Source organism: Haliotis rufescens, unplaced genomic scaffold (genome assembly GCF_023055435.1).
Source record: "Haliotis rufescens isolate VD_foot unplaced genomic scaffold, xgHalRufe1.0.p SCAF_34, whole genome shotgun sequence".
Classification (NCBI taxonomy): Eukaryota; Metazoa; Mollusca; class Gastropoda; order Lepetellida; family Haliotidae; genus Haliotis; species Haliotis rufescens.
In genome coordinates, this window is record NW_025964046.1 from 1,562,578 (window position 1) to 1,628,098 (window position 65,521).

At 40.7% G+C, this 65,521-nt stretch overlaps 3 protein-coding genes across 3 annotated transcripts; 2 read left to right on the top strand and 1 right to left on the bottom strand.

Moving 5' to 3' along the window:
- Positions 1–4,880: 4,880 nt before the first annotated feature.
- Positions 4,881–6,200, top strand: LOC125372034. The gene has a single exon (XM_048380908.1). The coding sequence runs from the start codon at positions 4,881–4,883 to the stop codon at positions 6,198–6,200; it is 1,320 nt and encodes a 439-aa protein (XP_048236865.1).
- Positions 6,201–17,161: 10,961 nt separating this feature from the next.
- On the bottom strand, positions 17,162–52,245 carry LOC124119690 (ubiquitin carboxyl-terminal hydrolase 2-like). The gene is made up of 13 exons (XM_048380888.1): positions 52,169–52,245; positions 42,895–43,794; positions 41,357–41,416; positions 36,905–37,031; positions 34,500–34,611; positions 31,113–31,232; positions 30,487–30,551; positions 27,712–27,815; positions 26,795–26,866; positions 25,876–25,954; positions 25,402–25,503; positions 24,027–24,153; positions 17,162–19,043 (listed from the first exon to the last, which is right to left on the bottom strand). Exons 2-13 carry the CDS (start codon positions 43,699–43,701, stop codon positions 18,968–18,970), a joined length of 1,851 nt encoding a protein of 616 aa, XP_048236845.1. The 5' UTR covers positions 43,702–43,794; positions 52,169–52,245; the 3' UTR covers positions 17,162–18,967.
- A 2,294-nt stretch (positions 52,246–54,539) lies between these two features.
- LOC124129901 (CST complex subunit TEN1-like) lies at positions 54,540–60,219 on the top strand. The gene is made up of 2 exons (XM_046493256.2): positions 54,540–54,661; positions 59,163–60,219. Exons 1-2 carry the CDS (start codon positions 54,546–54,548, stop codon positions 59,437–59,439), a joined length of 393 nt encoding a protein of 130 aa, XP_046349212.2. The 5' UTR covers positions 54,540–54,545; the 3' UTR covers positions 59,440–60,219.
- The last annotated feature ends 5,302 nt before the right edge of the window (positions 60,220–65,521 follow it).

The window sequence follows — 65,521 nt, forward strand, 5'->3', positions numbered from 1 at the left end:
TATTTAGAGTGCTGCATGTGAAGGAATGGAGGGTAGAATACATCTGATGTCCTTGACGTTACTAGGTGGAGTCTCATTTGTGTATGGTAAGTAGGATTGGCATACTCTGCACCATCGGTATTTAATATGTCTGTAAACTATTTTCGAATCAAAGAGTGTTTCGTTTCATATATACATATACATATGCAGGTATCTGTTCCCCGTTTTGAAATGGCGTAATGCTACTGCAGTAAGTTGATATCTAAGCTATTGAAGATACTTTGTCAGTTATCATCGTTAAGGGGCGGTCGGGTAGCCTAGTGGTTAAAGCGTTCGCTCGTCACGTCGAAGACCCGGGTTCGATTCCCGACATGGGCACAATGTGTGAAGCCCATTTCTGATGTCCCCCGCTGTGATTTGCTGGAATATTTCTAAAAGCGGCGTAAAACCATACTCACTCACTCACTATCATCGTTAACTTCATAGGATATTACACAGTTGTTACACCCTGACAGAAGTGTATCCATTCATGTTGGAAACGTTAAGAAATGAACCATGGTAGTAGTGTATCTAGTAACCTCCATTGTTTCAACGTATGTAAAGGAAGCAATGGTTTTTCAGTATGCATTCCAGGTTCTCTGCCATGTTAGATTGATAACTTATTGGGTATTACACTGCTGTTATAGCCTGAAACATACTGTCACAGGCGTTCCTTGATTCGCACTCCATTGTGGCAACATGTAAGTAAGGGTATATCAAATGGTTGGTATTCCAGGTTCTCTGAATCTCACTACCTCCCCGCTGCCAGCAGTTGAAGGGAAGACGTTCAGCTTATTTTCAAGCAACAACATAAAGACGACTGTTGTGAGGTGGTATAGGAATGGTGTGTTAGTCGTGATAATGAACCACCCAAGTTGTTCAAAGACTTTTGGGCATCAATCTGGTCTGAATGGTACCATTGTTGGATACCAGTACATCTCAAGACGTGTAAATGCGAGCTGTGCCCACTATGTGTCCTCTGTGACCCTGTTGGTGGATTCCTCTCAGGTCGGCTCTGTGTGGTGGCTGAAGGACAACAACAACACAAGGAGCAACAATGTAACGATAGGTAGGTGAGAGGAATGTATTAACTTTAATTAATTCAAATTCAATCATTAGTGTGTATGTGAATGTGTCCTTTATCACCTTTCAATACATTTCGATCAAGTTTATCATTGCTCACTGTCTCATGTCTAAGTTTCAGAAATGTGAAAATACTTGAACCTAACATATTTAGTGCAGTCATTTCCTTTTCCTTTTCATTGTACTCGGGATATCCTTGCACATATTTCAATTTTATTATACTTTCGATAATGCCTCTGGTATTTACTGTTCTGTGTATGGATAACTTTCAGAGGTTGCACGAAACATGACATCCCCGACATCAATGACTTCAACAAAGGCTACTTCAACTCCAACACCAAAGACGGTATCAACAACATCAACAACTGCACGAGACACAGCACCCGATGAGACAGGAGCTACAGGTACCAAACAATATTATTCAGACCACAATATCTCTCGTTTATTCAGACATGTTTACTTTGTTTAATTTGTCTACATTATCACAGCTATATGTACAATACTTATTAATCGTAAATAGTGAACATGCTGCACGAATAAATAGATACACATACATACGAGTGTGCGTTCGTTCTTCCGGGTATTGAGTGTTCTGTGTATGAAAAATTTAGAGAACATGCACGAGATACGACATCGATGAATTTTAACAGAGACTACTTCAATAGCAACACCAAAGACTGTATCAACAACAACATTAACAACGGGACACGAGACAACAATCGGATCCACTGATCATACAGGATCTACAGGTATCAAACAATATTATTCAGACCACAATCTCTCTCGTTTACATTTTTACAGCTATAGGTACAATAAATATTAATTTTAAATTGTTGAAGTACTCCGAATATAAATAGTTCTTTAAATCATAGAGGCATGCATGTACTCAATACATATTATACATGTTCATAACTCAATACCTGCACCATCCTGAAGAACCATATAAAAAGCGTAGCATGGCTTAACAGTTCATTCATGTCGGGCATCCTGCATTATACTGAGAATACATGTGTATCATGTTGCTTTTGTTATAACGAGTAAATTCTTCACCAAAAGTCAATGCTGTGAAATATCTATTCGTGATTCGTATCCAGTTGGATGATATGAAGTAATGTCCAAGAGGGTGGACCAACACAAAATACATACGAACAATAATGTCCTTGAACTATTTAGCTTTCAAGTCATTCATTTCCAAAGTGTGCCGGGGATATGTAACTTAAATTGGCAGGCATATCGTTTCGCCTGCAGTTGTCTGTGCTCCCTGTACCTACAAGAGTAAAGTGGTATACATTCGTTCAGCTATATGGCTAATCCAAATATGCTAGAATTGGTGTTGGTTTAGTAAGATTTGTTATTAACTGAAATAATATAGTAATTTAAAGAGACTGTGCAAATTTAACATCCTCATCATCAAAGACGACATCCTCGCTCAAGATAAGATCCCAGATAAACACCATGGTAACAACATGATACAACTGAGTCCAAGAATGACAAAAACAAAACAGCTGCAGATAAATAAACTAGTTATTAAAAGTATATTAAATTCTGTATGGGTCATAAATATAGTCAAACCAGGACGTTTAGATGTAGCCATATCTATATGGACACAGAGGGCATGATGAATTACACGGGGATTCATGTGCAGCTGTCTGCACTGTGATGGCACACATACATAGGTTGCATGCCATTACGTATATGATAATAAATATGATAGTCCGTTAAAGCTTACTATAGGACTCCCAAGTGCTTGCCGAAAGGGGTTGCTCACGGAAATCCATTCCAGAATAGTTGTTTGCGATATCGTCATGAAGAGAAGGAGATGTCAGTAAATTGTGTGAACTGTGGAGAATTTGGTCTCAGCTTGTGGTTCATCGTAAAGGACTGACGTATACGTATATATGTTACAGGAAACAAGTATAATCAGTGATTAAGTCTAATGACTGAAAATTTCAGTGATTAAGTCTAATAACTGATTCACTCGGTGGTTATGTCTAATTACTGAAATCTTCAGTAATTAGACATAATCACTGAAATGAACCAAGGGATTTTATACTTGTTTACTGAAAGCATATTCCTGCCTTGTTTTTATAATGTGTGCTAGTTTTGAAATTAGATTAGCTATCAAAGTAAATACAACCTCCTGTAACCAGATACCTTACACAAAAATCACAGAAATAAGCTTAAACAGTTCAATCTTTTATTTCATAAAATGGTATGACGTGAATGGTATGACATGAATGGTATGACAAATAGCAGTCAGATGGACACTCAGGAATGTTTGTTTGCACATGAAAGACTTGAATGACATCTAGAATTACAATTGCATCTTGACACAGTTTAGTTCCAACACAATTACACCTATTTCATGAATCATCTTATGACTAGTTGCCAGGTGAGCGCGCTTGATAGTGTCGTACGCATCTTCGATGGTCACGAAATACAGTGGATCTTCCTCTGATGACTGGCGTCGTTTGATCAACTTGTCAACGTCACAACACTTCAGTACTTCATACTTCTTCGGGAGGTAGTAGTGGTGTGGTGTCTTCTTCGTGGTAATGGAGGCTTCTAGCAAGTTGTTAATAGATTCCAAGTAAATCTCCTTCGGGATAAGGACACGCCTGTTTTCCTCATACATGTTGTACAGTGCATCTCTGAAGGTATCGTGAGGCTCCATGAGTCAAAGTGTGAGGTATATGGTCAAGGTGAACCATTTATATGTGTTTGCCTGATTGGCTTAGGACAGGATTATGAAGCCTTCTCACAAGTTATTATAAAAAGGCAGGGATGTGCTTTCAGTAAACAAGTAGAAAATCCCTTGGTTCATTTCAGTGATTATGTCTAATTACTGAAGATTTCAGTAATTAGACATAACCGCCGAGTGAATCAGTCATTAGACATAATCACTGAAATTTCCAGTTATTAGACTTAATCACTGATGATACTTGTTTCCTGTAACATATACATTGGTTGCTACTCCATCACGAATTCTTTGAACGTACTGTAGAACTCCCAAGTATGTGCCAAAAGGCCATGCACACTGAAATTCATCCCAGAACCATTGTTTGTGATATGGCCATGGTGATGTCAGGGAATTTTCTTTAACCTGGTATGTTCCTGTGGAGTGTATGGTCTCAGCATGTGTAATGGAACAGAAAAATACATACCGACTGTCAACTGTAATTGAATACCCACATAATTCATTCTTAACATTCATCCTTTCTATCTGACTCTTTTCTCCTAATCTGTTCCAGGGAGTGCTGTAATTTATATCTCAGTTGCTCTCGTCGCTGTCGTCCTTGTTGTCATCGCCTGTTTATGTTACATACGGAGAAAGAGAAGTACTGACAGTTATAAAGGTGAGGTGTTGAGGCTAGTTCTAAATCACGTAATCATGTCTTCTATATATGTATTTTACTGTAATGGCTTCATAGTTATAGGAGTATAGTAACATCCATTTCCACACAATGTCACCTTCTCGCGAACACCTGGTATCATCACTATTTGATAGTGATTCATAAACACATGCTTATGATACAGTCGGAATAGTACAGTGGATTCTGCTTTTGGAGGAGATTTTGTATGAACATGGAAAGGATTTTGTCGCTTCTATTTGCTAAATAAATGTTTTTTTTGTGTTTCATCAGCAACAAACTTGTGTAATTCATGTAAATGTTATGGTCTTTTCCTCAATTGTAGTTGACACAGAACTGAATCGCTACTATTTTCATGTTAGTACGACAAAATAGGATTTTTCCTAGCCCTGTATGCCTGCTCTATATATGTCAGATGACAAGACTAAGGTGGAAAAGACATCTGCAAATAACCCAGGTCTGTACAATGAGCGTGATGTCCATTGTGTTGAGGAAATGTACGCTAAACCGGACAAGACAACCAGGGCACAAGCTGCTGTTGATGGTGGCGCCAGAGTTGAGGAAATATACGCTGAACCGGACAAGACAACCAGGGCACAAGCTGTTGTTGGCGGTGGCGCCAGAGTTGAGGAAATGTGCGCTAAACCAGACAAGACAACCAAGGCACCAGCTGCTGTTGATGGTGGCGCCAGAGTTGAGGAAATGTACGCTAAACCGAACAAGACAACCAAGGCAGAAGCTGCTGTTGATGGTGGCGCCAGAGTTGAGGAAATGTACGCTAAACCGGACAAGACAACCAAGGCACCAGCTGCTGTTGATGGTGGCGCCAGAGTTGAGGAAATGTACGCTAAACCAGACAAGACAACCAAGGCACCATCTGCTGTTGATGGTGACGCCAGAGTAGAGGAAATGTACGCTAAACCAGACAAGACAACCAAGGCACCAGCTGCTGTTGGCGGTGACGCCAGTGTTGAGGAAATGTACGCTAAACCGGGCAAGACAACCAAGGCAGAAGCTGCTGTTGATGGTGGCGCCAGAGTTGAGGAAATGTACGCTAAACCGGACAAGACAACCAAGGCACCAGCTGCTGTTGATGGTGGCGCCAGAGTTGAGGAAATGTACGCTAAACCAGACAAGACAACCAAGGCACCAGCTGCTGTTGATGGTGACGCCAGAGTAGAGGAAATGTACGCTAAACCAGACAAGACAACCAAGGCACCAGCTGCTGTTGGCGGTGACGCCAGTGTTGAGGAAATGTACGCTAAACCGGACAAGACAACCAAGGCACCAGCTGCTGTTGGCGGTGACGCCAGAGTTGAGGAAATGTACGCTAAACCGAACAAGACAACCAAGGCACAAGCTGCTGTTGATGGTGGCGCCAGAGTTGAGGAAATGTACGCTAAACCGGACAAGACAACCAAGGCAGAAGCTGCTGTTGATGGTGGCGCCAGAGTTGAGGAAATGTACGCTAAACCGGACAAGACAACCAAGGCACAAGCTGCTGTTGATGGTGGCGCCAGAGTTGAGGAAATGTACGCTAAACCGGACAAGACAACCAAGGCACCAGCTGCTGTTGGCGGTGACGCCAGAGTTGAGGAAATGTACGCTAAACCGGACAAGACAACCAAGTTTCAAACTGTTGTTGGCGGTAACGTTATTGCGGAAGTATATGCTGTACCTGACAAGTCAAAGAACAAAATGTGTAAGTATGTTTTTGTTCTGAATTAACTGCCCAGTTTGTTTTATAACTATGAAGACAGCGAAAAGTATATACATAACTTTTCTTTCAAAGAGTTATTATTCTATTAACACAAAGTGTGCAGAAGCATAAAAAATTAATTAGGTCACATAAAAATTATATTGTGTAATATTATATTGTATTGTATTGTATTGTATTGTTTTGTATTGTATTGTAATATATTATATTATATTATATTATATTATATTATATTATATTATATTATATTATATTATATTATATTATATTATATTATATTATATTATATTATATTATATATACGATATCAAGGTAACCATTAGATATTCAGATCACCAGACGTTTGTTTAGACAGATTCACAAAACAACCTTCAAGGTAACTGCATCCTTCCCATCAGTGAATACTGTCTTCTTGTTCCCAGTCACAGGCCCGTCCCATACTCCTTAAATGACATCGCTTATGTTGTGAATGGATATATAAGGATGATTGGTGTTTTCACACTATAAATTGAAAACGTTGAATAACGTCTGTTGCAGAGAAGGTTCAGAATACTGATGTTCTGTGACGTTCAGGAGAATCGCCCGAAGCCGAGACCAAACCAGAACAGTGCCAACTTTTTGTGCAACTCTTTTGAACTCTAAAGTATACTCATGCACTAACCTTATCACAAAGGGTTATTCATATTTTGTCTTTTCCCTCGAAGATGTATATTTTATCTGAAGTCAGTAGAATTCAAACTGAAGAAATACTGATGTTTGTACATATCTTGTGTAAGTGACAGGTGCCTGATGTTTGTTAATGTCCAAATGACAGATGTCCATTGCTTGTATACATCGAGATATATGTGTTGAGATAGCATATGTTCAATGTTTGTGTAAACAGGTGACCACTAATGTTACATATGAACAATGGAGAGGACCGTTGTTGGTACATGTCGATATAACAGAGATTCGATGATTGTGCAAGCTGTGTACAATCCCCTGGCGGATTAATGGTGGTGGTTTGGGGGTGCTGGGTATACGCACCCCTCCTTTTCTCAGACACCCGACGTGTTAACTTCGTGCTCAGCTAACTTGGGTATTATGTTCTCTTTCGAACTCCCGGATCCGCCGCTGATATCCAAGGCTTGAGTTATAATGAGAAAGAGAAGTAACCCATGTCAATATAACAGGTACTCTAGGCTGCCAGTGTATGTGTATGTCAAGGTGTATAGTGTTCCGGTGTACGTGTGTATTTGTAACAACAGGTGCCCGATACTTGTGTAGGGCACAATAACAGATGTCTGACATCCAACATTTACAGGTTATCTTGTTCTTGATACAGTGTTCATCATTCCACCATCAAATATTCATTGATACAATTCTTAGTTTGGGAAGTGAGTCCGTAAATCACAAGAAGAAGTATCAATAAGTATTTAACATGTTATAGTTTTTGCCATGTATATATATTTCATGTAGACTTGTGATGGATGGGGTTTCAATATGTGACAGTCAATACTGGTACATGTTGAAGGCACGTTGGTGAGGCCACGGACCGTTTGCAACCAATTTCTTAATGCCATCGTTCTGACACATCTGTCAGACATCTGCTGATGACAGATTTAGAAACGTGCAGTATTGTTCAGCAGGTTGCAAACGTCACATGATCAGTGTTGTTGGTTCCTTAATGAGTCAATGTTTTTAATAGTGTCTTGGAGCTTTTGGTTAAAAATAACAATATGTCTGCTCACAACCAAGTCTCGGTGACAAAGGTAAAGACCCCTTGCACGTGTTTAATGATTGTCACAGAGATGTGTTTGGGCGCTTGATTTCTTCAGAAACGGTCTTGCCACATAAACCGCATACATTTATTGCCTGAAATTGTTTCATTGACCTGTCGTTTCACCTCAAAACAAAATGTCCTCAACATGGGTTCCTGAAGACATTAGATTTCATTAGTAGCCCCTAGCGACAAACATGGCTTGCTGAAGACCACATGATCTCAATAGTCGACTCTTACGACAAACATGGCTTGCTGAATACCACATGATCTCTTTAGTCGACTCTTACGATAAACATGGCTTGCTGAAGACCACATGATCTCAATAGTCGACTCTTACGACAAACATGGCTTGCTGAATACCACATGATCTCATTAGTCGACTCTTACGACAAACATGGCTTGCTGAATACCACATGATCTCATTAGTCGACTCTAACGACAAACACAGGTTCCTGAAGACCACCTTATCTCATTAGTCGACTCTTACGACAAACATGGCTTCCTGAAGACCACCTTATCTCATTAGTCGACTCTTACGACAAACATGGCTTGTTGAAGACCACCTGATCTCATTAGTCGACTTTTACGACAAGCATAAGTTGTTGAAGACCACCTGATCTCATTAGTCTTACGATCAACATGGCTTGCTGAAGACCAAGTCTAGCCAGGAACAACAACAAAGAGTAACAAGCCAATGCTATTGATGGAAGATAAATATTTATTTTTTTTCTGCAGAAACTCTGATACAACTGTCCAGGACTTCAACATGGTGAAAGGGTTCAGACAGGAATGATTGAAAATAAACCTGACATATTTAGTAGGCAACTTTACTTCTGAGACCTATTTGGACTTAATTATGATCCAACCTCCAACATTATTTCTACCTGCGCACAAATTCACTCACTTGATATTAATGATCCTCATATTCTTATTTTAAATATTTTGTTGGTCCATACGCCAACAGGCAGAAGAGTAAAAGTAATATAATGTTAGGGTTGGTTGGTTGATCATGTGAATATCCCCCAACAAGATCTGAATATACTAAAATGGAAATACAACACGTACCTATTAAAAAAGACATGCCTGTCTATAAATTAATTAGTTTGGCCTCAGGAATTATCTTGAACATTGGGATTCGTAAGAAAAACTACTGAAAACTGTCTCAAAAGTAAAGTTGACAACCATATCTATATTATATGTATAATGTGTTGTGGGTGTCTAGTGACTTTAATACATCTGTTAAATTTAGACTATTATTAAAAAATAAATAAATGACAATAGAAAAACTTTAGCCCTCGGTTATCCAGGGTTACATCTCCATTCTATTCTGATAAATACCCTGAACACATTGCCTTCCACAGCTTTGGTTTGAGCCTAATTCCAACAGCACGACTCTAAAAACAACCATACAAACAAATTACTCTCAGGAGCGAGGGAAGCTGTGTGCTTAGTTCGAGATCCTAGGAGTCTATGGTGGCAAAATGGGTCCCGGGTATTTATCAAACTAAAAACATAATACACTGGTAATCGAGGATGGAGTGATGTCAGTTTCAAAACATTTCGCAAACCCATAAGAAGTGTATTAGCTCAACAACAAATTGACTATCTGTTCATCAGAAGCTAACAGGACATTTAGTTGGGTGGGGATGAAATCTTTTCAATTACGCAAAACAAATTATTGACATTTCTCATGTTTAATGCGTATTACGTGTGTCTCAAAACCATGGGGATTTCTCGTAAGATGATAGGTCCCTTGGAAGCTCAGGTATTTCATAAATCAAGCTGAATGACTTCATTGCTTGTTGTCAACTTTCCAGACACCATGGATGCTCATGCATCAATCACTGATATACAGTTGATATGTTGCAAGTGCAGCATTGAACAACAAACACACACGCACTTGTTGCTTGCCGTAGTTGCTGGGCATTATTGTCAATAGATAACAGGGTTCCCAGGCTTAGATTACAATTTCCTTTAGAAGCTGGATAGGAAGGTTATTCATGTTAGTCTTCGTATTAAATACACAGAAATGTCTGGCTCATCACACAATCAAGTAAAACATTGATCTTTCTATAAAGTCTGATGAACAAATAATCAATTTTCAATGTTTTAAGTTATTTCCTGTATATAAAGAAAAACGTACAACAAAAATATATCACTTGTATACTTTCATTAAGTTTAATATTTTTCTGGAACCAAAAACAACCTTTTCCTTTTCCAACTTAAGAGAGTTTAGTATGAGGTGAAAATGTTGCATAAAAATAAGATTTTGGAAACAGTGACTACACTTACAAATATTTTCAAATATGTATATAAAATGTGGTTACATAATTTATTTAAATAATTATATTCTAAAAAAACATCAGTGAAACCAACATGAGAATATACATACAGAACGATATAAGTTATAATTGCATGTCACATATTCATAAAATAGATATGGCAACAGTTCAGTTTTCTGCAGTGGCTAGGTACCCGTTGTTACAAGTGCATATTGGACAGCTAATTTTACGGTGTATTAACACACTTGAGCTGGCATATATCACGTATATCTACCAACTATACACCTTGAAAAGAATTAAGCACCACTAATATTTCCACATAAAAATAGCAAGTTGTTAACTTCAAAGTCTGTATTTATTGTACATCCTGACATACTCCTGTTGAGATACAGAAACTGAAATTGACCATGTAATCACATACTTAATGTCATCTCCATGGCAATACTTGTTGGACTTCCAGTTGCCTCCCCTGCTTCTTGCATCATAGTATGACCCAGTCCTTGTGAAACATACTGTGGCCATATACCAAGTTTCATCAGATCTTGATGGCATCCTAGATATACTGAACCAAAAAAGGTAAGGGATCATTAATATTACTGGGGATATTCTTTATGAAATTGTGTGCTGTCTTCACTACAAAAAACTATCCCAAAAATATTCATGATCCCAAACTTTTTTTGTTCAGTATATCTACCAACATAGGTATAACATACATGCAAATATCTCAAAAACATCTGTGGAAGTTGGGAATACAAGAAAATAAATGAATGGTGCCTAACTTTTTTGCAGGTCTCTCATAAGAGATATTTCATGTCAGAAATGAACTGAAGAAGCATTTCTTACAATGCCTTAGCATTACAATTTTTTTCTTTACTGTTGATGTAATGATGAAAATGAATCTTAGATGGTTTTAAATGTTGACACAAGAGTATATCACATGTATGACTTAACCCCTACAGTGTGTCATGTGAAAAGAAAACATCAAAAATAGTTTTTGACATTGCAGTGCACAGTGGCAATTTTCAGTGTAAACATCCAGGCTCTTCATGTGGCAGATCACTGTGAATGTTCGAACAAGTGATGTTAAAGACGACCAAAACATTTCACAGCAGGCTCATCTCCTGACTGTGGTGACTGTAACGTTGGTGTGTCAAGTGTGTGAATTGGGTTAAACACCACTTTGAACAGTGTCAGCTTGATGTGGGAATAAGCCTAAGTAATGCAGGTCTCAGATGATTACCACTTTGGTGAAACCCAAAGTCGAGTATGGTGCTGACAAACCTGGAAATATAATCAGGCCAAACCAGTTTTCGAACCAACAATCATAGGTTTCTGGCGTGCCCAAGGGACACAACTCTGCACAGCAAACTGATGAGGGAGACACGGCATGGACTATAAAAGGACATGCCAAATCTGACTGCATGAAAAATATTTGAACACATACACACAGAGTTTGATGTAACCCTGCTTTGACCAGAGTCTCGGTTATAAAACTGCATCCTGAACCAACATGTCTTGCTGTTCAAGCATTGACCTACCAAGCAGACAGGGGTTCTGTGGATCACGAGATGATATGCCAAACTGACGGAGTGAGTGAGTGAGTTGGACAGTAGTTCTGTTATATCACTGCATCCAAAACTGACAGATGTTTTGTGATCAAAGTTATAGAATGTCATGCTGCCAGATGTTTTGTACATCAAGCAATGACATGCCACCACTGACAGATGTTTTGTACATCAAGCAATGACATGCCACAACTGGCAAATGTTTTGTGATCAAAGTTATAGAATGTCATGCTGACAGATGTTTTGTACATCAAGCAATGACTTTCCACCACTGGCAGATGTTTTGTACATCAAGCAATGACATGCCACCACTTGCAGATGTTTTGTACATCAAGCAATGACGTGCCACCACTGACAGATGTTTTGTACATCAAGTAATGACATGTCACCACTGACATATGTTTTGTACATCAAGCAATGACATGCCACCACTGGTAGATGTTTTGTACATCAAGTAATGACATGTCACCACTGACAGATGTTTTGTACATCAAGCAATGACATGCCACAACTGACAAATGTCTTGTACATCAATCAATGACATGCCACCACTGACAGATGTTTTGTACATCAAGCAATGACATGCCACCACTGACAGATGTTTTGTACATCAATCAATGACATGCCACCACTGACAGATGTTTTGTACATCAAGCAATGACATGCCACCACTGACAGATGTTTTGTACATCAAGCAATGACACGCCACCACTGACAGATGTTTTGTACAACAAGCAATGACACGCCACCACTGACAGATGTTTTGTACATCAAGCAATGACATGCCACCACTGGCAGATGTTTTGTACATCAATCAATGACACGCCACCACTGACAGATGTTTTGTACAACAAGCAATGACACGCCACAACTGACAGATGTTTTGTACATCAAGCAATGACATGCCACCACTGGCAGATGTTTTGTACATCAATCAATGACATGCCACCACTGACAGATGTTTTGTACATCAAGCAATGACATGACACAACTGACAGATGTTTTGTACATCAAGCAATGACACGCCACCACTGGCAGATGTTTTGTACATCAAGCAATGACAGGCCACCACTGGCAGATGTTTTGTACATCAAGCAATGACATGCCACCACTGACAGATGTTTTGTACATCAAGCAATGACATGCCACCACTGACAGATGTTTTGTACATCAAGCAATGACAGGCCACCACTGGCAGATGTTTTGTACATCAAGCAATGACATGCCACCACTGACAGATGTTTTGTACATCAAGCAATGACATGATACAACTGACATGTTTTGTACATCAAGCAATGACACGCCACCACTGGCAGATGTTTTGTACATCAATCAATGACACGCCACAACTGACAGATGTTTTGTACATCAAGCAATGACAGGCCACCACTGGCAGATGTTTTGTACATCAAGAAATGACATGCCACCACTGACAGATGTTTTGTACATCAAGCAATGACATGCCACCACTGGCAGATTTTTTGTACATCAATCAATGACATGCCACCACTGGCAGATGTTTTGTACATCAAGCAATGACATGCCACCACTGACAGATGTTTTGTACATCAATCAATGACACGCCACAACTGACAGATGTTTTGTACATCAAGCAACGACATGACACAACTGAAAGATGTTTTGTACATCAAGCAATGACATGCCACCACTGACAGATGTTTTGTACATCAAGCAATGACATGCCACCACTGACAGATGTTTTGTACGTCAAGCAATGACATGCCACCACTGACAGATGTTTTGTACATCAAGCAATGACACGCTACCACTGACAAATGTTTTGTACGTCAAGCAATGACATGCCACCACTGACAGATGTTTTGTACATCAAGCAATGACATGCCACCACTGGCAGATGTTTTGAGGATCACGTCTAACTTCACAACTGTGTGCATCATGCAGTGCCTAAACCAACAGGTGCTTGTGCTTCAAGAACTACGAACATGGACAGACCAACACACGCAAGAACCCATGAAAGATATGTACACATGATGCCACAAATCCTGATGTTTGTGCATGCAGGCATGATATGTCTGCTCTCCTGGACGCAGTGCTGTGCTCAGATTCCTGGGTGAAGCCACCTCAGCAGCGGCTTCAAGCTGTATGTACAGCCCTAAAGCATCGTCACACTTTGGTGAACTATGTACACATTTACCATACAGAGTTCCTCACATCATTCCTCTACACAATATGTTTAAATATATATACTACATTTACAAACTTCCTTTACATGTCTTAAGATCTATACAAAACATCATAAGAAATATGCCATCACTGTATCAGCCTATTGCAAACCCAAACAGATGGATGTGAGGACACAAATACCTGTACATCATGCAGTAAGAATAACCGAATAAAATGCTTATTCAGGGACCACTTAAAGATGGAAACAGCCCCAAATGAGGACTTTAAAAATCTTAACTTCAAATTAGTGGTACTCTGAAAGCAAAGTTTAATATGCTAAGTAAGGGCAAGAAGTAGTCTGGTAGCAGCCCTAAATGAGATTCATGAATAAAATCTGAAATCTGCTGGCACTGGTACCATACATACACCCAGCCCCATGATAACACGAGTATCTCACATTACATGTCACGTAATATTTTATTAATGATTCATACACATATATCTTCACACACTCTATGTATATACATAATAAATACTGTGGTAAGTTTGGTATAGTACAAATGCTCTAGGCCACTGAAACTGACTTATTGCAAACCTAATGAAACTTATTGACATGACAACGCATTAAGCTGAAAAAAAGACAGCAATCAGATTCAGTGTTTAGTGTCAGTGCCCGCTGTACCCACTGGTTTCATACAGGATAGAGGACTTATCCGTCTCCCTCAGTGTTGACTTTCAGGGCAGACAAGGTACCAACTGTGTCTGCTTGTTGCATGGGGGGCGTAGAGGACTTATCTGTCTCCCTCAGTGTTGACTTTCAGGGCAGACAAGGTACCAACTGTGTCTGCTTGTTGCATGGGGGGCGTAGAGGACTTATCTGTCTCCCTCAGTGTTGACTTTCAGGGCAGACAAAGTACCAACTGTGCCTGCTTGTTGCACAGGGGAGTATCAGAGGTACTGTTGAGTGGATGAGTAGGGTTTCACATCGCTTTTAGAAATATTCCAGCAATATCACGGCGGGGGACACCAGAAATGGGCTTCACACATGTACCCATGTGGAGAATCAAACCAGGCCTTTGGCGTGATGAGGAGTTCACAAAGAAATGTCACATGTCAAAGACCCTTCCTCTTTACTGATCCTGTTCGCATTCAAATGAAAGTCAACTTTATAAAGCCATAACACCTGTAATAATTTTATTCAGATGAGTCAGGAAAACTTGAATTCCAATTTGAGTATTTTTTCTGACATATGCTTCACACATGGGATCCCCTTTACTGGTACTTAAAACCAACTCTGCCATATTGAAACGACGACGAATCCAATCCAAGAAATGAACATTTTTTCATGTAATCGTTGTCAATCGTAATTGTGGTCAAAGTGTTGGCAAATAAATAATACAGTAGTTCTGTTAATTTACTTCACTCAAAGTTAATACTGACATGTACAGAACACATATTCAATGAGTGAGTGAGTGAGTTGGGTTTGACGCCGCTTTCAACAGTATTACAGTTATATCGCAGCGTGTAAGCATAATGTGAGAGGAAAGCCCGAAGTGATGCAGGTCTCAGACGTTTACCAATTCAGTGAAACCCACGAGCACATATTCAATGAATCAAGCACAGTCACTGGCAAGGTCCTTGACGCAAGTCCACCCATGCCCCACAGTTGACAGACATTCATCTCTTGCCTTGTTTGAAATTACTGCCTGTCTGGCTGCACCGAAAAAGAGTAAATCTGCATCGAACCCAAGAACGTTTCAGTTTACACACCTTATGGACAAGTATTTTGTTCTATCAAATTACAGTCAGTAATGTTAATTGCCACACGTCGGCAGATCCTAAAGCCCACTGGTATCATTCCTGAACGTACATTCACAACTGCATGGTGCCTGTCAAACACGTTCATTGTCAATAGCAAAGGTAATACGAATGGTTTTCAAACTACTTTGCTGACCAGTGTCATATTGAATCAACCAGACCAAGTGGAAACAAACCATTGTGGTTGTTTAAAATGACAGCAGGTAATTTTGGACAGGGCTGGTAAGCTTTCAAAGTTATCCGCATGACTTTTCAGTAACATTTCAGACACTGGCATAAAGCAAGAGCACATTTATGAATGTAAATTGAGGCTTCAGAGAAAACTTAATTTATTCCAATCATATTCATTGACCCAACTCAAATTCCTCATCACAGTTCACTCAAGTCAAATATACATTTGATATTTTCAGATACATATCTCATCTGTAAACACATAAAAAACAATCTATTGTGACCAGGATCAAGGATATTCTATAACTCCTCACTAAAACTCAAACATGCTGATAAGACTGAGAATCCTTTGAGTTTGTAGATACACATAAGTAAATCTTGCAATCGGGACGGATATCACGGCGGCAGGTTTGCAGCCTCTGGCCTACATTCAAATCAATGCATTCAAAATTTGCCAAGTCAGCTAAAATGCAATAAATAAAACATAAAACTCACTATTGTGTTAATTTCGTAATGAAAATGGCAATCAATCAGTAACATGCGATGTCACACTCACAAAACAAACAACTGTGACATTACGTTGATTATCCTTAACCAACATCATCAACATCATCTAAATCCATTAATTCCTTGTTTTACAATCGAGGCCATTTAATCCAGAATACTTCAAGGTAGTGGTATTATCATGAGGAACATAACAATTTACATTTTGCAAAAATTATATCTTAACCTTTCCGAACATGCATCAATTCTGTCAAAATATTCAGAAATACTAATTTTTATCAAAGCATTAACAGGGAAAGAAATTAGCTCCAGCCCACTAGCTTGAGATGGGATGACTGAGGCAGCTTGAAGGCTAGCAAAATTACACATTATACACACCTCCATACCAGAAGGGTTGGTAACACCATTACCAGAGGTAGTACTGTCAATGTATAAAACCTGCCCATCACCCAACATGGAGCACATAGAAAACTCTCTTTCATTTCACAAGAAGCAATGTTCAGAACGATCAATGACCTTGACAAATATTTTAGGTTCTTTTCAAGAAAACGCTTCATTTTTATCATGTATATCAATCCGTGGCTTGAACTGCTAATGACAATCCTCAGTTTGCATTGTTAGCTTTCACCAGTAAATCTTCATTCCAGTCATTTGTCAAGACGGAGAATGTCCATCATATATAATACTTAACAACCACGGATCTGGCGAGATACCAATTTATACTACATGTATATCAATCCGTGGCTTGAACTGCTAATGACAATCCTCAGTTTGCATTGTTAGCTTTCACCAGTAAATCTTCATTCCAGTCATTTGTCAAGACGGAGAATGTCCATCATATATAATACTTAACAACCACGGATCTGGCGAAATAACAATTTATACTACATGTATATCAATCCGTGGCTTGAACCGCTAATGACAATCCTCAGTTTGCATTGTTAGCTTTCACCAGTAAATCTACATTCCAGTCATTTGTCAAGGCGAGAATGTCCATCATATATAATACTTAACAACCACGGATCTGGCGAAATAACAATTTATACTACATGTATTCGTAGAATTTGAATGCTAAGTTTGGAGTTTTTGGATTGACTTGTAAATTTTCCTTTTAATCAAGGTAGACAATGTCTATAAAATATTTTAACTTAACAACCACGGATCTGGTGTGAAAATAATTTATACCACCTGTATTCACAGAAATAATCCAAACAGCTAAAGATGTGTTAAACTATGGATGTATTCATAGAAGTGTTCCAAACAGCTGAAGGTGAGGTGAAATGGGGTTTAACGTCGCGTCCAAGATTATTGCACTTATATAGCGACGTGTCAAACAGCTGAAGATATGTTAAACTATGCAAGTATTCTTAGAAGTGTTCAAAACAGCTAAAGATGTGTTAAACTATCATGTATTCATAGAAGTGTTCCAAACAGCTAAAGATGAGTTAAGCTATGGGTGTATTCACAGAACTTTCAAAACAGCTAAAGATGTGTTAAACTATGGATGTATTCATGGAAGTGTTCCAAACAGCTAAAGATGTGTTAAACTATGGATGGACGTATTCATAAAAGTGTTCCAAACAGCTAAAGATGTGTTAAACTATGGGTGTATTCACAGAAGTGTTCCAAACAGCTAAAGATGTGTTAAACTATGCATGTATTCATAGAAGTGTTCCAAACAGCTAAAGATGTGTTAAACTATGCATGTATTCATAGAAGTGTTGAAACCGGTTAGAAATGTGTTAAACAATGAATGTATTCATAGAAGTGTTCAAAACAGCTAAAGGTGTGTTCAACTATGGTGCTCCATGGACATGAGTTTACAAGACAAGCGTTATGAACAAATATCTCATCACAAGGCAGGTTTCATACATATTAATATGACAATCATATTATCATAACAGGTCTCTTTGTAAACATTGTAACATTTCACCAAGTAAAATATCAAGTTTTGATATTTCAAATGGAACATTTCCCTCCTACACAAAGCAAGATTGTTAATCTATGTATATAAATATATATGCAAATGACACTTATAATGCAAACAAACATAGATTAAATCAATTGTAAAAAACAACTATTATGCATACCACTTATGCATTACAATTTGGTTGTAACCAATGGAAGATATTTGAAAGTTCATATAAATTCACAAACATAAACAAACTTTGGCTGGGTAATATTTTCATCATCTCATTCTAATTAAATGAATTGTCATTTCATTACTTTTGTTTTAAACATAAAAAATAAGCTTAACATTCAATAAATATCAGAGGGACATTACACATGGACTAAGAAATATGTGACCAGCCACGGCTAACAGAAGTAAAGTAGGCCGGAGCACTTTGTAAACATATCAGTATCACAGAATCTTGCCAACTAGATGCATCAAAACACAATAACTTATATAGAATGGAGCCATTTCTCTGACAAACTCTGATTGGTTCAAGACAGGTTTCTCATCACATGACTTAAACTAGCCATGTGACTTAGGTGGGAACCAATCGGTGAGCTTTATTCAGATCATGTGACTAGTGGTCTGCCTGTTCATAGAAGAGAAGGTAGCCTTCGTTTGACACTGCTTGATTAGACCTTGCTGGTGAGACCCTGAAACAGATAGAACGAATATGCATCCTGTGTACAGAGTGAGTGAGTTGGGTTTAACTCCGCTTTGAACAGTATGTCAGTTATATCACGGTGTGTCAGCTTGATGTGGGAGGAGTGAGTGAGTGAGTTGGGTTTAACTCCGCTTTGAACAGTATTTCAGTTATATCACGGCGTGTCAGCTTGATGTGGGAGGAGTGAGTGAGTGAGTTGGGTTTAACGCTGCTTTGAACAGTATTACAGTTATATCACGGTGTGTCAGCTTGATGTGGGAGGAGTGAATGAGATGGGTCTAACTTCGCTTTGAACAGTATTTCAGTTATTTCACGTTGTGTCAGCTTGATGTGGGAGGAGTGAGTGAGTGAGTTGGGTTTAACGCCGCTTTGAACAGTATTCCAGTAATATCACGGCGTGTCAGCTTGATGTGGGAGGAGATAGTGAATGAGTTGGGTCTAACTCCGCTTTGAACAGTATTCCAGTAATATCACGGTGTGTCAGCTTGATGTGGGAGGAGTGAGTGAGTTGGGTCTAACTCCGCTTTGAACAGTATTCCAGTAATATCACGGCGTGTCAGCTTGATGTGGGAGGAGTGAGTGAGTGAGTTGGGTCTAACTCCGCTTTGAACAGTATTCCAGTAATATCACGGCGTGTCAGCTTGATGTGGGAGGAGTGAGTGAGTGAGTTGGGTCTAACTCCGCTTTGAACAGTATTCCAGTAATATCACGGCGTGTCAGCTTGATGTGGGAGGAGTGAGTGAGTGAGTTGGGTCTAACTCCGCTTTGAACAGTATTCCAGTAATATCACGGCGTGTCAGCTTGATGTGGGAGGAGTGAGTGAGTGAGTTGGGTCTAACTCCGCTTTGAACAGTATTCCAGTAATATCACGGCGTGTCAGCTTGATGTGGGAGGAGTGAGTGAGTGAGTTGGGTCTAACTCCGCTTTGAACAGTATTCCAGTAATATCACGGCGTGTCAGCTTGATGTGGGAGGAGTGAGTGAGTGAGTTGGGTCTAACTCCGCTATGAACAGTATTCCAGTAATATCACGGCGTGTCAGCTTGATGTGGGAGGAGTGAGTGAGTGAGTTGGGTCTAACTCCGCTATGAACAGTATTCCAGTAATATCACGGCGTGTCAGCTTGATGTGGGAGGAGTGAGTGAGTGAGTTGGGTCTAACTCCGCTTTGAACAGTATTCCAGTAATATCACGGCGTGTCAGCTTGATGTGGGAGGAGTGAGTGAGTGAGTTGGGTCTAACTCCGCTTTGAACAGTATTCCAGTAATATCACGGCGTGTCAGCTTGATGTGGGAGGAGTGAGTGAGTGAGTTGGGTCTAACTCCGCTTTGAACAGTATTCCAGTAATATCACGGCGTGTCAGCTTGATGTGGGAGGAGTGAGTGAGTGAGTTGGGTCTAACTCCGCTTTGAACAGTATTCCAGTAATATCACGGCGTGTCAGCTTGATGTGGGAGGAGTGAGTGAGTGAGTTGGGTCTAACTCCGCTTTGAACAGTATTCCAGTAATATCACGGCGTGTCAGCTTGATGTGGGAGGAGTGAGTGAGTGAGTTGGGTCTAACTCCGCTTTGAACAGTATTCCAGTAATATCACGGCGTGTCAGCTTGATGTGGGAGGAGTGAGTGAGTGAGTTGGGTCTAACTCCGCTTTGAACAGTATTCCAGTAATATCACGGCGTGTCAGCTTGATGTGGGAGGAGTGAGTGAGTGAGTTGGGTCTAACTCCGCTTTGAACAGTATTCCAGTAATATCACGGCGTGTCAGCTTGATGTGGGAGGAGTGAGTGAGTGAGTTGGGTCTAACTCCGCTTTGAACAGTATTCCAGTAATATCACGGCGTGTCAGCTTGATGTGGGAGGAGTGAGTGAGTGAGTTGGGTCTAACTCCGCTTTGAACAGTATTCCAGTAATATCACGGCGTGTCAGCTTGATGTGGGAGGAGTGAGTGAGTGAGTTGGGTCTAACTCCGCTTTGAACAGTATTCCAGTAATATCACGGCGTGTCAGCTTGATGTGGGAGGAGTGAGTGAGTGAGTTGGGTCTAACTCCGCTTTGAACAGTATTCCAGTAATATCACGGCGTGTCAGCTTGATGTGGGAGGAGTGAGTGAGTGAGTTGGGTCTAACTCCGCTTTGAACAGTATTCCAGTAATATCACGGCGTGTCAGCTTGATGTGGGAGGAGTGAGTGAGTGAGTTGGGTCTAACTCCGCTTTGAACAGTATTCCAGTAATATCACGGCGTGTCAGCTTGATGTGGGAGGAGTGAGTGAGTGAGTTGGGTCTAACTCCGCTTTGAACAGTATTCCAGTAATATCACGGCGTGTCAGCTTGATGTGGGAGGAGTGAGTGAGTGAGTTGGGTCTAACTCCGCTTTGAACAGTATTCCAGTAATATCACGGCGTGTCAGCTTGATGTGGGAGGAGTGAGTGAGTGAGTTGGGTCTAACTCCGCTTTGAACAGTATTCCAGTAATATCACGGCGTGTCAGCTTGATGTGGGAGGAGTGAGTGAGTGAGTTGGGTCTAACTCCGCTTTGAACAGTATTCCAGTAATATCACGGCGTGTCAGCTTGATGTGGGAGGAGTGAGTGAGTGAGTTGGGTCTAACTCCGCTTTGAACAGTATTCCAGTAATATCACGGCGTGTCAGCTTGATGTGGGAGGAGTGAGTGAGTGAGTTGGGTCTAACTCCGCTTTGAACAGTATTCCAGTAATATCACGGCGTGTCAGCTTGATGTGGGAGGAGTGAGTGAGTGAGTTGGGTCTAACTCCGCTATGAACAGTATTCCAGTAATATCACGGCGTGTCAGCTTGATGTGGGAGGAGTGAGTGAGTGAGTTGGGTCTAACTCCGCTATGAACAGTATTCCAGTAATATCACGGCGTGTCAGCTTGATGTGGGAGGAGTGAGTGAGTGAGTTGGGTCTAACTCCGCTTTGAACAGTATTCCAGTAATATCACGGCGTGTCAGCTTGATGTGGGAGGAGTGAGTGAGTGAGTTGGGTCTAACTCCGCTTTGAACAGTATTCCAGTAATATCACGGCGTGTCAGCTTGATGTGGGAGGAGTGAGTGAGTGAGTTGGGTCTAACTCCGCTTTGAACAGTATTCCAGTAATATCACGGCGTGTCAGCTTGATGTGGGAGGAGTGAGTGAGTGAGTTGGGTCTAACTCCGCTTTGAACAGTATTCCAGTAATATCACGGCGTGTCAGCTTGATGTGGGAGGAGTGAGTGAGTGAGTTGGGTCTAACTCCGCTTTGAACAGTATTCCAGTAATATCACGGCGTGTCAGCTTGATGTGGGAGGAGTGAGTGAGTGAGTTGGGTCTAACTCCGCTTTGAACAGTATTCCAGTAATATCACGGCGTGTCAGCTTGATGTGGGAGGAGTGAGTGAGTGAGTTGGGTCTAACTCCGCTTTGAACAGTATTCCAGTAATATCACGGCGTGTCAGCTTGATGTGGGAGGAGTGAGTGAGTGAGTTGGGTCTAACTCCGCTTTGAACAGTATTCCAGTAATATCACGGCGTGTCAGCTTGATGTGGGAGGAGTGAGTGAGTGAGTTGGGTCTAACTCCGCTTTGAACAGTATTCCAGTAATATCACGGCGTGTCAGCTTGATGTGGGAGGAGTGAGTGAGTGAGTTGGGTCTAACTCCGCTTTGAACAGTATTCCAGTAATATCACGGCGTGTCAGCTTGATGTGGGAGGAGTGAGTGAGTGAGTTGGGTCTAACTCCGCTTTGAACAGTATTCCAGTAATATCACGGCGTGTCAGCTTGATGTGGGAGGAGTGAGTGAGTGAGTTGGGTCTAACTCCGCTTTGAACAGTATTCCAGTAATATCACGGCGTGTCAGCTTGATGTGGGAGGAGTGAGTGAGTGAGTTGGGTCTAACTCCGCTTTGAACAGTATTCCAGTAATATCACGGCGTGTCAGCTTGATGTGGGAGGAGTGAGTGAGTGAGTTGGGTCTAACTCCGCTTTGAACAGTATTCCAGTAATATCACGGCGTGTCAGCTTGATGTGGGAGGAGTGAGTGAGTGAGTTGGGTCTAACTCCGCTTTGAACAGTATTCCAGTAATATCACGGCGTGTCAGCTTGATGTGGGAGGAGTGAGTGAGTGAGTTGGGTCTAACTCCGCTTTGAACAGTATTCCAGTAATATCACGGCGTGTCAGCTTGATGTGGGAGGAGTGAGTGAGTGAGTTGGGTCTAACTCCGCTTTTAACAGTATTCCAGTAATATCACGGTGTGTCAGCTTGATGTGGGAGGAGTGAGTGAGTGAGTTGGGTCTAACTCCGCTTTTAACAGTATTCCAGTAATATCACGGTGTGTCAGCTTGATGTGGGAGGAGTGAGTGAGTGAGTTGGGTTTAACGCTGCTTTGAACAGTATTTAAGTCCTATCACAGTGTGTCAGCTGAACTAGGTAGGAAAGCCTGCCGTGATGCAGGTTGTAGAGTGTAGATCAAGACATTGTTCGTTTGTATATTTCAAGCCAAACTCTGTAAAAATCGAATCTGGGCCAGACAATCAAGTGATTGACATAATGAGCAACGATTCACACCATGAGGGTACAAGGTCATGCAATCACCCACATCACGGAGTCTGACAACCTGCTCTATGAAGACACCATGTTGTACAAGGACAGGGTGCAGGGGGGGGCTGTTCTAACCTGGCATTCCAACGGGGATTATCTTATCAGTAAAGGGAAGCAACTCTGCACAGGGAATCGCATCCCTCAGATTACTCATTTACTCTACAGTCTTGTACTGAGTGAGTGACTGATTATGGTTTTACGCCGCTTTTAGCAATTTCCAGCAATATCACAGCGGGGGACACCAGAAATGGGCTTCACACATTGTACCTATGTCGGGAATCGAACCTGGGTCTTCGGCGTGACGAGCGAACGCTTTAACCACTAGGCTACCCGACCGCCCCTCTTATACTGAGGATGTCTGGGTTTGTTCAGCTTCATTCTAAGTCTCTGACCTTGTGTCGTTGTAGAGTTGCCACTCCCCTGAGTATGGATGTCGACATATTGCCGTGTAGTGGCCGGAGTGCACTCCCCCGGAGTGGTTGCTGACAGCATACAAGTTGTACACCATATTGGAGCCCCCTGAAATATACAGCACACAAGTTGTACTCCATATCGGAGCCCCCTGAAATATACAGCATACAAGTTGTACTCCATATCGGAGCCCCCTGAAATATACAACATATAAGTTGTACTCCATATCGGAGCCCCCTCAAATATACAGCATACAAGTTGTACTCCATATCGGAGCCCCCTCAAATTTACAGCATACAAGTTGTACACCATGTTGGAGCCCCCTTAAATATACACAAGTTGTACTCCATATCGGAGCCCCCTGAAATATACAGCATACAAGTTGTACTCCATATCGGAGCCCCCTGAAATATACAGCATACAAGTTGTACTCCATATCGGAGCCCCCTGAAATATACAACATATAAGTTGTACTCCATATCGGAGCCCCCTCAAATATACAGCATACAAGTTGTACTCCATATCGGAGCCCCCTCAAATTTACAGCATACAAGTTGTACACCATGTTGGAGCCCCCTTAAATATACACAAGTTGTACTCCATATCGGAGCCCCCTGAAATATACAGCATACAAGTTGTACTCCATATCGGAGCCCCCTGAAATATACAACATATAAGTTGTACTCCATATCGGAGCCCCCTGAAATATACACAAGTTGTACTCCATATCGGAGCCCCCTGAAATATACAGCATACAAGTTGTACTCCATATCGGAGCCCCCTGAAATATACAACATATAAGTTGTACTCCATATCGGAGCCCCCTGAAATATACAGCATACAAGTTGTACTCCATATCGGAGCCCCCTGAAATATACAGCATACAAGTTGTACTCCATATCGGAGCCCCCTGAAATATACAACATACAAGTTGTACTCCATATCGGAGCCCCCTGAAAAATACAGCATACAAGTTGTACTCCATATCGGAGCCCCCTGAAATATACAACATATAAGTTGTACTCCATATCGGAGCCCCCTGAAATATACAACATATAAGTTGTACTCCATATCGGAGCCCCCTGAAATATACAACATATAAGTTGTACTCCATATTGGAGCCCCCTGAAATATATGCAAGTTGTACTCCATATTGTAGCCCCCTCAAATATACAGCATACAAGTTGTACTCCATATCGGAGCCCCCTGAAATATACAGCATACAAGTTGTACTCCATATCGGAGCCCCCTGAAATATACAGCATACAAGTTGTACACCAAGGTAGTTCTCCCTGAACCATCTTGTACACTGCTACCTGGTACCCACTGTATTCAGAGTGAGATCCTCCCCCTTACCTCTCTCAGCAGCGTAGTCTTTGAGTTCAAGCCTGGCGGTGGGGTACTCCACACTGGTCGTTAGTTTCCTCCCAAACTTCTCCTGACTGAACCGTTTTAAGTCTGGGAGGAAGTCAAGGCACAACCCACAAACACTTTTTCTATTTTTCTTTTACAACCACATACACAAACACAGTTAAAAAAACATAATTCACAAATTCAGCCTGTAATGTGATTTGAAAATTGAGTGAGTGAGTGAGTTGGGTTTAATTGTCTTGAACAGTATTTCAGCTTTAATATCATGTCAAAGATATTTGCCATCTCGGTGAAAGCCAAGGGCATGTGTATGGTTTTGACAAATCAAGTACCATAAATGGAGATAACACTGATCCTGGCACAGCAAAGGGATGCAACTCTGCACAGCCAACGTTTGCCTCAGATCTTTACCCACATGACCCCATGATAATCAGACAAGTTATCTGTGTGAAAGGATACGAAAAACAAGAATCTTTGGGAATTTCTGTATAGAGAAGCTCTTGGTGCAGGGCCGTCGTTCTTTACACTTGGCACACATCTGGAACACAGACATCGATTATACAAAGTTATACAAGTCTCGGCAATACCCTTGGTATAGACGTCTAATTAATAGTCACACAAGTGAATGAATGCTGTTTCATGTTGTCCGCAGCAGTACTCCAGCTATATCATGGTGGTATACATCATCAAGTCTGTATCCAGCAAAATAGTGGTGGATAGCATGAAAACTGATGCACACAATCAGGCCTGGATATGCAAGTCTCAGAGCCTGATCACAACACACACGATGAACAATTCCGGGAATGTCTGTGAGTGAGTCGAGTTCTCAGACATACCTGCTGTATGTAATAAATGTTGTTATCACATCTATATGTGTGTCATACTGATGCCATAGAACAAGTCTTGTTTCTTGATTGATTCTGCACTCAGCAATATTCATGCTGTATGACAATGACCTGTATATAATCAGGGCTGGACCATAGCAAAAACTGTCAGATAGTGTCATGAGTTTCAACACTAATAGTGTGATGTCACCATCAATTATGTCATCACTCAATCTCACATCAACAATGATAGAGTGTGACATCATCAACTATGACATCACTCAACCTCACATCAACAATGATAGAGTGTGACATCATCAACTATGACATCACTCAACCTCACATCAACAATGATAGAGTGTGACATCATCAACTAAGACATCACTCAATCTCACATCAACAGTGATAGAGTGTGACATCATCAACTATGACATCACTCAACCTCACATCAACAATGAGTGGTTAACCTCAACAGTGACTGCACGATGGTGACAATGTTGTAGACCATGGGCAATCATATTTAGAACCTACAAACAACACCTCTGTGTACTGACCGGTTCGTCCTGCAGCTCCTCCTCCTTCATGAAGAGACGGATGCAGTCGTCCAGGCTCACCTCACTTCGATTCTGCAACAGCAACAAGGATTATTCTTTTGTCTTTTCGGCATACAATAAATATACTTTCGGTTGCAGTTCTTCTGAACACATCAAATAAACCAAGAGGCCCTTGCTGCATTGCTGGGTACAGGTGTTGCTGACCTCTGTGCAGAGTTGGATCCTTGCTAGGAAGCCGTGATTACAGGTTCTATTCAAGACTAGATCTCATAAGGACCTGCCTTGTTCTGTGAGCAACACACCAATGTCTTACGTCAAGGTGCTAGTCTTTTGAAAAGGATGAAGAATGATTTGGGATGATAAACAGAATCTCACCCTTGTGTTGTTTATATCAAATATATCAACACAAGTCTATAAAAGTTTACAACCTCGAAAGCAAGACACTTGGAGTGATTCTCTACATCCCTTAGATCAAATGAAGGGGGACAAACTCGTCCTGAGATATCTGTCAGGGAGAGCCCTGCTTCACTATCAGGTCATGGGGCTGCAACTGTCTTATTCCCATACTTTAGCATTGACTTTCTTTGTTGTTTCAAGGCACACTCAGCAATATTCCAGCTATATGACGGCAGTCTGTAAATAATCAAATCAAGATAATCCAGTGATTGACATCCTGAGCATAAATCTAATCAAATGGGATAAGATGACATGCATCAACCAAGTCTGCGAGCTGACCACCCGATCCCATTAGTCGCCTCTCACAACAAGCATAGTCACCTCTTATGGCAAGGGTGGATTGCTGAAGACCTATTCTCTACCCGGATCTTCACTGGTCTACACTAGCATAGACTTTGGTAGCACAAACACTGTTTTGTGAACCGAGGCCCTGTACAACACTAGACCACTCGGCATCCTACCTTGGGTATCGGCAGTGACAGATCCCAGAAGGGGTCAAAGGTCACAGAGCGATGTCCGCACTGAGAGAACTTGAGCTCACTCTTTAACTGGCCAACGAAGATGTCTGAAATGGGAGAAACTCACACATCTGAAGACACCAGTTAAATATGACACACATATCTTTTAAGCATGACTGTTTATGAAACCTCCCAAATGCATTCTAAGACTCCTAACAAAATGACAGCATCGTTTTGAGTGCTAAATAAATGTGTGTGTGTCTGTGTTTGTCTCTGCTTGTGGGTGTGTCTGTGTGTTTCTCTGTGTTTTTGTCTCCCTGTATGTGTGTCTGCGTGTGTGCCTGTGTATGTATGTGTGTGTGTTTGTGTCTGTTGCTCAAAGTCGCCCTCAACAATATTCCAACCAACCAAGGATCATGATCAGGGCTAATCTGGAATCCAACACACAATCATGTTATAATTTGTTTGTTGTTTAATGCAGCAGTCTCCAGTATTCCACCTATATGATGATGGCCTGTATTTATTCAAGTCTGGACCACACAATCAAGTAAATGATAATATGAGCAAAGATCCACATCATTGGGGTACAATGCCATCAAAATGTCACCGAGTCTGACCACCCAATACACTAAGTCATCTCTTAAGGCCAGCATAGGTTGCTAGGGACCTTCTCCAAATCAGGATCCCCACTGGTTCACATCCAGTGTTGGCTGAAGAGCGCGTTTTTGCGTCTTGGACGCACAAAAATAAGTTTGAACGCACCTGCGTAACATGTGTGGGTCTCGTGGACGCAGTGACTGGGGCTATATTAATTTCATATCGAAATGACACTGTTATCGTAAATCAAAGACGTACGTCTTTGCGTAAAGGTATTTGTTGCCAAACAAGACAGCGAAGCATGTTGATTAACACTTCCGTTTGCTAAACCAAACCAGTTTCATTATTCTCTCCCTTTTTATGACAAATACCCAAACCAGTTTCTTGACCTATATCTATTGTCGGTTTTGCATGTATTAATTTTCGGTATGGTCCGTAGCTTTGCTTCAGCCAATCAGGTGCCACATATTAAGCAAGTCGGATATAGTTGTAATTAATTTAGCTTGCTGATTGGTCGAAAATATCCTGACCTTGTGTCAAACTAAAAATAGCCAGGCACATCAAGGGTATACTTCAGAACCTGGTAACAGTGACCCGCGAAATCGAGCGACCGTGTAGGATGATACGCTATGTTATCGCGGTAGTTAATTTATAATTGATCGTAGTGGGGCACGCTTACAAACTTATTAAATATGTGATTCACAAAATGTTTGTTGTTCATTGGATTGATTGATGCTGATTTTCTTTACCAAGTTCGGTTAACAAAGTACCAGTCATTGGTGAATCTTACCGCAGTAAGTAAGGCTGTGTGGATTATATGGTATATCACTTCCTGTTTTGAATTTTGCATACGACCGAGGTTTTGTCGAGGGACTTCGTTTGAACAAATGGGTTCTTTTTCTAATCAATTTTGAATGGAGGAAGGGGTAATTCCACTTCAAAAACATCCCAGGAACTGTCATAAAAAAAGTTAACGTGTGTACAAGTAGCCGTGACATACCGCAACGAGTCCTGTATTCGATCATGCGATGAAATATATCGTGCTTAGATTTGCATAAGTAAACAGTCGACAGGTTGTGTGGATTACGAGATTTATCAATACCGCGATACTGTATATGATAAAGAATGAATGCGAACACTTGAATGTACAATGATGTAAGCATTGTTTTTATTTAGCGGACTCTGAATATTTAGTTATTCTACAACAGACTTATCAAGCTGATAATAATTCAATATCTTGTGAGTCATATTAAGAATTGCAAAACACATTTTGCCAGGACTATTATTGGTGTAACTGACATGTTTAAACATTTATAGCACCTGAAACATGTTGACTAGATTTATCAAGGAAATGCTGGATCCTGAACATACTCTTACTAAAAAAACGTTCGATATGCCAATTATATTTTATGACTCATTGATCATTGTCACAGTTACAACATGAACTCAATACTCAGTACAGTAGCATCAGAACAGCCATTGAACTTAACTGAATCCATAACTTCAAATCATTGGTAGATCTCGGTAAAAACATTCATAAATGTCTGTCACAATGACCCCTTACCAATGGCTGACCCGTGTACTGCCTTTTCATATACGAAGTTAGATATTAACATGGATAATTTTGTGTTATAATATTCATTAATATCAAATGTCCCTTTTAAGAAATTGTTTGTCCCTTAATGTAAACCTCTTGGTTATGAGAGCAGGATGTGCCCTGATGTGAACCTTTCTCTCACTTTGCCTGTTTGTTGATATTTTGCAGTTGCGAAAAGATTTCTTATTTTTCACAACCACTGTGTTCTGTTGTTAATGTTATGTTATAATGCTATAAATTGGACCCCTCCATTTTTGTTTGGGACCCCTAATTTTATGATGAAGGGGTCCAAGTGACCCCAAGAAAATTTAAGCCAGAGCAGACACTGCACATCCCAGTGATGTGGGGTGTTCTTATGTGAAGTGACTTTTTTGTTGAGAGAGAAACTTTGAAGTCATCTTAATTGAGATGACTTAATCCGAAATTTCAAAAGATTTGAATGTTTCAAGACTTGACCTCTAGTGAACTCCTAATATGGATGTCTCCCAAAAATTGTAACAAATGAGACCAACCTCTTAGAGATAATTTATAATGAGTTTCATCAATTTCCAGTCCTTTGATCAAGGAGGGACATATGAACTCACCGACAATCTTACTGTTGTCAAAGTTGAGGTAGGCTCGCCAATACTCGTGAGACTTTTCATTGTCACTGAAAGAAGACACCGCAAAAATTCCATTATGCAACAGATTATCACAATGTAGTACTATTAGGGTGGGTGAGTGAGTGAACTTGATTTTATGCCACTTTTAGCAATATTCCAGCAATATCACGGCAAGGGGCATGAGATATACAATTGGGGGCAGTAATTAGACCCATCTCGACTAGCACAAATTTCAAAGGCTGTCACGGTTAATCAATAAAGAATGCAGATATGCTACAGTCGACAATAGAGGATGGAATTATTACAGTGGTAGAAAGTAACATTTTTTTACCACTAGTCCTTATAATGATAACATAAAGCAAAACCCTTAAAAATGATAAATTTCTACTAGTCCTTATGATACCTTAACTATTGGGCAGTTTGGAAAGGACTATACGACAAGTGCCAATTTCTACCGCTGAGTTAACTGTCTCGGAGTAATGCCATCTCAATATGACACCAAGTGCGGCATCTTATCTGTCTAGCTTCTCCACCAAGGCTTGCTGAGATAGAGATGGCTTCTACTGTTTCAGCCAGTTTTACATGTGACCTCAGTGTGGTGTGTGTACCTCTTTCTCTCCAGCTTGTTGTCCTCCAACACAATAGGCTTGGGTTTTTCAGTCACCTTGTTGACGTCCTCATGCAACCCCTCAAGGAGGTACCGCAGAAACTCTTGAGAATCTTGTTGTCTGGAAAATACAACATGGCCCAAGGGCGCATTCAAATTTCTGACATACATGGAAAGAAGTTTCAGAAATACTTGAAATCGATGATTGTGGACGCGACCTATCAGGAGTCTTTTTAGACCTGCTCAGAGGATGATATTCGGCTCTAAGTCTGCAACAAATGTCAGTAAACATTCTGTAAATTGGAAATAATCACTTCCCAACCCAAAATATTCAACAACAGTTATCACATTGTAGAGTGAGTGAGTGAGTGAGTGAGTATGGTTTTACGCTGCTTTTAGCAATATTCCAGCAATATCACGGCGGGGGACACCAGAAATGGGCTTTACACATTGTACCCATGTCGGGAATCGAACCCGGGTCTTCGGCGGGACGAGCGAACGCTTTAACCACTAGGCTACCCGACCACCCCTATCACATTGTAGAGGTGATTTGCATTTCAATGATAATGGTAGTGTAATGGCATATAGGCTTTTATCCTTAGTTTAATGTCATTGCAATGAATACAATGTTAAAACACTGAGTTTAGATAATAATGAAAAAAAAAAAAAAAATTATTTTTGAACAATCTGTTTTTTCCCACTGTCTGCCAAGGACACTTAGTTCGAACTCCTAGATTAATATCTGAAAACAATGCTTGAAAGTTCTAGTAAGTTTCAGTCTGTGCTAGAAACATATAAGTCGACAAGCTATGGTGCTGGCAACCCCAGATATATAATAAGGTCAAACCAGGATTTGAATCTTTAGGTGGGTGATTGTGGCCCAGTCGTCTAAGGTGCTGCGATTCATTGTGCAGAGTTGCGTCCCTTGGGCAAGCCAGAAACCTATGATTGTGGGTTCGAATTCCGGTTCGCCCCAATTATGTTTCTAGGTTTGTCAGCACCATACCCATGCTCTTGGGTTTCACCAAACGTCTGAGACCTGCATCACTTGGGGCTTTCCTCCCACATTAAGCTGACACACTGTGATATAACTGGAATGCTGTTAACAGCAGAGTTAAACCCAACACACTCACTCACTCACTCACTGTCATGCCCAAGGGATGCAACTCTGCACAACTGCCTGTACCAACCGAAGCACCAAGGTAAAAGGGAGATAATTTCATCATTATTATCAAATTATCTCCCTTGTCCCACATCACTAACCAACACTTCTTATAGCTTGTGTGCTAAAAGAATGAAACAAATCATGGGTTACAAATTACAAAAGTTTGACAAATACTGTCTAACTCCTATCCATTTCTTGTACTTGTCAACAAAGCAAATGATATTGTTTTCAGAATTTGGGTTGTAGATCTATTTGATTCTGGGCCATAAGAAGAACCTGAGGCCTGTCTCAGTCGACTTCAAGTCTTTTGGATTGTCTGAACAAATATCACTGAAATTCAAGCTTTTCACACTCAGATAATGTATAGCCTAACTTTCCTTTTGAACTTTCAACCACAAAGTCTGTCTTCATTTGTGTCCATCGGCTCGGAACAGCGTCCACCATCACTATTATTTCAAAGTTACTGTCATTATTTTCACTCAACATTTGGTGGTACGGTCGGTCTTTTAGCTGTGCAAAGATGAAATAGCAAGTAAAGCCAGCGTTAGAAACTAACAGCTTTCGTCCACTAGTCCATATAATGATAAATAGCAAAACCCTTAAAAATGGCAATTTTCTACTAGTCCTTATGATACCTTTACCATTGGGCAGTTTGGCAAGGACTATAGGACGAGTGCCAATTTCTAACCCTGAAAGCATGTCAGAAGTTTGTAAACTTTGCACTGTACATGGTATAATAATTTAACACAACTGAAACCTCACACGACTGCAAGGTACTATCAAAATGTACATTGACACAGATGAAAAAGTGCAGTTATACAAGTTTCATTGCAATCGGCAAACTGGCAGAGCAACTTAATAGTGACAAAACATTAGGGTCGGAAGTATTTCATAGTGTCGTTCAGTGAGTGTGAGTGAGTATGGTTTTACGCCACTTTTAGCAATATTCCAGCAATATCACGGCGGGGGACAACAGAAATGGGCTTCACACATTGTACCCATAGTGTCGTTCAGGAAATGGGAAGCACTGCTTGGATGTTTTAGACGAAATACAGAAACCAGGCAAGTCACTGTCAAACAACAAAGTCAATACTCCAAACACCACCATAGTATAAAAACAAAGCAATAGCGCATCCTATGCAGTATGTCCGGAGCTACTACACAATTGGTCTTCATTGGATGCATATGTTATGAGACTGGACTTTAGGTGAAAACGCAATGTCTTCCATTTGCAAAAAAATAAAATAAAGACTGAGCATAGTTTGTGATATTGCAGTGTCTACATGCCGAAGATGTGCTATGGAATATGGACAGCTTTCTCAAGGACTTCCAGCTACACATCAATAAATTCTACAGTAAAGATGACAATAATTAGAGACCCAAACCAAAGTTCAAATAAGGGCGCTAATATTAAAATTCTGTCGCATATATGACCGGTCAGTAGCTAATAAGAGGGCGATGTGTGCAATGGCTGCATGTACCAGTCTCGGCTAATGCTGTTTGGGAATGAAGCACTTTTTATTCCCCGTTAAGTAAACAACAAGTCAAAAATATCATGTCGGACATTTTAATTAGACTAAAGATAGAAACACAATCCTTCCTTGCCACACTGACCAAACCCCCAAAATGACACGCTTTCGTATACCCAACGAAAGTGAATAATTGACCACTCTCTATCACAAAGCGGCCTCAACCTCCCGACTATGGAAGTTCATGCTAACATTAGAAAATGCCTGGAGTTCTAAGGACGTCTTTGTCCCACATGAAAAACTGTCAACTCCAAAATGTTACTCCGTTCAACCTAGTGATCTGTCACATCAGAGCATGACACGTACAAGATTTACAAAAAAAAGAACATGCGCAACGGGTGTGTTTGGGCGGGCACTTCCATATTAATCAAGTGTCTTTGGACGAGCTATACCAAACCCAACCAAGAACAACTGTTTCCTTCTGTTCACTGTTTATAGTACGAGCTTACTGTCATGCCTGAAAATGGGCACCAACTCAGACACAGTATATTTACTCCGAGTTCACCAGTCTTGTTTATATCCCCTTAATGCCCAGCACCAGGCAGGGTAAAAACATGTACCATCTTCTGACATCTTTTGGTATTATGGGGCCAGGAATCGAACCACCGCCCTTCCACTCTCCTGGCAGATACTCTATGTACTAGACCACGGAGGCAGTCCAACATTTTATGAGAGATATTCAAGTGCTACTCACGCATAACCCATGAATCGAGGGGCAAACTTCTGGACCTGGGTCTTGAAGGCATTGGGGCTGATGTAGGTGTCTGATCGGTCCTTCCACATAGACTGCATGATGTTCACATAGGCTGAAACACACAGGAAGTTGTGGTGAGGCAGGGAGTTGTGGTGAGGCAGGGGTGTGTGGTGAGGCAGGGAGTTGTGGTGAGGCAGGGAGTTGTGGTGAGGCAGGGGTGTGTGGTGAGGCAGGGAGTTGTGGTGAGGCAGGGAGTTGTGGTGAGGCAGGGAGTTGTGGTGAGGTAGGGGTGTGTGGTGAGGCAGGGAGTTGTGGTGAGGCAGGGGGTGTGGTGAGACAGGGAGTTGTGGTGAGGCAGGGGTGTGTGGTGAGACAGGGAGTTGTGGTGAGGCAGGGAGTTGTGGTGAGGCAGGGGTGTGTGTTGAGACAGGGAGTTGTGGTGAGGCAGGGGTGTGTGGTGAGGCAGGGAGTTGTGGTGAGGCAGGGAGTTGTGGTGAGGCAGGGGTGTGTGGTGAGGCAGGGAGTTGTGGTGAGGCAGGGGTGTGTGGTGAGGCAGGGAGTTGTGGTGAGGCAGGGAGTTGGTGGTGAGGCCGGGGTGTGTGGTGAGGCAGGGAGTTGTGGTGAAGCAGGGGTGTGTGGTGAGACAAGGAGTTGTGGTGAGGCAGGGAGTTGTGGTGAGGCAGGGGTGTGTGGTGAGACAGGGAGTTGTGGTGAGGCAGGGGGTGTGGTGAGACAGGGAGTTGTGGTGAGGCAGGGGGTTGTGGTCAGGCAGGGAGGTGTGGTGAGACAGGGAGTTGGGGGTGAGGCAGGGAGTTGTGGTGAGGCAGGGAGTTGGTGGTGAGGCAGGGAGTTGGGGGCGAGGCAGGAAGTTGTGGTGAGGCAGGGAGTTGTGGTGAGGCAGGGAGTTGTGGTCAGGCAGGGAGGTGTGGTGAGGCAGGGGTTTGGGTGAGGCAGGGGTGTGTGGTTAGGCAGGGAGTTGTGGTGAGGCAAGGGGTTGTGGTGAAGCAGGGAGTTGTTGTGAGGCAAGGAGTTGGTGGTGAGGCAGGGGGTTGTGGTGAGGCAGGGGTGTGTGGTGAGACAGGGAGTTGTGGTGAGGCAGGGAGTTGTGGTGAGGCAGGGAGTTGGTGGTGAGACAGGGAGTTGGGGGCAAGGCAGGGAGTTGTGGTGAGGCAGGGAGTTGGTGGTGAGGCAGGGAGTTGGGGGCGAGGCAGGAAGTTGTCGTGAGGCAGGGAGTTGTGGTGAGACAGGGAGTTGTGGTGAGGCAGGGAGTTGTGGTGAGGCAGGGGGTTGTGGTGAGGCATTGAGTTGGTGGTGAGGCAGAGAATTTGGGGTGAGACAAGGGGTTGTGGTGGGGCAGGAAAATGTGGTGAGGCATGGAGTTGGTGGTGAGGCAGGGAGTTGGTGGTGAGGCAAAGAGTTTGGGGTGAGACAAGGGGTTGTGGCGGGGCAGGAAAATGTGGTGAGGCAGGGAGTTGGTGGTGAGGCAGGGGGTTGTGGTGAGGCAGGGAGTTGGGGGCAAGACAGGGGTTGTGGTGAGGCAAGGAGTTGGTGGTGAGACAGGAAAATGTGATGAGGCAGGGAGTTGTGGTGAGACAGGGAGTTGGTGGTGAGGCAGGGAGTTGGTGGTGAGGCAGAGAGTTGGGAGTGAGACAAGGGGTTGTGGTGGGGCAGGAAAATGTGGTGAGGCAGGGAGTTGGTGGAGGCAGGGAGTTTGTGGTGAGGCAGGGAGTTGGTGGTGAGACAGGGAGTTGGTGGTGAGGCAGGGGGTTGGGGGCAAGTCAGGGAGTTGGGGACGAGTCAGGGAGTTGGGGACGAGTCAGGGAGTTGGGGGCTAGTCAGGGAGTTGGGGCGAGACGGGGTTGTCGTGAGGCAGGGAGTTGGTGGTGAAGCAGGGAGTTGTGGTGAGGCAAGGAGTTGGTGGTGAGGCAGGGAGTTGTGGTGAGACAGGGAGTTGGTGGTGAGGCAGGGAGTTGGTGGTGAGGCAGGGAGTTGGTGGTGAGGCATAGAGTTGGTGGTGAGGCAGGGAGTTGGTGGTGAGGCAGAGAGTTGGGAGTGAGACAAGGGGTTGTGGTGGGGCAGGAAAATGTGGTGAGGCAGGGAGTTGGTGGAGGCAGGGAGTTGTGGTGAGACAGGGAGTTGGTGGTGAGGCAGGGAGTTGGTGGTGAGACAGGGAGTTGGTGGTGAGGCAGGGAGTTGGTGGTGAGGCAGGGAGTTGGTGGTGAGGCAGAGAGTTTGGGGTGAGACAAGGGGTTGTGTTTGGGCAGGAAAATGTGGTGAGGCAGGGAGTTGGTGGAGGCAGATAGTTGTGGTGAGACAGGAAGTTGTGATGAGGAAGGGATGTTGCACCAAGGCTGTATTTGGGTCATTTCATCTTCAATTTTTTGCAACTTTACAAACAATGCTACCTTTCATGATGGCCCCCTTCATGCTGGAGGTGGTGGTGTTGATGTCCATCAGGTAGTCGTCCTTCAGACAGTACTCAAGTAGCAGCCGTGTGTTGCTCAGACACTGGATCACAGTGTTCATGAAACACTGCAATACAAGAGACATTCATGTAACACTGACACATCACGCTGATCCTCTACAGCAAAGGAAGACAAACTTACTTGCCCACAAACATATTTACATGTGTAGATCACGTTCCTGACAAAATGAGATACAAACAATTTGAACATGTCAATTCCACACCCTGCACTGACCCTTAAAAACTTTCCCTTTAAATGTTTTTTTTGAGTGAGTGAGTGAGTTTGGTTCAATGCAACTTTGAACAGCATGTCAGTTACAGTATGGGGTTTCAAATTGACATGGGACAATAGCCTGAAGGTTAACCACTATTGTGAAATCTATGTGTAAGTGAGTGAGTTGGGTTTAACACCACTTTTAACAGTATTCCAGTTATATCACAGCGTGTCAGCTTAATGTGGGAGGAAAGCCCAAAGTGATGTAGGTCTCAGACGTTTACCACTTCGGTGAAACCCACGAGCACGGGTATGGTGCTGACAAACCTAGAAACATAATCGGGGCGAACCGGGATTCGAACCCACAATCATAGGTTTCTGGCGTGCCCAAGGAACGCAACTCTGCACAGCGAATCGCGACGCCTTAGACGACTGGGCCACCCATGCCCCCTTCAGAGCTTTGAACTTTTATCGAACCAGTGGTGAGATTCTCTACATGTTTAAAGCACAGCTGCACCTGACGTGTACCATATGTCCATTAGTGACATACTGCAAGTCACTCTATAATATCAAGCGATGAAAGCACTTATCACAAACTAAAAGTCAAATAATCAGAGACTGGGCGTCAACATCAAGCAAAGAGTGAATTCATTAAAAGTTTATGAGAGGTTATGGTTTGCTTATGGTAAAACTACTAAAAAAGAATACAGGTATCGCCTTACATTCTTTAACCTATGACATCACTGCATTGCAACATACGTACATGAACTTACATTACTCAAACAAATGTATCTCATCTTTCAATTATGATATTTTCCTTTAGACAAACCAGTGTTTGAAATAATTTTAAAACCCCTAAATACAGTCAGGGCAGGTGACCCATAAATGTTGCCTGCCCATCTTCAACGTTTCCTGTCCAGATTCAGACATAATATATATTGAAAATAGCAAATCATGTCTTGATTCAGTTGAAATATTGCAAATAATCACTTGAGAATCTACAAGGAGTTATAACAAAGCTGAGTAGTCCTATCTGCCAGAGAGTCGGGGAGGTGGAAAATTTTTTATGCCGCCCAACAGAAAAGTTACCTGCCCTGATTCAGACATAATATATATTGAAAATTCGCAAATCACGTCTTGATTCAGTTGAAATATTGCAAATAATTACATGAGAATCTACAAGGAGTTATAACAAAGCTGAGTAGTCCTATCTGGCAGACAGTCGGGGAGGTTGACAAAATTTTATGCAGCCCAACAGAAAAGTTACCTGCCCAGATTCAGACATAATAAATATTGCAAATTCGCAAATTACGTCTTGATTCAGTTGAAATATTGCAAATAATCACTTGAGAATCTACAAGGAGTTATAACAAAGCTGAGTAGTCCTATCTGCCAGACAGTCGGGGAGGTGCAGAAATATTTCATGCAGCCCAACAGAAAAGTTACCAGCCACGGGCAGGCGGCCAAGCAGTTATCTCACATACTGAGATAAACCATTTGGGGTTAAAATATATTTAAAAATTAATAGAAATAATTATGTAAAAATAATTGACAAATGGTTAACACAGTAATTTGCCCATCACCACATAAAAAATGTTTTTGGCGCCGCTTAATCATGTTAATAAGCACAACCAGTACCACAGAACTCAAACTAATACCATTCTTTCTTCAACTGGCATGGTTGGAGCGGTAGATTAAATCAAAATATTCTCAAATTCTCAGCATACAAAAAGTTCAATACTTTCAATTGTGAAATAGAGAATTTCAGCCGAGTGTCTTTTGATATCAAATATATCAACACGAGTTGATAAAAGTGGAAAAATTCCGAGGTGATATTTTATTTATCATCCAACATCATTCTTCCAACTTTTTCAATTTGTAGACATTAATTAGCAGTGTCTTCAGTGTAAAAAGTACTGCTAGCAGCTTCAGCAGCAGAGCCATTAGTGATGTCATTTGATTGTGATGTCATTTGATTGTGATGTCATGGTAACCAGTGATGTCACAATGGTCTGCAAAGCATTGTGATGTAATTTCATTGCAGCGATATCTACAGTGTAGATATCGCTTGATCTCATCCAAGCGATATCTCCTGTGGGAGCCAGTTTGGGATGATAAAGTGCAATTATCATTGGCTTGAAATAATAAATATAATTATTAAACACCATCACAAGGTACCGTACTTAATTCAAAACCAATACTCAAGGTTTCCCTTCCTGCCTTTCATACATCAGGGCCCACTTGCACAAAGCGATCTTAGCGCTAAGACTATTGTAAGCCTATGCTGAAGTATGGGAGATACGATCATCTTAGCGCTAAGATCGCTCTGTGCAAGTGGGCCCAGGACTTATGTTATCCTTGTCAATACTATTTTCAATGTGTCAATGGCACTCTTACACGAGGAACTTGGAAAACAACCACAAGATCTCAAAACCGAAGCAAAATCAATTTCAGATTACTTCCCAATAATAGAATCCACTCCGCCACCTGTATTTACACCTGGACACTGCGTAGCACACATCCCAGTGTTACATCCTTCATGGAAATCAAACAAACCTAAGCACTAACGACCACGGTGATCCTTGCAGACAGCACTTCCACATGCAACACCTGTGTTCCCAAAGAACCCCTGCTCCCAGGAATCAATATCGCTATCCCCCACGTACACTTCATGTCAGACTTATCATTCCAGTAAAAGCCAATCAAATCTCTCAGGTCTCTAATTACCAATATTCCACAAGCATCAGGACAAACACTCATCTGCCCATGGAGCTGATCTGCTAGCTCCCTACAGTGAACTTTGCAATTACATTTCCTGGTACAGTTATGAGTCTATCATGCTGTTTAGAGAGGTATTGTGAGCTTGGCAATGTTAGGAGTTGTTTAATAGAAGATTATCTTCGGACAGACCCTAAGGCCAAACAATTCTTTTTCTTGTCTTCAGTGACAGGAATAAGTCTTTCTCCCAACAAGCTAGGTGGGCTGGTGACTCATCATTGTGACTGTGAAACTTGCAGGCCGGCATTTGTAAATCCATTCTAGAGTAGATAATCATTACCGTATTCGACATAATAAGGACCTAGGGCACTCTCAAAATTAGAAATAGGGGCTCTTATTAGAAAATTATTTTGGAAAAAAAAAACAGTTGAAAGATCAATTTCGTGGTTTACGCAATTAAATTCTGGAAAAATATATCTGTTGTATATAGACATTTCAGGATGTCAGCATAAACCACGAAATTTATCCTTTAACTCTGTTTTTTTCACCAAAATAATATTCTAATAACAGCCCCCCATTTCTAAATTTTGAGAGCGCCCTGGGCGCTTATTACGTCGAATACGGTATTTCACTTTTGAAGTAATGTGCATGCAGTGGGTGTATGCTTGCTTGTACTAGTCCGGACTTAAACCATTATTATAGTGCTAGCTGACCAAACTACCATGCTTCAGTTTAACATGGGATTCCCCACATAGACGCAGTATACTGACTCCGGACCGGCTTGTTTTATCCTCTTAATGCCAAGCCCCAGGCATGGGCAACAACAAGTACCATCACAGAAGCCTTTGGTACGACAGGGCCTGGGGTGGAATCACCGACCCTGCACTCTCCGGACAGAGGCGCCATGAAGCTGAACCACAGACACGGTCCTATTCCGCAGGAAGTTATCTTAACTGCCATTATGATTTTAATCACTGGAACTAGTGAGTGAGTGGGTATGGTTTTACGCCACTTTTAGCAATATTCCAGCAATATTACGGCGGGGGACACCAGAAATCGGCTTCACACATAGTACCCATGTCGGGAATCGAACCCGGGTCTTCGGTGTCAAAAGCGAAAGCTTTAACCACTAGGCTACCCGACCGCCCCCACTGGAAGTATATTACAATGACTTTTAAACCTGTATACAAAGCCATAGGATTTCACACAAGGAGTAAGTTGACAAAAAAACAATGTAAAATGTGCAGGGTTAATATTAGGTCCATTCACCTGAAAGAGCTTACTCTGTACTGAACATATTCTTTACTGTGACTGAGATAAATATTGAGATTGCATAAATGCTGTTTTCATTCAGAAAATGAAACAGCTTCTCTCTAAACAGCTTCAAAGGGTTGGTCCAGTAGTATTTGAAGCTTGGGACCGACGAAATTGTTAACTTTTACCATTTGGGTTGTGACTTACCGTATTGCCAAGATTCCGAAGACCAACTTTGCCACCATTTGTGTTTTTAGACAAGGCTCCCTGAAAAAAAAGAAGCTACACAGGTTACCAAGACACAAAGAGTCATTACTGATTGTTTTGGGGATGAATAATAACTCTTATACACAGGTTTCCTGCTTAAACATACCAGATATACCGTATTCGGCGTAATAAGCGCCTCGGGCGCTCTCAAAATTAGAAATAGGGGGCTCTTATTAGAATAATATTTTAGTGAAAAAAAACAGAGTTAAAAGATTAATTTCGTGGTTTATGCTGGCAGCCTGAAATGTTTATGTACAACAGATATATTTTTCCAGAATTTAATTGCCAATAATTAAGTGTGCATATAACAGATGAGTGCGTATTTTACGTGAAAAGATAAGTCTTGTGTACATTGATTAACAGTGATTAATCGGAAAGGGTGCTAATTAGGATTGTTCACTGGCCAATATATTAGCAAATATCGCCATGGGCACTTATTAGAGCGGGGCGCTTATTACGTCAAATACGGTATGTTATTCATGACAATTATTGAGTTCATCATTATAAGTGTTAGTCAGACAGCTGACTCCTTCGCATGTGTAGCGGTCATAAAATGTCCAAGAGGTTGACCCTGTCAGCAAGCTGACAAGGTAAGGATGCTACAATGCTTGCTACAATGGCTGACAAAATGTATTTAGATACATGTATAAAATGATCTGGTCATCCATGCGCTGAAGTCGATAAAAGCTTTATCTTTACTAGGGATGGGTATTTGAGGTTTAATATGTATCACAATATTTAGCAATGCACGAGGCCTTATTGCGATACATATCACAATATATTGTATAATTCAAAATTTTGAAATCAGAAGCAATTCGATACATTAAGGTACAGTAAACTACGGTCATAACGAACTCAAAGGGACTACTAATTTTAGTTCGTTATAACCGTAGTTCGTTATAAGAATATATACAGCATAACTACAGCAAATAGTCGGGACCAAAAAAGTGAGTTTGTTATGTCTGTCAGTTCGTTATAAGCGTGTTCGTAATAGCCGTAGTTTACTTATATCACATGATTTAAAATAGCGATTTTAATGATGTGTTTAATGTTATGTCCTGGCACATGCATCCGGAGCCCCAAGATGACTGCGTATTTATTGACTGAGAAAATATTATATTGTACCAGCATCTTGTTTTGTTCGATTTATGAACTTCAGTTCATACCTTAATGTATCATGCTTCTGAATAAAAAACTTCGAATTATACAATATATCATGATACTTATCGCAATACGGCCTTGTGCATTTCAAAATATTGTGATACATATTAAACCTCTAATACCAATCCCTAGTATAGATAAAGCTTTAGTCGACTTCATTGCACGGATGACCAGATCATTTTATACATGTATCTAACTACATTTTGTCAGCCATTGTAGCAAGCATTGTAGCATCCTTACCTTGTCAGCTTGCTGACAGGGTCAAACTCTTTGATCATGTGGAACCTCTCGTACCCATTCCTATATATCATACTTACAGACAGTGAGCTATTTGAGCCTTGCCTTGAGACCGACTTGGGGATGGAGGGACTCTCACGAGCATCCGTACTGTATCTTCTTGTAGGAGTTGCCGCACGTTCCCGTACAGGGCTCGTATCATGTGACACATTCCGTGACAAAGTCCGTGGCATGTATCCAGTTGAATTCAAATTCTCCCGATCAACAGACACGGAAATCCGACTTGCCCTTGATGATGTCCGACTTGACCCTGCAAGGATATCCTCGTCCCGATAATAGGTGCTACGTCGTGGAGTCGTGCCGTAAGTGCTCGACGAATAGTCCCTCTCATTACGAGCATTATACTTACTTGTCTCACCAATATGCAAGTTTTCGATATCATTCAGATTGGCTAAACTGGCAGACCTTCTTCCCGACAATCGACTCGGTGTCCCAAACTCATGGTTTGAATACCCCGTTCTCCTGTTCGACAGTGTACCATACGAGTAGTCGTTATCCCGATTACTACTGGGTGAATAATCAGCTTTGAGGGGACCATTCCGTGTGCTAGATGGGGTTCGATTTCGTACACTGTATTCGGACAATTTTCGGCCGGATGAGTCAAGTGGCCCTGGGCCGACTGGAAGACGTCTCCTATACGTAGATGAGGATGAGGATGAGGAGTCGAGGTTGAATGATGGCGTGCTGTATTTGCGGGTGGTGCTTGGTGTCCTGGTGTAGGCAGAGGAGGAGGAGGAGGAGGTTGGCCGGTAGGACGAGGAGTACGTGGAGACATATCCCTTGTTGGACACGCTCGGCATCCTGTCAACCAGAACGGACGAACGCATTGGACACCTCAAGAGCAGTCTTTGTACATCACTGGGTGGACACTCGTACTGGCAAAGGTACTACATCCTTTTGAGATTCCTTGACCAGTTTGTCTGGAAAGTAAGTAAAATTATTTTTTTCAGACATCTTTGAAAAAGGTTGAGCATATTTGAAATCACACGTTATGGTACATTCAAAACACAGACACCTACTGGGATCCATCAACTTTGGATCAATGAAATTCTTTAAACATCTTTGAAAAAGGAGCAGTGTCGTAACAGTCGTAATAAGCATCCTGGTTGTAGAGGAATGACAAGAGGGGACACTTTATAAGTGAGTGAGTGAATATGCTTTTACGCCTTTTAGCAATATTCCAGCAATATCACGGCGGGGGACACCAGAATTGGGCTTCACACATTGTACCCATGTCGGGAATCGAACCCGGGTCTTCGGCGTGACAAGCGAACGCTTTAACCACTAGGCTACCCAACCGCCCGACACTTCATAAACCCACAACAAGTTACATTTGTTTTCAAAGATCAAGCAGTAGCAAAGAAACGTTTTTCAAACATCAGGCAAACCAAACCCTTTTTAATAATAATTAGCTGGCAATTATATGCATCTTCTGTTAACAAATTGGTCCACAAGAAAATAAGGACTGTCAATAATAAATGTTCGCTTTTAGTAGAGGGCACTAAACAGACTACGTTCAGCTTCATCTGGAAGTTTGTCGGGGGGCTTATAAGTGCAGGGTGCTTGATACAGTGAATACGGTATTTATACATCACGAGTTAAGCTCTCTGAAGACACTGATATCTATGATCTATCAACTTTTGAACAATTCAGCAAATCACCCAAAACATGCAAAAGGCTCTGAGTGTTTCATATAAAATCAAGAATTACTAAAATGTTGTCAGAAGTGTTTCTCATACTAGAGTGAGGCCTTCAAACATGTTTACTGTGACCTTGACCTTGACAGAATCAGCCACACCGTCAGGTCTTCATTTGACAAACTTCAATGGTGTTAGGATGTTAACGCCTTCAATGTGACCTTGACCTTGACCTTACAGTTCAGCAAAAAGCAAAAAGATGTAGAAAGTAGACTATCACCTGTTTGCAATGAAACACTTCCTAAACTCATGAACACTGAAAGCAACAGGACAAAGCCCAGACAAGCAAGAAAACCCATACGAACTGGCATATCTACTTCACAGTTTTCACAATGACCTTGACCTAATATGGGCGGCAAATAAAATTCTCAGGAAAATATTAACCATGATTCAATTTGTATCAAAGCTTTGTAGTTTCAAAAAGAAAAAATACCAGTTAAATACTCATTAGGAGTGCTGTTTGGTTGAGTGCAGGTATTCAGAAGTATTAGTTGAGTGAGTTGAGGGACATTATCATCTACAACAACAACATACAACAGTTAATGTCTGGCTCATGGAGACATGTTAATCATTAGCAGTTGCTACACAGTTTGCCACTGGAAATATGAAGGTCCTGTACAGTAATGTTAGTTGGTTGGTTGGTTTAATGTTTAACGCCGCACTAAGCAATATTCCAGCTATATGATGGCGGTTTGTAAATAATCGAGTCTGGACCAGACAATCCAGTGATTAATGTCATGAGCTTTCGATCCACGCAATTGGGATCGATGACATGCATCAACCAAGTCAGCGAGCCTGACCACCCGATCCCGTTAGTCGCCTTTTACGACAAGCATAGTCACCTTTTACGGCAAGCATGGGTTGCTGAAGACCTCTTCTACCCCGGAATCTTCACTGGTCTGTACAGTAATGAAATAGTGTAGTGTACCGAAGGGTAAGATTTAACAATTGCTTTAATTACAGTACCTACATATTTCTTGTCAAGAATTTACTACAATAAATATTTCTAGCGTCCCTTCGGATGTAAGTCATAATTTTTTCTGCGTCGATTCTACACTTGTGTATACTGGATGCACATTTCTGCTTCATGTAAAACCCTGCTTGGAGAAGGAAAAATCTTACATTTAGGAGGGTCGATTCATCTACGGCAGACCTCATATGTTGAATTACTGGTATGTTAAATAACGTATTCATTCAAATAAGAAACACTTGCTAACAATAAAAGATTAAAAGCAGGAGAATCTGTTGAGGAAACCAGCCATTTGGTTTGATTAGAATACAATGCATTTGATCAATCATGACTAACTTAAGTGGTTGTATTTTTTGTTTTCTCACTCAACAAAAAGATAGATAGGTTTGTCACATAAAAACAAATGTTACTTTTTTAAGAAATGTTTTCCTACAAAGGTTCTGGTTGCGGTTTCACGAAGAGATCTTAGCACTAAGGTGATGGTAACTCCCATACCTTAATATAGACTTACAACAATCATAGAGCTAAGGTCGTTTTGTACAACGGAACCCTGGCCCCACTTGCACAAATCGATCTTAGCTCTACGACGATTGTAAGCCTATGTCAAAGTATGGGAGTTACGATCATCTTAGCGCTAAGATCGATTTGTACAAGTGGGCCCTGGTCAGTCCAAGGTGTCACCTCAAACACCCCACACACGCTTGACATTCTACAACCTTAACATACCTTATTTATTTCACAAATTTGTAAACTTTTGTCATTTTATCAAAAAAATATATTCCTTATTGAATCCATGTCATAGCACCGTATTCGACGTAATAAGTGCCCAGGGCGCTCTCAAAATTAGAAATAGGGGGCTCTAATTAGAATGTTATTTGGGTGAAAAAAAACAGAGTTGAAAGATAAATTTCATGGTTTATGCTGACAGCCTGAAATGTTTATGTACGACAGATATATTTTTCCTGAATTAAATTGCCCATAATTAAGGGTGCATATAACACATGAGTGCGTATTATACGCGAATAAATAAGTCTTTTGTACATTGATCAATCGGAAGGGGTGCTAATTGGGATTGTTCACTAGCCAATATCTTAGCAAATGTCGCCGTGGGCGCTTATTAGAGCGGGGCACTTATTACATCCAATACGGTAATTGTAATTATGATATTGTTGATGTTCACAGAGATTGCACATGATGAAAGATCTAAACCAGGCTAAATGGGTGGCAACGTTTGTGTCATCATTTACTCATCTCAGCTGCCTCCACCGAACCTCAGCAGAGCTCGGCTAAGCTGCGTATTTGCATAAAATACAAACTAAATCATTTAAACCAAATTAATTTTGAGTTGCTTGCATACAAATACGCATGACAAAATTCAAGCACCTTATAGTGTAACAAACCTTGCGTAATTATACATTGTAGCTTTTTCAGCTCGAGTACCAGTGTTACAAATATTTGTTTACTGACTGGTTTGGTTTGTTTGTTGTTTGTTTACTGACTGGTTTGTTTGTTGTTTGTTTGTTGTTTGTTTACTGACTGTTTTGTTTGTTGTTTGTTTACTGACTGAATGCAGCCACATGAACTGTACTGCGGTACATATTGCAAAGATGTCCAACATCTGGATTATTGTAACTTAGACATGTATGACTGTTAGGAGCATAGGACTCACTAGGGGCAGCACATGAAAACAAGTTAATCAGACATTACCTGGAACACAGACAAGTAGAACCAGTTGAAAAAGTCCACTTTCAAAACCCAACAGACTGGACCCATGAGAGAAAAAATCTTTTGAAGACCACGAAACAAATATATCCAAACAAGCCCATGCAAGTCTATGATAGGTAGCAAGTCTAGATTACTGTCATACAGACCCCGAAACATATATATACAATACAGCCCATGCAAGTCCATAATACTATTTAAATAGTGGGCAAGTCTAGATCACTGTCATACAGACCCTGAAACAAATATATCCAATACAGTCCAAGCTAGTATATTATAGTTAGCAAGTCCAGATTACTGTCACACAGACCCTGAAACAAATATATCCAATACAGCCCATGCAAGTCTATGATACTATTTTAATAGTGGGTAAGTCTAGATTACTGTCATACAGACCCTGAAACAAATATATCCAATACAGCCCATGCAAGTCTATGATACTATTTTAATAGTGGGTAAGTCTAGATTACTGTCATACAGACCCTGAAACAAATATATCCAATACAGCCCATGCAAGTCTATGATACTATTTTAATAGTGGGTAAGTCTAGATTACTGTCAAAAAGACCCTGAAACACATATATCCAATACAAGTCCAGATTACTGCAGGTGAAAATGAAGTCTCTGGACTCCTTACTTTTATGTTTGTTTAAGATAACTTAACAGGTTTTTTATGTCAAATATTTTCATTTCACTGACTAGATGTTAAGTCTAGAAGAAAGCTATCAATACCAAATGTGAATGATAATTGATACACCTACATTGAACTTTAGGCCAAAAATCTTGTAAACTAACTTAATAAACATATAAGGTCTGACATATGAGTATATTCTCAAGGGCTCAAAAGATCATCTGGTCCCCTGTATGATACAACACTTACAATAACATGATTAACAGAGCCTGTCTCATGCTGATTATTATTTCATCATTTTTATTTAACGCTTATTATGCTTACCGTGTTTGACCTAATAAGTGCCCAGGGCGCTCTCAAAATTAGAAACAGGGGGCTCTTATTAGAATATTAATTTGGCGAAAAAAAACAGAGCTGAAAGATAAATTTCATGGTTTATGCTGACAGCCTGAAATGTTTATGTACGACAGATATATTTTTCCAGGATTTAATTGCCCATAATTAAGTGTGCATATAACACACGAGTGCGTATTATACGCAAATAAATAAGTCTTTTGTACATTGATCAATCGGAAGGGATGCTAATTGTTCACTAGGGGTGATTGTTCACTAGCCAATATATTAGCAAATATCGCCATGGGCGCTTATTAGAGCAGGGTGCTTATTACGCCATATACGGTAATATTATTTCATAAAGTTTGTTTCCCAAACAAAACTTACCTCTTAATAAGAATTTGGTGTTCGCCCATCAACTAGGTCAACACAAAATCAACTCTACAATAAGCGGCAATCAGTGACAGGAGTTGCTAACATGCTCGCTGTCACACACCAATGAGGAAATTAGTAAACAATCTCACTTTAAGGTGTGGCCTAGTTTCATCTGCCTTGTCACATGACCACTGTTCATTTCAGCTCCCGCCCACCCCCTAGGTATCACATTCTTTCAAGTCAAAACAACCTGCACTGGATGCAAATAGTTTTGACATGAAAATTTCAAGAACATTCAAGGAAGTCCTAAGTTCATCCCTGTCAAAACATTCTAACATTTGGTTTATGTTGTCAATTTGATCGGGACGTGAGGTTGCCTGGTTGTTAAAACTTTCCCTGGATGTGTTTGACTGGTGAATCCAGTGTCGAAATAACTGCCTGCCTGCCTGACGAAGCCTTGTGACTTTCTGTCAGGCTGCGTGAAATTATCCTCCATATGCCTGACTGTCTGGCAGATACCATTTTCAACGTAATAAGCACCCCGCTCTAATAAGCGCCCACAGTGATATTTGCTAATATATTGGCTAGTGAACAATCCCAATTGGCACCCCTTCCGATTGATTGACTTATTTTTTCTCGTATAATAATAATATGCACTCATGTTTTATATGCACCCTTAATTATGGGCAATTAAATTCTGGAAAAATATATCTGTCGTACATACACATTTCAGGCTGTCAGCATAAACCACAAATTTATCTTTCGGCTCTGTTTTTTTCACCAAAATAATATTCTAATAAGATCCCCCTGTTTCGAATTTTGAGAGCGCCCTAGGCGCTTATTACGTCAAATATGGTAATTTTAAGACTACATACATATTCAGTTTTATCATAACACCTCGTAGATTCTCAAGTACCGTATTTGACATAATAAGCGCCCAGGGCGCTCTCAAAATTAGAAATAGGGGGCTCTTATTAGAATATATATTTTTGAGTTCAAAGAGCGTAAATTTCGTGGTTTATGCTGAAATGTTTATAAACGACAGATATATTTTTCCAGAATTTAATTGCCCATAATTAAGGGTGCATATAACAAACGTATTATGCACAAATAAATAGCCTTGTGTACATTTATCAATCGGAAGGGGTGCTAATTAGGATTGTTCACTAGCCAGTATATTAACAAATATCGCCGTGGGCGCTTATTAGAGCGGGGCGCTTATTACGTCGAATACGGTAATTGTAATTATTTCGGCTGAATTTTTTATATTTTTTATAATGTCTGAATGTGGACAGGTAACATAGATGATGGGCAGGCAACATCTATGGGTCACCTGTGCGACTGTCTTGTTGGGTTATATAATTATTTCAGACACAGGACCATGAAGCCCACTATTGCTGGAATGTTCCAGGATGTAGGTTGGTTGGTTGGTTTGTTGTTTAACGCCGCACTCAGCAATATTCCAGCTATATGACGGCGGTCTGTAAATAATCGAGTCTGGACCAGACAATCCAGTGATTAATATCATGAGCATCGATCCACGCAATTTGGATTGATGACATGCATCAACCAAGTCAGCGAGCCTGACCACCCGATCCCGTTAGTCGCCTTTTACGACAAGCATAGTCACCTTTTAGGGCAAGCATGGGTTGCTGAAGACCTCTTCTACCCCGGAATCTTCACGGGTCGTTCCAGGATGTAGTGTGAAACCATATACACTATATGATTTGTAACTGGCAATACCGTATTCAACGCAATAAGCACCCAGGGCACTCTCAAAATAGAAAATAGGGGACTCTTATTAGAATATTATTTTGGTGAAAACAAGAGTATAAAGATAAAAATTTTGTGGTTTATGCTGACAGCCTGAAATGTTTATATACGACAGATACATTATTCCAGAATTTAATTGCCCATTATTAAGGGTGCATATAACACACGAATGCGTATTATACGCAAATAAATAAGTCTTGTGTACATTTATCAATCGGAAGGGGTTCTAATTGCGATTGTTTACCTGTCAATATATTAGCAAATATAGCCGTGGGTGCTTATTACGTCGAATATGGTATACCAAAATGTTATTGGATCTTGAGAGAGTGAGCAAAGATGTGTGAGTGAGCAATGGTGAGTGGGGGCAATGGTCAGTCAGTTAAAATTTCAAGTCACATCAGTAGTATATCAGCCATATTATGACTAGAGAATTTATTACCTATATATCAAATATGATCCTGCCAAGAAAGGACAGTAAACAACATAATATTATACAATTTGGCCTACAGATCACCAGCAACCAAAGGTAGATCACCATACTAGGGACCATGCATGGTAACTAAGCTGAATTCATCCCTCTAGCTGCTGGCTATTGTTTTCAGGACCGCCTCCGTGGTCTAGTGGTAGAGCGTCCGCCCGGAGAGCGGAAGGCCCGGGGTTCGATCCCCTGCCGCGTCATACCAAAAGACGTTAAAAGATGGTACTTGTTGTTACCCTTTCTGGTGCTCGACATAAAGGGGCTAAAACAAGGACTGGTCGGCTCGGAGTCAGTATACTGTGTCTGAGTGGGGTATTCATGTTAAACTGCGGCATGGTATCTCAGTGGGCTAGCACTATAAATCGGCATCAGTCCGGACTAGTACAAGCAGCCACACACACACACACACGTGCATGCACGTCGCTATATAAGTGCAATAATCTTGGACGCGACATTAAACCCCATTTCACCTCACCTATTGTTTTCAAGCTGAGCCGAAATGATCAATAAAAACGTATTCTTTGATTAAAACAGTGATAGATCATGATATTCATGTGCTATATTTACTTGTGTGTAGATGAAAACACTGAAGTCACAATTTAACCATAAAATAGAACGCTGGTTTACCAGTAAACTGTTATCACTTGATAAAATTAAATACTGAGTCATACAAATGAAATATATCAATAAATAAGCTTAGATACACTGTTCATTATTTATTTATCAGTAATACAAAATATTGTAATGTAATTGGGATTGTTCTGAAATAGCCTATTGCTTTGGTGAAATATTTTGAGTTTTATGAAAATTTGTTTGTCGAAAAACATCATCATGTTTTATTTAATGTGAATTTGCCCTGAATTTTGTGTCAAATGACTACTTCGGGTCAACGCAGAAAATATAAGGGCGATATAGGCATTGGTGATATAAAGGCCTATATTTGACATTGGCACTAACAGTTCTATAAATCCATGTTCGATGTTGAGTGTTTACAAATGTAAATACAGGCTAAGACACGAAATGGGAAAGGTGTAGATGCAAATATCAAGATTCAGATTTCTTTGAAGTGGAACAAGGTTGTGAGGTGCACAAATTGCCACAAAACCACTTGCATTCCATGTTTGATTCGGTGCCAAATGTCAGAATTTGCTACCACTTCTCAGCACTCAACAAGTCGTTTGACGTTTCATGAAATATATCAACTGCTACTAGCTAGAAACGAATCATAAGACAAATGTTTTTTTTATCTTCAAAGCAATACAAATAAAAACAGTGAGTTGTGTTACATTTAAAAGCAGCCATGATCATTACTTACAAACAATTTTGGGTCGAATTCCATGTACCGAGTCCTTCTCTGTCAGTAATCTAACACCATCCTTGAGTAGACTGCTGTCCTACAACTAATGATTTATCGGAATATTATTGATGATGATGTTGTATAATAAAGCATGTGTTGTCTCTGATTATACATAAGTTTATTTATTAGACAATACAAAGACGTTGACGTTTGTTTGATTTTGTAGGTAAATAAAGCTAATTAGACTAACAGAATTAATAACAAATACGTTAAAGGTCAGTAGTTGTTACACAGATAGCATACTAACCGGCCATTTTGGATTTCTCCGCAGAATATTTTTCAAAGTAGCTATGGCAACGAGTTCCATAGGTTACGAATGAAAATTAAAGATTAATTTATTAGAATATCTATAAATTATATTTCATTTTAAGAATTATTTTTTCTAGATTGATATTTATATAAATAGATTAATTCTTCAATTACACATTTCAACCAATCACTTGACCCAAAATAACAACTGCCAATAGATGTGTGAAAAGAAACGAATATTCCAGGGACATTTTATTCCGATTCCATTTAAATATACTGTAATAATAAAAAAGTATTTAACATGTGGACGATTATGATTACAATACTAATACATAAAGCGTTGACGTATGTTAAAATACCGGCGTGTATAATGAATAGAATTGTAACTAATATACATAGATCTATATATTCATAAATATGTGTTTTGCTTGTTTAAAACGCACCTAAAACAATTCAAGCCTTATTACATTACTCTTTAATTTTTTTTAAATATCCACATGAGTCATTTTCTATTCTATTAGATTCTGGTAAAGAGTATTTCATCCATTAATGTTAGTCCTTTTTCATAACGCTCCAACACGTGACGTCGAGTTGACAAATACGTAATGTTTTGTTGAAATAGGAAAAAAACAACTATCTCTATCATTTCTGATTTGAAGGGCTATTTTCCATGATGAATTAACATGCTTAAACTTCTTAGAAATTACAGGATGAAATATCAAGGGTTTATCAATTAATATGCTGGGGATCGATGCAATCAGTTAATCTCAATTACAATTCTTCTCAGAATCTCGAATCCCAATTTTATATATTTCCGCTTTGTGAATAAGTGAGTGGTTTATATGCCGCTACTTCGCAGGGGACAAAAACTGGACAGCACACATCGTACTCAAGTGAGGAATCGAACCCGGGCCTTGGGACAGTGACGTGACGAGCTAACACAACGCTAGACCACCAGGATACCTTAGTAGCCTCTTACGACAAGCATAGTCGCCTTTTACGGCAAGCATGGTTGCTGAAGAGCTATTCTACCCCGGATCTTCACGATCTATTTTGGATGGCATCAGTCACTGTCGTAGAAAATGAACTGATCGAAACCCTGGTATGGTGAGGCCATTGTATTAATTCCTAGCCTATTTCTCTCATATCCACCCTCCGCTTCAGAGGGGGCGATTGGGAAAAAATACGAAAAACTAAAAATATTAAATGACCTGCCTTTTATCATGTTTATTTAAATATATTTTAAAAAAAAGATGATTTGACCATTGCATATCAAAACTTCAGTTAGGGGCCTCTTATAAGTTGTGATGTATCCAAATGAAGGCTGATATATAAATAAGCGTGTATACACTAGTATACAGCCAGACAATCTCCTCTAGATGTATTTTAAAGTAGCATTGTAGAGTTACAGTATCGGTCTAGACAGTTAACTATACTTCAGTGAGTTGATGTGCCAAGTTATATGCATATAAGTCGTAGAACTTTGTTTTAGAGATAAACGATTGGACAGTGTAAACACACATTTAGGAAACTTGGCGGCCATCTTGAAATTGGCGGCCATCTTGATTTTTTGCAGATTTGTCAATTGTCGAAAATGTTCAGTTGTTGTGAATATTTTTTTAGAAACATAATATGGTTATTTCGCAAGACAACACATGTTTTTTTTCATCAAAGCATTGACCCTCATCTGACATATGGAAGATATATTGATAATTGGTGGCCATATTGGATTATGCAAAATAGACATATTTCCCAAACTAGGATTGCGTGGGACTTTTGGTATGTTGGTTTCGGGACCTAGTAGAAATGCATTGTGGTAAAATACATTCTGTTGCAATTTGTTCCAAGTGAAACCTTATTTTGCCTGGACTATATGTGTCTTTTAGACTTTCAGTGCGACGTTTCTTTTTTTTAATGTTTAGATATATTTCAATTTGACCTACACATGCTGTGATGAACACACAGAGTACACAAACGAATATGGAATAGGCCACTTATATGTATAATGTAAAGTATTATTTATTTGGACTCGGTATTCCTTGTTCGCAGAAACATTGAGTCCCAGTTTTATAGAAACTGAGGAAGAATGGCGGCGCGAAATTTGCCATCTCATGGCGAACCTCTTGTCATCGATGAAATATTCCAACGATTATCATCTGATATTGCATCGATTGATGGAAAATCGGCAAGAATTGTTGGGAGGTATTTCTACAGACGTTATTCATCAATACTGACTTGTGATGTTATTTTTAGCCGTGTATGTTCACAAGGGTAGATACTGAGACCTGTGCGTGTGAACAGGTGAAAGGCCGAGGTTTGATATTAATAACATTCCGATGTTTCACATAGGCTCGCCACACACTAGCGAAGTGATGACTTAGCATTACACCACTGGTATATCACGTGAGTTGACGTCCATGTTTGTAGGCAGCTCATAAACATGATAAACGCACTTACTCGGAAATGAAAACAGTATGGTCGAGTATCGTAAATTCGTGAGTACCATAAGTTCGTGACGTGTTTTCACACGCAATTTACGCGTATTGAGAACGTGAAATGCGTCGAAATCATACGACGAACAGGTTTTACCTTGGTGAGGTGAGGTGAAATAGGGTTTAACGTCGCGTCCACTTATATAGCGACGTGTGTGTGTGTGTGTATGTGGCTGCTTGTACTAGTCCGGACTGATGCCGATTTATAGTGCTAGCCCACTGAGATACCATGCCGCAGTTAACATGAATACCCCAGTCAGACACAGTCTACTGACTCCGAGCCGACCAGTCCTTGTTTTAGCCCCTTAATGCATAGCACCAGAAAGGGTAACAATAAGTACCATCTTTTAACGTCTTTTGGTATGACGCGGCAGGGGATCGAACCCTGGACCTTCCACTCTCTGGGCGTACGCTCTGCCGCTATACCACGGAGGCGGTCGGTATTACCTTGGCTTAGCTTAAAAAAAATGATTAATTCTTAGGGTTCTTGCAGGTGTAGCGGCCATAAAATTTCCGAGTCCCGTGATGGGATTCGAACCACGGACCTTCTGATCCGAGGTCGGACGCCTTGTCCACATGACCAAAGAGGTTAACCCCGTCAGCAAGCTGACAAGGTAAGGATGTCATCTGTGGGATGACTCCACGCCCTGCTACATACTCCCCCGTCAACAGAAGGCACGTCCCGGGCCGCATAGTAGGGTACTGAGGCTTATTTTGCTCAAATTTAATATGAACGTGCTCAGCCCCACGTTGGGCGCCAATGTAGCGGCCATAAAATTTCCGAGTCCCGTGATGGGATTCGAACCACGGACCTTCTGATCCGAGGTCGGACGCCTTGTCCTCATGACCAAAGAGGTTAACCCCGTCAGCAAGCTGACAAGGTAAGGATGTCATCTGTGGGATGACTCCACGCCCTGCTACACAGGCAATATGAGGACCCTGTAAAGTAATGCTGAAGGGGTCATTGCTGGCAGATATATATACCCTAGGTAGGTCTCTATATGCTTAAGTATACTACACAGTGTTAGCGTTTATGGCGTCCCATATAGAAAAATAGGCACTGAAAAAAAATAGGACTCAAATAAAGCAACACACACACGTCCCTTTATGCATTTTTCATTTTGAAAAAGGTTTACTTCACACATAACTTATTGTTGTTTTGTTTTGAGTTTTTCTCGCTCCCAAAACCCATGTGATAATGTGTATCCAATATTCGCTGGGTTCCAGTGCTAGCCAGATTTCGTTCTGACCGCGGGAAACTGAAAGGTATCCGATGACATTGCTCTTCCATGTCGTGTTCGTAATGGCATCGCTGATTGGTTTACAAATCGGAAATAGAAACGTAATCCAATCACAGACCTTGTTAACAGTATTTTGTCAATGTCAAGGACTAAAGTCAAAATGACATCACAGACACTTTGTCAAAAGAAAAATAGGTTTGAAGAAAGTTGGCTTGAATAGCCAATGTACCCTTCAGCGGTAGAAACTAACATTTTTAGTCCACAAGTCTTTATAATGATAACATATAGCAAGACTCTTACAAATGGCAAATTTCTACTAGTCCTTATGATACCTTAACTATTGGGCACTTTGGCAAGGACTACAGACTATTGCCAATTTCTAACGCTGCCCTTTAACACTGTAGGCCGGTACATCGGCCAAAAAACCTGGAGTCCCCAGACACTGCAGGCCAGTAGACCGGCCAAGCCGTAGTCACATCAAAATAGAGGGTATATAATTTTATGAACCTGCCTGTCATATCATTCATTTATTAAATCTATCACATTTCACAATGTCTGAAGCACGTGTTCCATTTCAGTTTATCCTTTTTTATCGATAGATTAAAAATTATTCACTATTTCCCCAATGTTATTGAAAAAAGATTCTCGGACACACACTTCGACAGCTGGTCCACATATAACATGTCAAAGAGCAAAACAAAAACTTTTTAAGCAAATCTTTAATTTATTATACAAAGTAATAAATAAAATCAACACAAACATATCTAAAGTTGTTAAATGAGGATGGTACCCATAATTGCTGTAATTTGATTGACAGCCTTAGGTCATGTGCTCTAGTTTGACCAATCACCACCCTTGTAGCAAATTTCAGCTCTTGGTGAGGTTAGTGTAAGGGTGTGTTGCAAGTGATGTACAGTGATTCGCCTCACGACAGTGTGCTTACTTTCAGCCGCTGGCTGAGGTCACTTCGTTCTCAAACCAAAAGGCCATTGACTTTGACTGTTGAACAAGAAATTATTGACTGGATCAAAGGGGAAATGAGCTAAGGTAGCTAACACCTCATCATCCTCAGTCTGCTCCACATCTTCAAAGTAAGAGCCTCTTCTGTAACGCTCTTCATAACGTCAAGGCAACCAAGCAGTAGTTGCGCTGCCATTTTGAAAGCGTGCAGGTGCTTAGACCAGTTGCAGACCCCGGGTTGAGCAATTAATTTGCTTTCTCTCAGCAATTCGTGGCTTGCAACGCCTCCTAGATGTAAAAAATAAGATTTCTTATATGAAGCTTCGAAAACAGACGTATTTCTTCATGTTACTGAGCGGACAGTCGCTGTTATCTGGAATTTGGTGATGACAGATACTATTAACAATTCTTTTGAAAATAATTTCCCAATCACATAAACAATGAAAATATTTTGAAAAAAAAGGTTAGTGGGTTTTATGAATTTTTACATTTGACAAAAATCGTCAAATTTTCGCTTCCTTTGGTCATTAGTCTCGACGTTTGGATTGTGTTAGCTTACATTTTTTTATTTACAACTTACTTAATTAAGTTGAAAATGCTTTATTCAAATCATGTGATAAACATAACTTTCATATGTATAAACAGTAGGATTAGACCTTTAAATGGTGTATAGCATGTAATTGCAAAGACGTTTTACTACGTTTTAACATTTAGTCTGTGAAATCTTATATTGCACAATACCCTTCTCGACTATAATAATTAAAAAAATAATTTTCCCTATGTAGATTTCCTAGCTAGAGCTGGCTAGACTTGCTTTTGTATAGGTTTCTAGATTGGTGTTTTGTTTTTTCATAAAATAAATATATTCCACAGGACTAATGTTTTACAAGCAGATATTTTCCTTGATAAAATGTTGGCTTCATCTACCACACATGAGTCTCTGGGAACTTGGTGTCACAGCAGTTAAAGCTTCTGTGGCTGAAGGGTGTTAAGAGTCAAGAGTCAAGTGGCTAATCTATGAAGATATAAAGATGTTTTGTGTACACACATAAAAACTGACACTTAAAGAATTTAACCACACACTTATTTATGCTCAGAATGGCCTAAAGTTCACAATTTGAGGTCCACATTTAACATAATTTCTTGCAGTGCATGCCACCAAACCCCCCTAAATAGCTTCGTGGCTAATGCTTCCAAGGGGACCCCATTATTTTGGAGAACAATGCAAACACTGTCTGTATAGTCTGGAAGGTAAGTTAAGGTAACGACGTTTACTACAATATCTGAAAAACTATTAGACCTACTCCAGTCAAAGTTGGTATGAGATTATTAAACATTCATACATTACTGGATATTACATTTAAAGACAATCGGTGCATGAATAAAAAATCTGTCTATTTAGCTATCACTATATTTCATCAACAAGCAGACCTGTTCGTCACGGGTGGAACGAGCATTCATTGTAACAGCCATCTGCATAATGCTACCCCTGCGTCACAGGGCCATATGACACAGTTGAACCAATCAACTCAACTCGAAGGGGTGCACGGGGGCAACGGGTGGCCCAGTCGTCTAAGGCGCCGCGATTCGCTGTGCAGAGTTGCGTCCCTTCGGCACGTCAGAAACCTATGATTGTGGGTTCGAATCCCGGTTCGCCCCGATTATGTTTCTAGGTTTGTCAGCACCATACCCGTGCTCATGAGTTTCACCAAAGTGGTAAACGTCTGAGACCTGCATCACTTCGGGCTTTCCTCCCACATTAAGCTGACACACCGCAATATAACTGAAATAGTGTTAAAAGGGGCGTTAAACCCAACTCACTCATGGGAATCACGCACGCAAGAATACAGTGTTATGACTGTTTAATAATCTCATACCAACTTTGACTGGAGTAGGTCCAATAGTTTTTCAGACATTGTAGTAAACGTCGGTACCTTAAATTACCTTCCAGACTATACAATCCAACAAGGTCGTTATTGAAGTGACTGAGCCTCCATGGTTTTCTTTCAGACTAGAGGAGCACAATATCCACACCTGCACAGCACAAGTGGTGGACTCCAACAACCGACGACCGCTCACCATTGACACCAGGCTTGTGGAACCATTCAATGCCAAGATCGGCTCTCTGTTTCAGTTCATTGGTGAATTAGACTGTGCTTCAAACACTAATGTAACTCTCAAAGCCAGAGTGGTTCGTTGTGTGGATGGGTTGGACATGAAAATGTACCAGAAAGCCTTGGTGGCACAGAGACCATACTTGGTCTCCAGGAAGGAAGACTACAGTTAGTGGGCAGAAAGTGTTACGATGGGATGTGATACGATTCATATCACACAGACAATACTTGGCCTCCAGGAAGGAAGACTGCAGTTAGTGGGCAGAAAGTGTTACAATGGGATGTGATACGATTCATATCACACAGACAATACTTGGCCTCCAGGAAGGAAGACTGCAGTTAGTGGGCAGAAAGTGTTACAATGGGATGTGTTACGATTCATATCACACAGACAATACTTGGCCTCCAGGAAGGAAGACTGCAGTTAGTGGGCAGAAAGTGTTACGATGGGATGTGATACGATTCATATTACACAGACAATACTTGGCCTCCAGGAAGGAAGACTACAGTTAGTGGGCAGAAAGTGTTACAATGGGATGTGATACGATTCATATCACACAGACAATACTTGGCCTCCAGGAAGGAAGACCACACAGACTGCAGTTAGTGGGCAGAAAGTGTTACGATGGGATGTGATACGATTCATATCACACAGACAATACTTGGCCTCCAGGAAGGAAGACTACAGTTAGTGGGCAGAAAGTGTTACGATGGGATGTGATACGATTCATATCACACAGACAATACTTGGCCTCCAGGAAGTGAGCAGAAAATGTGAGCAAGAAGGGAAGAAGCTACAAGTCAGTTAGATGGCAAAGAGAAACTCAGGGTTTGAAATTCCTAATATGTAATAGTATGGTTATATCAGAATGGCATGGTTAATTGGTTACATCATAATGGCATGGGTAAAATCTGTTTCCTGACCATGAAGGGCACACTGAGAAATTATATTTTAAAAAAACACCTTGTCTGATATTTATTATATAAAGTCATCGATAAGGGGAGCCAGGGTTTTTTTAAACTTGGTTGTAAATCTGCTGACACAAACATATTGAAATGTTGAAAAAACAAAAATGGAAAGCAGATATTTTTCATTTTCAACCGACCATGTTTAAAAAATATCATTTACTGTCACAACCAGTATAAATAAATTATTTAAAATTTATCTTAAAATTCCTTCCCCCATTTTTGCCCCTTTTACTTCTTTCCTACCTACTCACCATTTTGAGGAAATTCAAAAAGATATTTGAAAACAGATTTTCTATTCGACCTACCAACATCATAATTCTTTTGCCAAAAAGCTGTAATTCCCCCCAAATGCCTAAGTGTACCTTCGCACAAGTAGTCAGGACCATCTCATGGCAAATGAGGAACATGAATGTTCCTAAATAAGCATGTTTTTCAGATGGATAATAGACCAGTTATTCAATGTGGTTGAGAGGAAGTGATGTTGCATGTTTCGTTTCATGCTTATTATTCAAGTTTATTTTTACAAGGCAGGCCTCAAAGTTGCGACCTGAATTTCAATTTGTCTACTGTCTTAAATTCAGAGGTAGTCAAATGACTACCTTGAAAAGGTACTAATTGGTACTAATTGTACTCGCAAACAATTCCTCCTAAAGTCAACAATGAACCGAAATACATAAATATTTCTTCTCTCTTTTTTTTCAGGAAAATCTGCTCTCATCCCTGATAAATGTTAATGTAATTAGTATTTTATTTCAGTTGAAAATGCTCATTGGATAAGCAAGGATATACCTATATACTCTAGTAACATAAATTGCATAATTGTTTGAGTCACAAATAACAAAACTCAAGTACCGTTTCCACTAATATACAATTCCAAGACTAGTGCTATGACTTGCACATTTGATAGTTATTTCATAAAAGATCATTTCAAATGCTTTTGGCTACCTACAATATTGGCTTGACTTCTTGATTTTACAATTGGCTACCTGGAAAAAAATACTTGTAGCCATATGGCTACTTGGTAAAAATTTAAACTTGGAGGCTGCAGGGGAGCCGTGCAAAAGATTGCTATTGGATACAAATTGTATTACTCTAATCCAGGGATTGCAGAGTTGCGTCCCTTGGGCACGCCAGAAACCTATGATTGTGGGTTCGAATCCTTGTTCGCCCCGATTATGTTTCTAGGTTTGTCAGCACCATACCCGTGCTCGTGGGTTTCACCAAAGTGGTGAACGTTTGAGACCTGCATCACTTCGGGCTTTCCTCCCACTTTAAGCTGACACGCCGTGATATAACTGGAATACTGTTAAAAGCAGCATTAAACCCAACTCACTCACTCACTCACTCACTCACTCACTCACTCACTCACTCACTCACTCACTCACTCACTCACTCACTCACTCACTCACTCACTCCAGGGATTGAGAGGTTTACCGATCTGAACGTTTTGCATCTGAAAAAAACATCATTTACATGTCAACCTCAAACACACATTCAATGCTTGTCAGTCAGTCAGTCAGTCAGCCAATTATTTTCCCACATGACTTTAGATAATCTACCATTGCTGGTGGGTATTGCAACACGCAGCCTTCCAATCTTGGGTGTTCTTTAACTTGTTTGAGTAGTATATATTCTAAGTGGTAGTTGTGACACCAGGGTCCAATGCTTTTGGAAAATCTTCTTGATCAAGTCACAATTAAATTTTTGATGGGTATGACTCTAAAGATGTTTTTTTTCTATATTTAACGTTCGTACTTCTCCCTGACTGAGATGATTGGGTTGTTACTGTTATGATTTGATTGACAATAACTGTTTGATGTTGATGTATGTGTCACATGATGGCCCTTAAACTGGGTCTGCTGCACAGTGGTGATCTGTACACACAGTCGCCTAGTCTGCTTCACAGGCAACAAGCACCTGCTGATGAATATTTCAGAAACTACTGTATTTGACGTAATAAGCGCCCACGGCAATATTTGCTAATATATTGGCAAGTGAACAATCCCAATCAGCACCCCTTCCGATTGATCAATGTACACAAGACTTATTTATTTGTGTATAATACGTACCCTTAATTATGGGCAATTATATTCTGGAAAAATATATCTGTCATATATAAACAGTCAGGCTGTCAGCATAAACCACGAAGTTTATCTTTCAACTCTGTTTTTTCCACCAAAATAATATTCTAATAAGAGCCCCCTATTTCTAATTTTGAAATATGGTAACCCAAATTTTGACAATATTCTTCTCCAGTCCATTTCAAATCAGCCGGATCTTTACTGATTCAGCGTATCCAAAATTTGAACAATATTTCCTTGCAAACCGACACAAACCTTATCTAATATCTAGGGGTGGTGTGGTAGCCTAGTGGTCAAAGCGTTTGCTCATCACGCCAAAGACCAAGCATTCTTTGCTTGCATTGACATCATCAGAGTGAGCACGTGGCATGGTTCTTTGTTCGTCTGTCCAGCCATCCTTCCATAGCGCTGAACTTATGATTAACAGATCGATAATGAATTATATAAAGTAAGAAATAAAATCAACAAAAACATATCTTGTCAAACTTACATGTAAGATATTATTTCCATCTTTTCGTGTGATTGCGTGTAATGTAAGTCAAATGACATCCCGGCTTTTGTTGCCTCGATTTCTAGGCTCGGACCCATGTGTTACAGCTCGTAAACCTTTTAAATTTTATGTTGCAGTTTTGTCAAGTCTTTCTTTGATAAACGGCTGTGTTGTATCCAGTGCAGCACACACAGACATGTACCCTTCTTTTGTTGCAGTTTTATCAAGTCTTTCTTTGATAAACGGCTGTGTTGTGTTGTGTTGTGTTGTGTCCAGTGCAGCACACACAGACCTGTACCCTTCGACTCCCTTCTTCTTCAGTGTCTAGGAACATCTTGCATGTCTCAGACCCACAGGTCTTCACTCTTCTTTCATATTCCCCTGGCGTGAACCCACAGATTCCATAAAGACCTGGAGATTCTCTTTCAGATACATGTGATTCCTTTGCAGGACAACACCATAGTTTGGGAGCTTCAAACTTTACTTTGTTTCATATTCTTCTGGTGTAAAAACACAGATTTCCTAAAGTCTCCGTGGCTGATAAAATATGACAATTATCTTTGAGATATGAATGGTTCTTCTAAAGGATGACAGCGTTGTTTGGGAGCTGTGTTGTGTCCAGTGCAGCACACAGACCTGTAGCCTTCTTCTTCAACGTGTCCAGGAACATCTCACATGTCTCAGACCCACATGTTTTCACTCTTACATATTTCATATTCTGGTGTGAACATGCAGTTTTCATGAAGACCTGGAGATTCTCTTTCAGATAATTGTGATTCCTTTGCAGGATAACACCATAGCTTAAAACTTTGCTTTTGTTTCATATTCTTCTGGTGTAAACACACAGACATGTACCCTTCTTTTGTTGCAGTTTTATCAAATCTTTCTTTGATAAACAGCTGTGTTGTGTCGTGTCCACACACAGTACTGTACCCTTCAGTTCCCTTCTTCTTCAGTGTCTCCAGAACATCTTGCATGTCTCCGTGGCTGATAAAATATGGCAATTATCTTTGAGATATGAATGGTTCTGCTGAAGGATGACAGCGTTGTTTGGGAGCTGTGTTGTGTCCAGTGCAGCACACAGACCTGTAGCTTTCGGCTCCCTTTTTCAGTAACATCTCACATGTCTCAGACCCACAGGTCTTCATTCACTCTTACATATTTCATATTCTGGTGTGAACATACAGATTCCATAAAGACCTGAAGATTCTCTTTCAGATACTTGTGATTCCTTTGCAGGACAACACCATAGCTTCAAACTTTACTTTTGTTTCATATTCTTCTGGTGTAAACACACAGATTTCCTAAAGTCTCCGTGGCTGATAAAATATGGCAATTATCTTTGAGATATGAATGGTTCTTCTGAAGGATGACAGCGTTGTTTGGGAGCTGTGTCGTGCCAAGTGCACACACACAGACCTGTAGCCTTCGGCTCCCTTTTTCAGTAACATCTCACATGTCTCAGACCCACAAGTCTTGACTCTTACGTATTTCACATTCCTCTGGTGTGAACATACAGATTCCATGAAGACCTGGAGATTCCCTTTGAGGAGATACTTATGATTCTTCTGCAGGATGACAGCATAGTTTGGGAGCCATGTCTTCTTGCATGTAGTCAAGATGAGATTTCTTCCGCAGCACGTCGAGTTGTGTCCCACGTTCTGGCTGGGAACATCCCTCGCCTACAACCAGTGACTGGTTCCTACACATGCTAAAGGCTCTCATTCTGATGTTGCGTAGTGAAAGAAATAATGTTGGATATATTTTAGTAAAGAATTTCCTTATTGATTTACTTAGATATATTCCCTGATCAGAAAAAAACATTGTTTTGGCGTGGTGATCAGACATTTTACGTAACATTTTAAAGACAGCAGTAGCAATCAAGCAATACACATAATATACACTAACCTATTTCTTATTTATTTAAATAGTTTATGTAAATGGAAAATTATTATAAAAGAATTTGAAATAATATCTATTATAACTTTTTTCCTGATAACCGTGTCTGAGATTTCCACTCGGTTACATCAGAAATACCTCTGTTTTCAAAGCTTTGTATGAATAACATGTGCAAAGATGCCTTCGATGTTTAGTATAGTTCGATAGCTATGAAGCAATTACTACTACCTTCTTTTGTTGCAGTTTTATCAAGTCTTTCTTTGATAATTGGCTGTGTTGTATCGTGTCAAGTGCACACACACAGACCTGGACCCTTATTTTGTTGCAGTTTTGTCAAGTCTTTCTTTGATAAATGGCTGTGTTGTATCGTGTCCAGTGCAGCACACACAGTCTAAAGGCTTTCCTTCTGATATTGGACCTCCTGCGTGGTCTAGTGGTAGAGCGTCCGCCCGGAGAGCGGAAGGTCTGGGGTTCGATCCCCGACCGCGTCATACCAAAAGACGTTAAATGATGGTACTTGTTGTTACCCTGTCTGGCGCTCGGCATTAAGGGGCTAAAACAAGGACTGGTTGGCTCGGAGTCAGTATACTGTGTCTGAGTGGGGTATTCATGTTAAACTGCGGCATAGTATCTCAGTGAGCAAGCACTATAAATCGGCATCAGTCCGGACTAGTACAAGCAGCCACACAAACACACACACGTACATGCACGTCGCTATCTAAGTGCAATAATCTTGCCGACCAGTCCTTTAGCCCCTTAATGCAGAGCGCCAGACAGGGTAACAACAAGTACCATCTTTTGACGTCTTTTGGTATG

What these genes read in the sequence shown, in the direction of transcription:
- LOC124129901 (XM_046493256.2), top strand. Translation starts at nt 54,546, where the DNA reads ATGGCGGCGCGAAATTTGCCATCTCATGGCGAACCTCTTGTCATCGAT. An exon ending in TCGGCAAGAATTGTTGGGAG is followed by an intron (nt 54,662 to 59,162) that starts GTATTTCTACAG and finishes GTTTTCTTTCAG; the next exon opens with ACTAGAGGAGCACAATATCC.
- LOC124119690 (XM_048380888.1), bottom strand. Translation starts at nt 43,701, where the DNA reads ATGCGTTCGTCCGTTCTGGTTGACAGGATGCCGAGCGTGTCCAACAAG. An exon ending in TGTCACTGCCGATACCCAAG is followed by an intron (nt 26,867 to 27,711) that starts GTAGGATGCCGA and finishes TTGCTGTTGCAG; the next exon opens with AATCGAAGTGAGGTGAGCCT. An exon ending in CCCAAAGATTCTTGTTTTTC is followed by an intron (nt 25,504 to 25,875) that starts GTATCCTTTCAC and finishes ACTTCCTCCCAG; the next exon opens with ACTTAAAACGGTTCAGTCAG.
- LOC125372034 (XM_048380908.1), top strand. Translation starts at nt 4,881, where the DNA reads ATGTCAGATGACAAGACTAAGGTGGAAAAGACATCTGCAAATAACCCA.